At 38.7% G+C, this 72089-nt stretch overlaps 3 protein-coding genes and 1 non-coding gene across 5 annotated transcripts in view; 2 read left to right on the plus strand and 2 right to left on the minus strand.

Annotated features, from left to right (window-relative positions):
* RPL3 (ribosomal protein L3) overlaps positions 1–1651 on the minus strand; it is a 7253-nt gene extending 5602 nt beyond the window's left edge. The window contains exons 1-2 of the mRNA XM_032221392.1: positions 1559–1651; positions 285–477 (exon numbers count right to left, since the gene is read on the minus strand). Of these exons, the coding sequence (XP_032077283.1) occupies positions 285–477; positions 1559–1561 (196 nt within the window). The 5' untranslated portion in view covers positions 1562–1651. The remainder of the gene's footprint in view (positions 1–284; positions 478–1558) is intronic.
* Positions 1652–9572: 7921 nt separating this feature from the next.
* On the plus strand, positions 9573–34063 carry SYNGR1 (synaptogyrin 1). The gene is made up of 4 exons (XM_032220977.1): positions 9573–10152; positions 25441–25678; positions 30563–30708; positions 32723–34063. Exons 1-4 carry the CDS (start codon positions 10054–10056, stop codon positions 32819–32821), a joined length of 582 nt encoding a protein of 193 aa, XP_032076868.1. The 5' UTR covers positions 9573–10053; the 3' UTR covers positions 32822–34063.
* Positions 28367–28473, minus strand: LOC116511919. Its single transcript, XR_004255791.1, has one exon. It is a non-coding gene; the product is annotated as a U6 spliceosomal RNA (small nuclear RNA).
* Positions 34064–42898: 8835 nt separating the features above from the next.
* On the plus strand, positions 42899–58457 carry TAB1 (TGF-beta activated kinase 1 (MAP3K7) binding protein 1). 2 transcript variants are annotated; one of them, XM_032220975.1, is made up of 11 exons: positions 42899–42971; positions 44929–45065; positions 45572–45725; positions 47168–47254; positions 48179–48317; positions 48568–48681; positions 51292–51403; positions 51515–51659; positions 54894–55116; positions 56955–57111; positions 57820–58457. In XM_032220975.1, the coding sequence occupies exons 1-11, from the start codon at positions 42939–42941 to the stop codon at positions 58022–58024; spliced, it is 1506 nt and encodes a 501-aa protein (XP_032076866.1). In that variant the 5' UTR covers positions 42899–42938; the 3' UTR covers positions 58025–58457. The 2 variants fall into 2 exon arrangements, with proteins under 2 accessions (XP_032076866.1, XP_032076867.1); XM_032220976.1 differs by lacking the exon at positions 57820–58457 and adding an exon at positions 57203–57536.
* The last annotated feature ends 13632 nt before the right edge of the window (positions 58458–72089 follow it).

Here is a 72089-nt window from a genome sequence, read left to right on the forward strand (position 1 = left end):
TTAGTGAAAACTACCATGGGAAACTCAAAAAGGATGAAAATGTTTTCTTATACCTATGCAAAAGTTAAACCATTACATAATCGGAAAGAGAAGACAGAACATAAGGAAGACTTCCCAACTGTACTCCAACTGCAGGCTGACTGGCTAAGCAATTGTAGTCTACCTAATCTCCATCAGAAAGATATCTTGATGCTATATCTTAATCATATACATCTTAAGCACTGGTGGCAAACACCAGTTTCACTCCCACCCACCCCAAATCTACGGAGTAAAGGAATACTTACTGGACCCAACTCTATCAACTTCTCGGACAATGTGGGTCATGCCTGCCTTGTACCCAAGAAAGGCAGTGAGATGGATAGGCTGGCTAACATCATCTTTAGGAAAACTCTTCACTTTTCCTCGATGGCGAGAACTGCGTTTACGTGGCAGGAAGCCCAAAGAGCCATGCCTGGGAGCTGAAAATTTGCGGTGCGACTAGGGGAAAAAAATAATTTTCCTCATAAATTGAACAAATTATTTCAAATCATGGACCCCTTTTAAGCAGAAAACAAACCTCTACTGAATAAGAAAGTAGGTTGTATTCCACTTATTAGAATCCTTCCTCTAAAATAATTTTAAGATTTGAGGCATAAAGCAACATAAGCATTAGCTTCCCAGGACTGTTACTAGCCCATAAAGAAAGTTTATACATTTTACTTCAAAAGACTCACTTCTCTTATCAATTGTCGTTATTAGGTATATGTCTTGTACTATTTTTCCCCCTATACCAAATACACCCTTTTAAATAGCTTTAGGGGAATGTGGATTTTTGCTGGACAAGAATTGCAGAGACATATACATGCTTCTCTGATCGTCTGTTTTTCTCATCCCTATAAACAGAGCATGTGGATAACTTTAAAGAATCATAATCACACTCAAAATTGACTTTCCTCCCATGTGCTACAATTCTATTGGAGGATAAACAGATAATCCTACAGGGGTTTCACATATTTAATCATTCTAAAGGACAATAACACTTGGGGGGGGGGCAAGTACTTTGGCAATGCAAATGATACCCCATCACGGCACAGCATTGCAAATAATGTTCACACAACTGGAAAGAAATCTTAATATTATAGCCACTAATCCCATCCATTAATCGACAGATTCAGTAAACCCAGAAATCATCCTATTCAAAGCTTTACAAAGTCACTTTGTGGCCTTGACAAATAAACTAGGCCCCAATTTGAATAGCTGCTGTTGCATTAATATCCTGAATAACTAGGCAAAGTTCTTCAAATAATCCAGCCAGCCTCCATAAAGGAACGTCTTAATTTAAATCCTTAATTCTGTGCGTTTAAAGGGAGAAAGAACTAATGATTTGACAGTAGGCCAATTCTTAGACCCTTAATAGGCCCGGGTCTCTCATCTAATAAGGACATAATTACTCCCAAAATGCTTATCTGGGTACCTTTAATTAAATATGAGTAAGAAAAACCTGGGTTTTTATACGTGAGAGACACCCTCGAAACGATGGCAATAGATTACACATCGCAGGCCCCGCACAACCACCTACCATTTTCTGTCCGAGCCGACGCAGAAGGGAAGACAAAGGCCGCGCATGCGCTATTTATCTCCTTTTCGCGGGGAGGTACGGCGAAACGCCTTTCTGGGCTTTTACGCATGCGCCTTTCAAGTCCTTCGTACGTCAGCATAGGGAAATGTCGCGAGGAGGGTAGAAGGAAGTGATACCATTGCTGGTGGGGCGGGACAACGGGTGCTGATAGAGCTTCAATAATGCAGAAGACGGGCTTGCATAGCGAAGGACCAATTAGGCATTCACAAGCACGTGGAATTGCTTGTGAATGAACGTACCTTCGGAATCAAGCTCTTAGAAAATTATGTCTTGGTCTTAATCGTGCGATGGGGGCGGGGCAGCAGTGGCCCTCCAAGACAGTTCCAGTTTCTCATGTGGTTCCGTGGGAAAACGTCCACTCCTCATCTAGCTCAACAAAAAGTTCCAAGACCCAGCCCAAACTTGTAACTTCAGACTTATTTGGAAGGTCCTCTTTGATAGCCTTCTACGTTACTAGCATTTTAGTATTCAAAGATACCCAACTTCTGGACTTGCATTCATTAGCTAGCCAGAAGCAGAGTACACAACCCTCTGTTGAAAGAAATGTCCTTCTGGATTCGGCTCCAAGTGGGGAAAAAGACACGAGACGTGGAGGCTGCTTGGAAAGATAATTTTAATGGTGGACAGGACCACATGGCTTGAGTCCTGAACAAAAAAGGTGATCACATGCTTCAATGTTGGTGGAGAAAAGAGAAGGGCCAACTGTGATGCTGAGTCCCTGATTTTATCCCCCTCTGGCCTTTGATCTTGATCTTGTATTGGTTGTCAGACTCTGATGGGCCCATGCAGGGGCAACTCTCTAGGCTGCGTTTTGAATCCAGGTTTGGTTGAGCTCTCAGATGCCATGTGGGGAGTTGGGTAAAGTGCCAATTTCTCTTTAAAACGTTTCTTCCTTTTACATCCAGGGAAATATATTCTGCCTTTTCAACATTTCCTAGGATATTTCATTTCTCTGGGAGAGGGCTGGGTGATAACTTTCCACACCTCTAAACGTAAAACAATTTTAGAAATGTAAACATCTACGCTTGTATAAACTCTTGATTATTTTGAAGTCTTACTCTTATTCTAAAGCGCAGTCACCAAAATCTGTGTGAAGCAGCATGTTTTTAAAAAACAAAATGTCAGTTTCATAGCAGGATGTTCCATAGAGAGTTGGAATTTGTAATGCATAGGATTGTATGTTGTCTGTCATATGTTAAAAAAGAATACCAATGAAAATTAGCATTAACTTCTCTTGGGAACTTCCATAACTAGAATAGAATAGTATAGAATAGAATAGAATAGAATAGAATAACAAACTAGAGGTCGTTTATTTAAGGCAGTTCCATATGTATACACAATCACATGTCCGCACACACACACGAGAACATGATGAATGGAATTTGTCATATCCTCATTTTTTTAAGCTAGTACATTTTAAAAATTGGAAACAATCCAAGATTTCCTGAAGAACGGCACAAATATTCACAGAGAACAAGACGGGAGAATGAAAATACTGTTGAGATGAAGAAGGCTGAATGAGAAAAGTTCAGGAATCACCACACTTCTGGATTTTATCTACCTGTCCTACGGGGTCTGCAAAAGAGGAATCTCCGGGTATAAGCAATGTCATCTGGCACAACCCAGGAAGATAACCATTTCTGTTGTAGTGCCTATACTTTGGAACATCATTCCCTCAGAATCTAGATTGGCCTGACCCCATCTGTTTTTCCTAAGGCTTTAACAACTTGGTTTTGTCATCTGGACTGGAGAGTCAGGAGATGAGGTTGAGACTTTATATTGGCTTATGTTGATCTGGGATGAATGGGTCTGTTTTCATTCCAGCTGCTGTTTTTAGGTGTGTTTTTTTTCTCCCAGTTTTTTATGCTTTTATAGTTTCTTTTACATTTTACAGTTTTCCAGGATCATGACTTTAAAATGGGTAGCCACATAAATTGAAATAATAAATTTATTAAATAATCAAAATTAAATACTTCCTGTCAATATTCTGTCCAATTATCACATATCCTAGGGGACACAGTGGCTCAGTAGCTAAGATGCTGAGCTTGTCGATCAGAATGGTCGGCAGTTCAGTGGTTCAAATTTCTAGCACCACATAAAGGAGTGAGCTCCCGTTACTTGTCCCAGCTTCTGCCAACCTAGCAGTTGGAAAGCATGTAAAAATGCAAGTAGAAAAATAGGGACCACCTTGGTGGGAAGATAACAGCATTCCGTGTGCCTTCAGTATTTAGTCATGCCAGCCACATGATCACGGATTCATCTTCAGACAGTGCTGGCTCTTCAGCTTTGAAACGAGATGAGCAATGTCCCTTAGAGTTGGGAACGACTAGCACATGTGCGCGAGGGGAACTTTTACCTTTACCTTATCACATATCCTACAGTTCATTTTAACTTTCTTCTACAATAAAATTTCTAAACTGCCCATTGTACTTTCTAACTATATCTTTTTCATTCTCATCTTCCTAGCCATCCATGTCTTCCCCCTTTATAGAGGTTAAGAAAAACCAGGCATTTGAATCAATGGTTATTTTTAAGACTTATGTCATAAAATGCCTGGTGTTCAGCTGGTAAGCCTACTTCAGTATGCCCATATTTGGCTCTCTTTCTGATGTAATAGCTTGTTGATGTGATATCTAGTTACAAAAGAGGAATCTTAAAACAGATGCAAAGGGAAGGAAAGAAATTTGTGCTGGAGTGAGGGTGGCCTTACATATCAGGTGCCCAACTTAACAACATGTTGAGCAATAAAGGATGTGTAGTTTACCAGCCATTGGGAAAGCAAATTAGGACTCAGAGAGCAGAACAGACCTTATGGCTTCCTCAAGCCCAACTGATGGTACTTTGCTTCTTGATATATTCTTTTTTTGTAAAACTGTACAAGATGCTGCTGCATCCTCTGGCCACAATAGGGAGGCTGACCTTCTATTGGATCACTGTCCATGTGACTGCGATTGTCATTCTGTGTCACTTCAGCCAAAAGATGTCAAGCACAGTGCGTTGCATTCTGCTTAGGAAGCTCTGGAAAGATGTGCTAGCCCCAACAATCCGGATCCTGTGGTGTTTCCAGGCAATAATAAAGAACGTATGCTTTTATTGGGCCAATACTTTTCAATATTATGCTGCCAAATGGACTCTAGGACTGCTGTTTGTACTCCTGAAACAAAGAATGTTGCCAGGTGCTTCATCTACAGAACAACAACTTTACCATTCTGTGCACAATTGTCCCAAGGAAAACAGTGAATTTTATCAGATGTTACGACCAGTCATGAAGCAAATTGTGACCTCTCTCTTCCTGGGATTCTTGGATGGAATTCAGGAAGCTGCCTGCTTGTCAATAGGAATATTGAAATATGCATTGACCCAACTTTTTAACTACAAGCCCATACAGCATTCAGCCCACAACGAGGACCTTTTAGGTGATGTGACCTGTGTCCTTCCACGTATCCATGTTCCCTTGTGCACCCGTTTTAAGGGCCCTGCTACTTCTATTCTTAAAGACATACCCCAGCATTTTTACGTGCTAAAATTTGTTGTGGCCACAGAGCACATAGTCAGTGGACCAGGCAAGTACGGTTTAGATACCACCAATATTCCTCTGCATGAAAGGTTCCAGAACAACAGAATGAAGAATGGGTTTTCTTCAGTGCAAAAAACAGGTACAACTGTGAAGCGAATGAAGGTGGCTTGCATGGTCTTCATTGCACTCTATCTTTCCATGTTCTCCAGCGTTATAAAGATTATCAGATAAAAGAAGTCAAGGTTGTTATATGCTGACATTTTTTAACACTTTTGCCTTGGCATTTGCACTGTGGTGCTCCCAGTTATATGGGGACGTATGCATGCTTTTATCACTCAACGGCAAAAATCCCTCATGTATTTTGCTAATATAGCGTGGTAAGAACAAATAACTATATTTTAGACTTTTTAATGTAAAATTTTCAAGAGGGATCCGAGGGCAAAAATGGTGCTTTAAGAATTAAACTTCTAGATGTTTCCATTCTTAATAGTATAGTAATATGGAGTAATTAAATTTTTAAATAAAAACTGTTTACATGCAAAACTAGCTCACATAATACAAATGAATATGTAGGATTTTTTTCTTTCAGTTTGCTGTATTGTTCAAACTGTTTGAATTGCTTGATAGTTTTTATATGTACGATGTATTGGCTGGCCTGGTGTGAGCCTTGTATTTTGTGAATTTCCTGGCCATACAAGCACAGATCTTGACAGGATTTATGCACTGCACTAACCTATAACATAGCTTATTTGCAGCTTATGTGAATTCCAGCTTTCCTCCGCTCCAAATCCAAGGTTACTTATGTGATTAAAATTGTAACTGGATATTTAGCAGGGGTGTCAAACTCGCATTGTCATGTTGTCGTCATGTGATGTATTGTGACTTCCTTCACCCTTCGCTAAAATGGGGGTGGGGCCTGCGGTTAAACCCCTGGTTTAGAGGAATGTGACAAAGGAGGGGAAAAATCAAGTTTAGAATGAAACATGAATGAAGCAATCAGAGCAATAAGATATCATCCTACATTATAAAATGAAATTGTTACAACATCGTCACATTTATCTTCCTTAAAATAAAATCCAGTGTACAAAACTGATGTGGCATTTATCAGCAGTATCACTAATTGTTATTCAATATAAATGCCACCCATTGATTTAAACAGATTTTTTTTCTATAAGTCATTGCATATTATTCTGGCTAAGTAGATCGGGGTAAACTTGAACAGGTATTAAGAACAGAATTAGTGATTAATTAATTCAAGACTATTAGGATTTTCTGTTTCACACCCTATTTTTTTACAGCCTAAGTTCACAATTTCACTACTCAACATTCTTATAGTGCACATGTATATATTTTGTAGTATAGTACTACAAGTTGGCTGGAAATTCAGGAAGATGTACAATTCATTTGGAGGTATTAGGTTGAGGAAAATTGCTTTATAATGAACACAGTTTTGATATCTATTGCTGGCAAAGGTTAATGGTGCTCTTTTCATTAATACTCACAGACTTGGTATAATTCCTATTTGCCAAATGCAGGTCAGCAACCTTTTTGGGTCAGTATGTGCAGCATGGATTTAACAAAATGTACATATTGCATAAAGTCACAGTAGAATGTATTATGAACCCAGTCTACTGGTACTTTCTGAACAAACAGCAGGGAATTAAATTATGGCTTTTCAATATGAGTGATCTCAGACTATTTTGTGGAGACTCTTACAAAATGATTTATGTGAACAAATTTTCCTTTATAAATGGGCATTATTTCAAAAAAGAATATGCTGATCCACAATTGCTAATTTCTATTGTGTAAGCCTAGCAACATAGTCCCGAATGTCCCGATTCTGTAATTAAATGTTAAATTCACAGCACAGGTCTAGATTGGAAAAAAAAATCTTAATTAACTCCTTATTTACCTCTTTGATATTAATAAGACTTAGATCAGTGCCTCCAGTTGTTAAATAGGAAAATATTTCAGAGTATGGCTCAGCCTTACAGCATGGGCTGATGTTGGAGCACATATCAAGAATAAGCGTGCCACTTTCTATTGGCTTGGATAAAGCTTTTCCTGGCATAGTTGTAGTTAAAAGCAATTATAATGAAAAATAGAGGGGCAAAGCACACACAAATTAATAGTCCTATTTGACAGGCAGCAACTTTCTTTCCTATAGTTATATAAAAACATTTAACAGTTCATAATCAAATGAAACTATGCTTAAAAAGCTAATCACATTTTAGATTGTTCTATATGTGTATTAGTTTTCAGAATGAAGTAGGGAAGAGTGAAAGACTGTTTCTTGCAACTTTCTAACACTGCTATTGCTTTGTAAACCAAACTGACTGAATGACAAATCAGACTTTTGTTTAGTTTTGCAACTTGGCAAGTTTTGCAACTTTTTCAGCAATTTTATCTGGAAAAACTATCTGGTTTTTAATGAAAAATCATCTAGATAATGTGCTACTCCAAAGTCATCAGAGATTTTGCTATACCATGTATTTATTTGCATTTCATGGCTGTTCCCAACAATCCTTATGAATATCTTCAGCGTGTGCAAACAGGACACATACTGTCATCTGCAATAACTTATCTTTTCCTTTTCCCTAATACTTAAGATTTTCCAGAAATTGGATCTAGATTATTTTATAAAACAAAAGCATGCACAAAAATATTTTTTATTGTTCCAGAGCTATTAAAATTCCAGGTGTCAAAAGAGTTTTAGCTAATATAAACTATTTTAAAGATTCTGGAAGGTTGGAAAGGAACTATTTACCTCTAATTGCAAAAGATAAACTCATTTCAGTGTAATGCAGCATGACCAATTGGCTAACTGGTTTTTCAGGGCCATTCTAATTCCACAGCAAATAATTTCTAAACAGAATGAAGAAAAAATTATGCAAACTGCTGAGTCAAGTTCAGCCTGTTCTGCTGTTACATGTAGTTATATGTTGGCCAGTCTCTACCATCACTGATGTTGAAAATGAACAAATATACATTGTGGCAGTATGTTTCTAGAAATGATTTTACTAGTTTTGTTGCCATTGTTATTTTAAGTTTGATAAAAGATATCTGCTTTTTTCCTGACAACTGCTTAGTGACTGGCCCACCATCTAAAAATTCTGCAAGTAGCAAGAGTTACAAATCTCTAAAGCTGCCATTTTTGGTACTTATCATGAAATAAGTCTCACTGAATTCTGCAGGAGTTATTTTGGAGCACTTTATCAGGTAAAGAGATGACAAAAACAAAGAGGCAATTCTTCCCAAAATTCTCATAGTAAATATAACCTACAACTGGATATCCCCAAAGGTGCTTTTTCAAAAGGCAACTGGACTTTGTTTTTCCATGAAGACATTTCGCCTCTCATCCAAGATACTTCTTCAGTTCTGAACTGAAGAAGTTTCTTGGATGAGAAGCAAAACCTCTTCAAGGAAAAACAAAGAATGTCCAGTTGTCTTTTGAAAAAGCACCTTTGGGACAACCATGACCTGGATGACTGAGACTCTCCATAGACTACAACTGGACACCTTTCTTAGTGTAGGAAGTTATCACCCAGCCCTCTCCCAGAAAAAATGAAATATCCTAGGAAATATTGAAAAGGAAGAAACATGTTTTAAAAGACAGAATAGCTGCCTGCAGCTTCCTGCTCATCCCCCTTTATCAATGAGCCATTAAAGCCTGAGCTAGTCCACTTTACATAATAAAGAGTTCTCCCCTTCAGCTCCAGAGTAATGGGATTAAGGCATGATAATATTGGCCCTTTACCCAACTCCCCACATGGCATCTGAGAAATCAACCAAACCTGGATTCAAAACGCAGCCTAGAAAGTTGCCCCTGCATGGGCCCATCAGAGTCTGACAACCAATCATAATACAAGCTCAAGATCAAAGGCCAGAGAGGGCATAAAACCAGGGACTCAGCTTCTCTTCTGCCCTTCCCTTCTCTTCTCTACCAACATTGAAGCATGTGATCACCTTTTCTGTTCAGGACTCAAGCCATGTGGTCCTGTCCACCATTAAAATTATATTTCCAAGCAGCCTCCATGTCTCCAGTGTCTTTTTCCCCACTTGGAGCCGAACCCAGAAGGACATTTCTTCCAACATTAGGAATAACTAAAGTGATACAAAAGGCATCCTTTCGGGTTCTCCTAAGTTCTCCCACAAGCCAATTGCTATAAAAATGGAACCCAAGGAAAAAGTAAGAAAGTTCCATTTAACCCAGGAGGCCTTTACATCTTGTTTTGGTAAGATATGAGCATGTTTAATTGTCATCTTAACGAAGACCAGCACAGACCTATTCCCTTCTATCCAGAAAAGAAAACCCGCTGCGTTCACTGGGTTACGTAAACTATGTGTTTCGGAGGACTGCAGTCCGTTCCTAAAATAGGGCTCCGGATCCGAAACCGCCTCGTTAAAGAAGACCGCATTCCCTGGAAAGGCCTTCACGGCCGAGGGAAGCGGAGCTCCGCAGCGCCCTTCCCACCCCCCGCCCTCCAAGTTGCTAGGATGGAGGGTGCACGTAAGCGCCTGCCGTCATTAGGACTCGCGGCCGCCCTTTCGACTGCTGCGGATCGGGAGCGCGCCTGGCTGCCTTTGCCAACCCTGTGTACTGTCTTGTAAGGTGGCTTTCCCACCCCGGCCTTAATTGTCGCCCGCGAGTTTCTCCGTTCAGCGCGGCAAGTAAGGCCGGGAGCAAGAAGCGAGGGCGGGGCCGCCGGGCAGGACCTCCCGACATCGCACACGGCTTCACCGTCCCCTCCGCTGACACCGCTGCCTCCTGTCTGCGGGTTGCGCTCTCGGATGCTGGACGGCGCAGCCTGGTCTCTGTCCTCTCCGTGAGCCTCCGTCCCTGGCGCGGTAAACTTTGAGGGAATAAGCTCGGAGCGAAAGGCAGCTCGGCAGGTCTTGCCAGCGGGCTGCTCCGAGGATGGAACCGGCCGCGTACGGAGCTGGCAAAGCCGGAGGCGCCTTTGACCCCCAGACCTTCATCCGGCAACCTCACACGATCCTCCGGATAGTTTCTTGGGTAAGGGGGCGCTCCTGGAAGGCCGTCAGGTTATGAAGGAAGGGTCGAGCTTTCCGGTTCGAGGGGCTTAGCCCGGCGCGTTCAAAGCCACCTGCACGCTTGGAAATTCTCCTCCAAAATGTGGCGTAGATGGCTCGTTTGCGAAGAGCCGGGCTGGGTGCAAATGTAAGCGAACCTGACCTTAAGGTTTAAGAGGGAGCCGCTCGAGCAGGAGCCATTGACACTTGGTGGGCTTTTTTTTTTATAAGCCGTGTCCTTTTTCATGTTGGCGGCGTGAAGCATATTATGGAGGCGATTAGGGATACCCGATCGGGCTGGCGTGGATTGCAAAGACCACGGACTGGCTCGATCGCCTTCCTCTGGAAGAGCCTGCAGGGCAAAGGGGAGATCTGGGGTTTGGCCGAGCGGCAGAATTAGACGGCCCTTGATGACCTTTAAGATGGCAGGGAGGCAGGATCATCTTCCAGCTCAGGCCTCTCTGCCTCTTCTCCTTTCTGTCTTTTCTGCGGTGCAGCCCCTGGCAAGGGTTGTTTTGGCTGTGTGCAATGTATGTAAAGGGATACTGTGTGTTATGCAGCAAGTGGTAAGGAGGATGAAAAATAGCACAACGATTCAGTCCCCCTCTTCTTCCCATTGCCTAGAAGAAATGGCCCTTAATGATTTTGTAGGTGGGAAAGAAAATGGCAAAACTTTTATCTGTCCTTTGCCTTTCTCAAAAACTTTTTTTAAAGAGGTGATTTCAACTGGGTTCCCTCACCTTTCATGGTGACACCACTATTAATTTTGATCAAAATAAGGAAAACAGAAGTTTTACTTAAGAAGGAGCTGTCTTATGGACAAAGAAAGTTGGAGAGGGAATTAAGAGAATAATGGTGAATTTTCCGTCCTCTATGAATCCCATTCTTCACGTTTTAATTTCTTGTTTTGTTTTTCAACATTTGCAAGGAGGATAGGGATAAGGAACTGAGGGGTGAAAATGTGTGTAATCCTCTAAATCCTCAGTTCCCCTAGCTCCAATTTAAATATTCCTCCCCCATCCCATTTATGTTTCTCTATATACCACATTTTTTATGTAAGTGCCTGTAAATGTAATGGGGAAAGTGATGGAGATATAGCCAGCCAGTCCAAAGAGAATAATTCCTTCCTGTACATGTTTTTCCCCCTTTTGGAATGGATGAATCAGGGGGAGGTCATTCCATCTTGTGACACTTTGCCATGGCTGCTGTGCACCTATCGTGTTTGCAAGAAGGTCATTTAGATTAGGAGAGCAAATTGCAAATAGAAATCTAGAGAGAGCTTTTGTCTCCTGTGAGTGTCACAAGGAGAGAAAAGGAGGACACAGTGACAAGGAAGAAATTACAGAAATGGAATGGCTTCCTTCCTCCTACCCCAACTGATCAAGGAAAGCAGACTGAGTTAAGGCTGACATAGATATAGCTTAGGGCCTGGAAACCTGAGAGACAACTTATCTCCAGTGGTTTTTTCCTACCCAATATGTTCCACCACAGGGGATGTGCTCCAGCCCCCCCATTAAACATTATCATGTGGGATCTAGGAAGCATGATTTCCCTGTTGCAGCCCTCTCTCTCTCTCACACACACACACACATCCCAGAGGAAGATCTTCCCTGTTGCAGCCCTCTCTCTCTCTCACACACACACACACACACATCCCAGAGGAAGATCTTTTCTTCTAAGACCCAGAAAGCTTTAAAAACCTGGCTTTGATATCAACTGAATGGTGCTTTTCATCCCTCTTTTATTTGAAGATTTTGTTAGCATTCAATTGGTTTAATGTTTTTCCTTTTTTAATGTTTTTTCTAGTTTGTATGTCAACAGTCTACTGGGGTTGGACAGCCAATGAATATAAACAAACAAACAAACAAACAAACAAATATTAAACATAGCCTTACTTGTCATCCATTCAGATCTTCAGGAGGAAGCCAAAACAGTAGGATCAAGTGTATTCCTGTCTAATCCATTCCTTATGGGATTTTTCCCATGTTTCCTAGAGATAACAAGGACTGGGGCCTCTTGTCTACAAAACCTCTCCTCTGATATTAATTATGAGCCATAGCTTAAGAATACAGCAGTGAAAAAGGCCAGTGTGATCTTGGGCTGCCTTCATGTTAGCATTGCATCTACACTGCAGGAGATAGTAGTGGCTGTCCTCTGCAATGAGTAGATTGCACTTGGAGTGTTGGGTCCAGTTCTGGGTGCTGCATTTTAAAAGGGCCCCACGGAAGCTGGAGTAATTTCAGAGAACTGAGGGGTGTTTAAGCTTCCCCAGATGACTGGGGGAGAAATGACAATGTTGTACAACAGGGGTGTCAAACTCAAGGCCCGGAAGCCGGATCTGCCTCCCCCTCCCCCCCCCCGGATTCTTAGATCTGGCCTGCGGGGCCAGCCTGTGAACAGCAAAGGACCGGCCCATGGTGCATCTGCCAGCGAAAATAAGCTCCTGAGCTCCGTTTTTGGCTGCGACGGCTTCCTGCAACCCTCTGCTGGAGTGCCCTTCCGAGCTCCATTTTCTCTGGCAGAGGGTTGCAGGAAGCAGTCGCAGCCGGAAATGGAGCTCAGGTGCCCATTTTCATTGGCAGAGCGCTGGGGCCACCACAGGCACCCCCGACACGAGTGACGTCAAGCTGGCCATAGTCACCACGACCACCATGGTCCCACCAAGGTCAAACATAACCGTGATGTGGCCCTCAATGAAATTGAGTTTGACACCCCTGTTCTACAACAAAGCTTGTCATATGCAAGAGTGAGTCAACTCTGCTACCTTGAATACCAATAATTGGATATTTAAAGAAAAACAGTTCATGCTGAACGTTGTATGGAATTTATGATAAGAACTGTTAAAAGTAATGAAACAGTTTGCCCTAACTAGTACTAAAGTCTTCCTCGGGGAAATGTTTTCAAACATTTGCCCCTGATTCCTTCTCTTTCTATGGGATTGGACTAGATGACCAATAAAGTACTTCCGAACTCATGCATTCAATGAAGTGTTTTTTTTAAAAAAATTACTTATTTTAATAAGTGAGTGATTGCCACTCATTTCCATGGAAGAGAAGTCATGGAAAGTACTGAAAGAAAGGTGGGGAAGGAGTTTATGAATGAAAAGCTTAAGAAATCTTAGCAAATTTCTATAGATAATTAATGTGACTAGTAGTAATTAATGTGTTTATCTGGAGAGATTTTACAGTACAGCCTTTATACTGTTCTTATTAGAAGGGGGAAGGCAGTTGGCTCCCAGCTGCTGCTGAAATTCATGAATTCATGAAGTGATAGGAAGAACCTTGTGTTGCATGTGATAGACAGACCAGGTGACAAAACAGCAGTGGTCAATTACAGTTAACAGAATTGACAGGATGTGTCCTGAGATGGATGTTGTTTCTGTTCTTGAGAATTTAGGACAGAACATTCTCTGATTTAAAGCTGTGACTTCATTACTACAGGGCTTCACTAAGTCAAGAAGAGTTTTTGCAGCATGTTGCTTTTTTGAGTGCCACTTCTTCATGAAATGAACTCTCAGTTGCAGGAAGATGCTTAGCATCCTTTTTAAATTTTCCCCTTGAGTGTCTCCATATTTCCCCAGAGTTATTAACTACATATTGTACTTTGACCTTGGAAGTGACTTTGATAGGTCTCTATTTCTTGTTATAATACCATTGACTTGATAAACAAGTGAATCATAGAAGAGTAGAAACATTTCCAGATCATTTTCTGTATGTTTATTTGGGATGAAGTCCTCCTGAGTTTGTGGGCTTATCCAATTTACATGCTTGTAGGACAAACATTTCATAAATTGGAGCACAAGCTTAAAGGAGCAAATTAGATAAATGGCTACTGAAAAACAACTTTTTTCCCTTCTTGTTTAGATTTTCTTTTCTCTTTTGTGGCAATAGAATTCTTCCCCTATCCAATTCAGCTACCATGCTTTTTGTCACAAATTTATAATCAGTGCAAATTTAAGCATATGTATTGATAATAAGTCTCAATAAGCTTCATGCAACTTGCTTCCAAGCAGATATTTATACCTCTCCAGCCCTTTAGAATTATATCAATGTTATGGAAAAATACTGGTGTAAACATTATATGGCCAAAACAGGTAAAAGCCATCCATTCAGAATTGTTGAACAAATCAAGTGCAAAATATTAATCCTATTGTATTTTATAATAGGCTTTATAATAGTGATGTGCTACATAGAATTTGTAACCTGTGTACTGTTTCTAGAGTTTGCTGAATCTTTTATTTATTTCCCTGCATTTCTAGTGTTGTGAATTAAAGCATTTAAAACGAATGAGTGCTGAGAATGAGTTTATTTATAACTGAGTACAAAAAATGTTGCCTGAAACCATGTGAAATCAACCAGCATTCCTTTTATGAGGTCAAACCTAACAGAATGAGGGGAGCCAAATACTTGGGTTCCTTTTTGCCTTAGTGGTAGTTGTCGTGGAGCAGGGGAGTGATTATCTTTTTAATCTTTCAGAAAAATATATCCTAATATTCCATTAGTAACTGATGGATTTGGACTAAATGCAGAAAGCAGAAGAAGACAATATTGGTTAGTACAATGTAGTCAGTTTTCCAGAGCAGTTCATTATCTTAAATGCAACTATTGTAGTAATAAGCAGACAGAGGATAAAAATGTTAAGTCTGATGATGATTAAAAACCAACTTAGATGTGGCCTATTAGATGATGGACCTTGAAGTTGTATGTACTAAACTGACAACTAAACTGTACTAAACTGGCAATATGTTTGCTGTATAGCAGGACTTTTTTGGGAGACCAATGTACCAAATTTAAATTCAAGAATGCTTTTCTGTGATGTTGGAATTTTGCCAGTTATTCAGTTGTGAAACATACACTAGTCCCATAGGAATAACATTGTTGTGCTAAATTAAGTAGCTAAAAACATCATTGATTTAGGTAGGATCACTTTAGGTGTGTTTAGTAAACATAACTAGGAACAGGCAGCAAAATATATAATATAATGATATTCTCTGCAACATTGCCAGCTTTATTCATGGTGTGAAAAAGTTTAAAAGCTGATTTTTGCTCTTCAAACTATACATAGAATTTGGCCAGGCTAACGTTATAGTTTGTTTGCAATTTTCATCTCTGCAGGTGCAATATCAGATGCTGTTAGGTTACTGTTAGGAAGCTTCAGTGAAGAAGTATGATTGATAACAGTTCCTTTGTGATTTATATTCCAGTCAAAAGCCACATTTAGAAACCCTGCTGAAATTGGTGACTATTCCAAGCATGTATATGTTGAGATTACATTCACTACCGGTATTCATTATTCATGAAGTTATAGCTACATTCTAGTTACGGAGCAGAAAATAATACTTACCTGCATATAAGCCATGGAGAACTCCTTGGCCCCTTCTCATTCACTTTAAATGTACTTTGGAAAATGGTGGGGCCAAGCCTTAGTAAGACCACACCTAAAATACTGCATCTAGTTTTGGTCACTGCACTATAAAAAATGTTGAGACTCTACAAAAAGTGCAGAGAAGAACAACTAGGATGATTACGGGACTGGAGATTAAACATATGAAGAATAGTTACAGGAACTGGGCATGGCTAGTCTAATGAAGATTAGGACCAGGAAAGACATGATAGTAGTGTCCCAATATTTGAGGGGCTGCCACAGAGAGAAGGGGTCAAGCTATTTTCCAAGGCACCTGAAGGCCCAAAAAGGAATAATGGATGGAAACTGATCAAGGAGAGATTCAACCTAGAAATAAGGAGAAATTTTCTGACAGTGAGAATAATCAACCAGTGGAACAGCTTGCCTTCAGAAGTTATGGGAGCTTCGTCACTGGAGGCTTTCAAGAAGAGATTGGACTTCCATTTGTCTGAAATGGTGTAGGGTCTCCTGTTGGGCGGGCAGTTGGACTAGATGACCTACAAGGTCCCTTCCAAATCTGTTAATCTGTTAAAGACAATGAATAGAAGTCTCTGTAAAATGGTTGCAAATATATGAGACACTGAGAAAATCTTAGGAGGCAAAATAGATCCTGTGCTACCAAGAATTCAGTCTCTCTAAGAAACTGATAAATACTTTTTGCTAGAAGTCTCCATTAAGGTTTAAAGAAAGCATTGTTGTGTATTACTTTATTGACTCTAATATTCTGATTATGATATAATATGCATTTTTAATCTCTGAAAGCCCAGTGTTTGTATGAGCTTTCTATCATTGGATTCTATGGGTAACAAAGCTTTCTTGATTATGAGCAATTCAATGCTTTCTTAGATTTTGCTCAGGATCGGCAAATTTTAAACGTTTTCTGTGCATTTTTTACCCCAGGAGATGGGGGTTTCTCGAAGATGCTACTTTCGCAGTTCTATAATTCTATGAGTTTTATCTCTGAATGTTTTAAAGCTTCACTCTTTAAACACCAAAAGAATGTTGGTGTTCTTTTTAATTATCTTTGCATGGTTTTTAATATCCTAATAGAGCAATAACAGTCATGTGTTCTGAAAGATATAAGGCCAAGAACTGGAACTACAAAATTTATTACTTTTCTGTAAATACTGTAAAGCAGTCGTGAGATCTTGCTTCCTGTCCCACATACTGTGGTTGGGGGAAAGGCTATCAAGTAAAAGGACCCTCCCTGACAGATTGGTGATGGCAACACAATCTACAAAATGTACCACAGCAGTGGGAGGAAGGGGGACATTCCAGAGGACTTTGGGGAAGGAAGTGGAGACTTCAACCTTTCATCCTATGGGCATAAATAATCCTGTGCTACTACACAGTATTCTTCAATTTTTATTTTTAAATTAGTGGTATATCTATAAAGAGATGCCATAAGAGACAAAACTCTAGTACTGTTCATATCTTTAGGGGAAAGCAAAGCCTGATTTCTATTATTTCAGATCAATTTTAGTATTGGAATTATAGTTAGGCTGAACCACAACTAAAAATTGGAATAATCTGAACAATTTTTGTTTACAATCACTACTTTGTTCACTTTTAACCCCTGAAATAGAATAGCAGCAGCTATAGTTTTGGAAAATGACAGTCCTGTTTTCCAGACCTTCAATCTACAGTATTTAGGTGAGTGTGGAATGCAGCATATTGCTTGGATTCTTTGAGAGATGCGCATTAAATGTTTGCTGGAATAAGTTATGTCTGTGATGTGTTCAAGTTTCCTAGATGCCCTGGAGAGCTGTTCATCTTCCATTTAGAAAGTGAACGTAGTCTGCAACTTTTTAAAGCACCTTTATCATCCAGTTCTTGTAGTTGTCCTCTGCAAATGCCATGAGATCCCAGGAAAAGATGTCACTGTTTCCCAGGCAGATGGCTACCTTCATGCTAACTGCATACTTGGAAGTACCTTTTAGGAATCAATTCCAAACTGTTTCATAGCCATACAAAATATTTCTCCTTAGATTAGTATTTAAACGCAAGATACTGGGAAGAGAGTGGAGTTGCCTTCACTGTAATTGACCTTCCTGTGGATAAAAGTTTCCAAAGATTACATCTGTGCACATGTATTTCTCTATATGTTTTCTATTAGAAACCAGCCGTGTTTTTTTTTAAAGCCTTCAAAACTTCTAATAAAAATAATTAAAACAATATCACAGCATTCATCTAGACCCAATATTAATTTATACATTTAAAAACAATATGTATTTATCAAAGAAGATGACCATTTTGTGGGAAGAAAGGGAGTGTCTTCCAAACGGTAAGCTTGATAGCATTTCTTCAGTAGAAATTTCTCTTCCACATCTTGAGGCATGAAGAAATTCAACAGATTATTGGCACACTACACAATGAGAATTTTCTCTCTCTCCCTATTGCCAAAAAACGGTTTATATGTCAAATGAATGCCTGTCATGCTGCTGTTAAGACAAGGGAATGTATTGGGAGGGAGAAGGTTGGCAACCTATCTTGATATGCCACCATCCTTACTTTTTGTCTTTTCCCCCCCTGAGGACTAGGCAAATTATACTTCTGTCATGCATATATTGTACATTTTATGAAAGCACTTTCCTTGAGAATTCTTATTCCTACCATCCATTTAAAAGCTCTTAGACAGGAATTGGGGCATGTGAGAGTAGGAAAATGAGTAGCAAGGGGGGGAAATGCGTGGTAATTACATGATGATTAAAAATGTAAAAGAAAGTTCTGTTTCTCAAAGATTTGCAGAACAGGATTTCATAGAAGCGGAAAGTAGGAAAGGGCTGTTTAATCTGCTAAATTCAACTCCCTGCTCAGTTGCAAGAATCCAAATTACAGTAAAGTCTGAACCGATGAAAACATGCAGTAAAGTAAATTCATGAATTCTCTGGGTAACTGACTTTTTGTTTTTGGTTAGGAAGAGTTTTCCAACATTCCATTTGAATTCTACATTCCTGTCACTTTTACTTTGTGTCCTGACTTCTGGAATAAGAAAAAACAAGGCCTAATCTCTTAAATTATATCCTTTCAGATATTTGAAGAATGCCTTCATATGCCCTTCAATTGTCTTTTCTCACAGTTAAACCGTTGAGTCCCTTCAATTTCCCTTCAAGGATTTCAGCTTCTAATCCTTTGATCATGTACATTGATCTTTTGTGAATCTTTCCCAATTTCTCTATATATCCTTTTAAAAGTGTAGTTCCAAGAACCAGACAAGATAGAATCTGATCAGTGCAGAATAAAATAGAACAAATACTCCTAATTTGGAAATTATACTTTTATTGATGTAAGCTAAAATTGCATTTGTTTGTTTTACAGTCATTTTACACTGGTAGTGAAATGCAATAGTCAAGCCACGATATAAGCAAAGCATGGAAAAAGCCTATCTCTTATTTAAAAGCATTGAAACATGATATGTGTGAGATATCCAAGCTATATGTTAAATTGTGCAGAACTGAATATAGTAGTAATAGAGAGACATCAATTTTCAAGCAAATAGGAATGCACTGAATTCATTTTCAGGAATGGCAGAGAAAGCATTTCTGTGGAAAAGCATGAGAATTGCATGTTTCATGAAACTGAAATGTCAAAAAAAGACTGGAAGTGGCAGCTGGCAGCAAGTAAAGTATAAATATATGACAGCAAAGGTATCACTTATTATTTCAAGTTACAAACAATGTTAAAAGTGAAAAGTGCCAACAACATGATTCATTTTGACCTTCCTAGGCAGAGGTTCTGTCTATAGTTATCTAGGATTTAGTCCATTGTGAATAGGATTTACTTATTAATCTTATTAATGGGCATGTAGAAGGTTGGTTTTATTAAATTCAAAAGCCGTGTAAGATATTCTAAGCATTTTTAAGAATAGGTTTGATGAATAGGTCTCATATGAAAAAGACTCAGAATAATTTGTGCTCCGGACAGGAAGTTCTTCAGCTGGTCAGACGTGAGGGGTATGGGCTCTTAAGAGCCTCACATGAACCCTGTCTGACAAGCCATCTCCAAGATCCTTTTTTGGATCAGAACCCCCACTGGAGGTGGGGGCGAAGAAGGGCAGCGTCTTATCCGACCCAGAGGGAGGCAACTGGTCCCTTGTAGGTCGGAGATTTGCCTTATGAATCGGAGTCGGGGTGGCAGTCTGCAATATGGCTGATAAAATGCTGACTTTTTTGTAAAAGCAAATTTATAGGAGGTTACGGAAGAGATGAAAGACTGGTAAGAAAATGTATCTAACCCACAACTATAAATCAAACCTGGAAAAGGCAAAGAAATCTTGAGAACATAAATAATATTGATGGTCAGATTGGGATTTTTTCAAAAGAAAGAAAGAAAGGGATAATGGAGGGTTGAAACACCAGCCCCCCCCCCCAAAAAAAGTTATTTATTTGAAACAATTTTGGACAGAAGGAGAAAGCAGAGAAATGACAAACCCACTCAAATATATACTCTAAACTTGGTTTTGGACTTGAAATAGAAACCAAACATTCTGAAGGAATTATTCTGTTTGAACTTTTTCCAACTAATATATCTTAACTAAAAAAAAGCACTTCTTCTTACTGATAACTGATAACCTAATCTTGACTGTGCAGGAAGTTTTAATTAACCAACTGCCATAAATCAGAATTTGGGAAAATAGGAGGCAAAGAGAAATACTCGAATTTGACTGTTTGCATGTTTGTTTCAAGTGATATATTCTGAGCAGCTACAATTGATCGGACCCGGAAGCTGGCAAGGGAAAGAATAATAACAGAATCAAGAACTGGGAAACATGAAGGTTTTTTTCTTGTTGTTTTGTTTTTATTTTACTCTTCTTTTTTTCTCTAGAGCAAAAGATTAAGATGGCCCCCAGCTTCACTTCCGGTTTGAATTAAATTTAAGGTGGACCAGAATCTTGAAATAAGTCTTGTATAACTAACTGCAATTTTGGCACTGGACATTAAGGAAGAACAAAAGACTAAGAATTTAAAGGAAGGGAGCAAGACAATGAAGGAGTAGAAATGGAGGGAAATAAAAGGTAGACAAAAAACTCCATTGGTTCTGGCAGTGGTGTAGGGAAAATTGTGAAAAGGGGAGGTGTCCCAACAAAAGGAAGTAAAAAGCAGACAAAAGTAGAGGTTGTTAGTGGCATAAGGAAATTTGAAGTAGGAGACTATGCCCCAACAAAGAGAAATATAAAATATTATTTTGACTTGGGAAAATTAAAGACAGTGGATGTGTCAAAATAAAGAAAAGGGAAAAGTCAAGAACAGAGAAGTGGGACAAAAGACTTACTAGGAAAAAATCAGATAATTAGAAACTATTATATGGGAAAATATAAAGTTAAGATAAGGATGTTATTCCTAAACTATGACAATAAAATGGAGTTGCTAACTGGTTGAATATGATAATGGAAAGATAGCTAAATAAAGGTTAAAATATATGGAATATGGATAAACTGATATGGGGAGATGGTAAAGCAGAGGTTTGTGATCCAGCTTTTTAACATGATAACTAAATTGAGTTGCGAACTGATTGAATATGACAATAGAAGGACAACTAAGCATGGGTCAAAATATGTTTACCGCTTGTTATTTTATATAATAGATTAATGGAAGTGTAACGAACATTGAACAGTGAGGATTGCCATCTAGAGACAATTAAGGGTAATCCAATCCAACATATGGAAAAATGGAGAGGGAACATGAAATATACCTACAATGGGAAACTATTGAGATAAAAAGACAGAATCACAAATTGGGGGCATATAAGGATGTATAATTATATAAAGATAATGATGAGAATAGCGAGGAATTGTAACCAGATCTACATCTTGGCCAAAATTAGGCTGTGGGGTGGGTGGGTTTAAAAGCACAATGACTATATATGTAAACTTTTCTGTTATATTGGTTTTTTTTACTAAAAAAGAGAAGAAAAATTAAATATGTATATCGAAAAGGAATTATAAATACCATCAACATAAAATGGAGCTCGCTCAGAAGTTGAAATACACCAAGTAAATGAGATGAAGAAGGGAAGTAGAGGAGAAAGGTAAGGAAAGAAGAGAGAGATAGGAGAGAGGGCAAGGGGGGAAGAGGAGGAAAGAAAGGAAGAGTGAAAAGGGGAGAGAGGAGAAGGGGAGAGGAAGAGGAAGTAGAGAAGGGAAGGGCGACAGTGGGAAGAAAGGAGGTAGGGAGGGGGAGGAGAGAGGAAGTAGGAAGTGATGGATAAAGTACAAATATGGTGTATGGAGAGCAAAAGAGCCAATAATTGGTTTTTGGGAGTTGTTGGTAAGATGAATTGATGTAAACAGTTAATAATACAATATGATATTGGTTATGTATTAGTATACATGTGATTATATGTTTTGAAAATGAAAAAATAAAGAACTTTAATGAAAAAAAAGAATAATTTGTGCTCCGTTTGAATAACCGCCTCTCACAAAAAAGGTGAAGCTGCTAGTCCAAATGGAAAGGGATTCCTTCAATTAAAGGTAGTCCTCAACTTACGACCACAATTGGGACCAGAATTGCTAAGTGAGGCAGTTGTTAAGCACACTCGATATTATGATCTTTTTTGCCACAGTTTTAAGTCAATCATTGAATTTGTTAAGTGAATATCATTATTAAGTGGCAGACACGAAAGATCTGGACCACACATGAAGTTCCAGTTAAACTGATGTATGGCTCATACCTGTCTGTGCACACATGAATCTATTCAACTAACAGTTAGCACAATTTTGGTGCCAGATAAAGGTTAATATAGTTCAAGAAGAAATCCCCCAGCTGTTTTTGCTTGCAATTGTTCCTCAAATGTAAAGGGGGAAAAAAACCTACCTTATTCTTTTCTGAGATCAATTCTCTTATAAACCTGGTGAGAAATTTGATGGTTTAGCTGCAGCATTTCCAGGAGGGGAAGGATTCATAATGAGGAAAGTGCTAGAAATAAAAAGAATTCAAGGCACAGTGAGTGGTTTCAAAAATTAAATAATACACTGGTCAAGGAGAATGGCAACTTTCGTTGTCTGGTGCTTAAGAGGCATCTGGGGCCTGAGATGCCAGCACATCACATGATACTTAAGAAAGCTTAATAGACCACTGGAAATGAGTATCATGCTGCAGGCATCACATGGCAGTCAAGAGATCTATTGTGAAAGCTATCTGCTCAATTTACTTTGCAACATTAGGGATAAGGGGGATAAGGGTAGTCTTTGATTACTGACTGACTTTTTGGAGAAAATATCCAGTGAAAATTGCAAGTGAAGCTTCAAAAACACAGGAGTTCTAAGAAAATATTTTTAGTGTTTAATCTAGTGTCTATCAGGTCTCTGTGCCTTGCCTTCTCTCTCATTCTTCCTTCATTTTCTTGGAAATGCTTTGCCTACAGCCATATGTTTGTCTGTCCGTCCTCTATATCTATAAATAGAAGTGACCTGAAACATTATCAAACTTTTGCTAATTCTGATTTTCTGCTATCAATCTCTATCAACATGCTATACAATTTATTTCAGAAGGAAATGTAATCAGGTCCTGGGTTTAAAGAAATAGTCCTAAATTGTGGCCCAGGCTGATAAGTACATGAAATTTTTCAGAAGCTTCCTAATCACACCTTAACTGGGATTGTTTTCTTCCACAGCTAATAAGACTCTTTATTGTCCCAAAACTATAACATGAGTTAGACGTCTTTTAGTTTTATTAGTAGGACGTTAGTATGGAAGTGGTTCAAAAGAAAAGGTATACTGATGTTTTTAATGATTGCTCCATGGTTAGAGGTTGTTTAATGAAGTATTTTTCAACCTTGGCCTGTTTAAGATGTGTGACTTTCAGCATGTTTTAAATCTTTAAACATGCGTATCAGCATTTTTATACCATAACAGTTTATTTTAAAATATTTTAAATAAAAATAATAAAGGAATTATAAATACTGTCGTTGATGGTGAACAGGTCTGTAAACAGCCATGCACCATTTCTGAGGTAACCATTATTCAAGGTAGTCACACTATAGAGCATAGACATTACGTGGCATAGGCCAAATTGTCTGCAGATCACCTATTTTTGTTCACTTTGCCTTTCAGTCTTAGGGTCAGGTCCTTAATAGATCAAATATCAGCACAGATATGTTTAATATCTACATCAGGGGTGGGTTCTTGCCAGTTCCACAAATCTACTATGCCGTTTAGAACCGGTTGCAGCTCCCTCGCCCCGCTCGTCGCACCATGCTTGTCCCGCCTGCAGCTCACTGATTGGCTGGCTCACCAATCGCCCCGCCCGCCTCTAAGAGTCCTATCTAAACCTTAAAGTCTTAAAGCTGTTAAGTTTGAAAATCCCTGGGGTTTTTTTCTCTAAAGGGTTAGGGGTGCAAGAGTCTTGTAACTTGACATCTTTAAGACTTGTACACTTCAATGCCAGAGTTCCTGAGCCAACATAACTGGAGGAGGAATTCTGGGAGTTGAAGTCCACAAGTCTTAAAGCTGTCAAGTTTGAACACCCCTGGGTTTTTTTTTCTAAAGGGTTAGGGGTGCAAGGATCTTGTAACTTGACAGCTTTAAGACTTGCGTGCTTCAAATGCCAGAGTTTCTGAGCCAACATTTTGATTGCTAAGCAAGAGCGTTGTTAAGTGAGTTTCACCTCATTTTACAAGTTGGCCACGCCCATCCAGTCACATGACTGCCAAGCCACTCCCACTCAGTCACATGGCTGACAAGCCACCCCCACTGGTCAAATGGCCGGCAAGCCACTCTCACAAAGCAGGCCACACCTACAGAAGAGGTTAAATTTTTTTGAAACCCACCACTGATCTACATGCAGGGGTGTCAAACCACGGGCAAGTTACCTCATGCGGAGGCCACATCCACCCCAGCTTCGCGAAGGGGAAAAAGTGAAACATCACATGACAGCAACGTGATGTGGCGAGTTTGACACCTGTGATCTACAGGAATTTCTGGCTTTGTTTCTGTGGCAAGTTACAATCCGTGAGATTAATTGTTATAGGAACTAAAGCTCCTAAACACAGTATTTAGGAGAGGGCTTAAATATACTTGCTACAGTTTTAATACTTTCCATTTTGTTTTTTAAGAATTTTAAATGTACAGCTATTAGAATGTATTATTTAGAAAAATTATGTGGCTACTCATCTTGAATGCACAACTCTAGGTGGTTCACAGCAAACCACAAAAATAGACTTTAAAAAGCTCATAAAGTGTAAATATAATATATTGCCAATGCAACAGGCCTATGTTGTATGTTATTGATATATTCCTGGAGGTCACCTTGACCTATCCAAATGGACAATATATAATTTTTTTTTAAAAAAGGAAAATGATGAATTTGCACATAAATAAACATCTGATTAAAGAAGAGATAGGTGATTGAGGCTGATGATTACTTTTGAAAACATTAGCTTCCACTCAGAAAGAAAAATTAAGGAAACCATCGTGCAGATTTAACCAAGGTATAATATGTTAGTTTTCAAATTGGTAATATTAGCAATTCTTGATTAATATAATTCTATCCCACAAAAACAATTGCAGGATATTTGGAAAATGAGCAGGCTTTCAAAACTTGCTGCCCTCACTATAGAGTCTCCTCCTAATGCGGCATCCTTTTTTCCTTTGCTGACCAGAAGTCCCCCCCCCCCCAAATAGAATTTCCTCCTTTTTCTTCTGTCTGTCCTAACTGAAAGGCCTATTAATTATGGAGCCGACCGGCAACAGGGAGCTGCAGCAGAGGGATGAAAGAGCCACATGCGACTCCAGAGCCGTGGGTTGCTGACCCCTGATCTAGTTGCTAAGTGTCAACACTAACTTGATGACCCATCACCCGCCTGCCTCATGTGAATTTTGTATTTGTATAATGAATTCTTTTAACTCTTTTCTCACTTTTCTGTATCCCAGCTTTTTTCCATTGTTGTGTTTGGCTGCATTGTGAATGAAGGCTATATCAACCAACCCAACACACCAGAACAGTTCTGCATCTACAATCGCAACCAGAATGCCTGCAACTATGGAATCACCGTGGGAGTCCTTGCATTCCTCACCTGCCTTCTTTACTTAGCGCTAGATGTCTACTTCCCGCAGATTAGCAGTGTCAAGGATCGCAAGAAAGCTGTGCTTTCAGACATTGGAATATCTGGTGAGTTTCTGGTGAATATATATGGGTTTCTATAGGGACAGTGTGTGTGCCTGTTGGTGAATATGGATCCAGCCTTACATCTGTGTACATGATTTAAATGGCTTTTTATTAATCAGAGATGGAGTTGTATTGCTTTGGAATCTGCTTTATTAAATAAACTGATCACTGATTCAAATTAAAAGCATTTTTTTTTGTTTTCTTGCATTATCTTGCTTACCCTTTTTCCTATTCTTAATTTCATCAGTTTTACTCTTTTTATTTTATAAATTAACACATTTTAATTAATTAACTGTGAATAGAAGGTGTTGCCTTTACTGTAACGGAGGACGACTGTCATGTAAGGTGTCCTCTGTCTATGGAGAATCTCAATGCAAATGAGGTCTGTAGAAAAAGAGGGGCCTCTATGGGTAGAGTCACGTGCTGCTTTTTCTTAACATCATTCAGAAATGCACAAATAAAAATAACCAGAAGGATTCTTGGCGCCACTTTGTAAAAAAGAAAAAAAATATTCCTAGAAGTACCTTGTTGAAGAGAGAGCTGTTGCATGTAATGGAGAAAGGGAACACCCATTTTCACATATTATCTATAATATTGTGATATGCTAGCTTTACAGCCAGTCAGTCTTTTTACATTATTAACTTTCCACAAAATAAATATTAATACTAAAGCAAGCTAATTCCAAATTAAACTAAAAAGATGCCACTGCCATTTGTTTTGGCTCTAAAGGATGCAGTACAGCTCAAAATCTTCTCTACTTCTTATGAAACTGAAGACCAAATTAAAAGGAATTGGGGCTGGCTTATGCAGGCTGTAATCGGCTTAGGAGAGTGATCTATCCATATAGAGAATATTCTGCAAGTGCACCAGCCAGGAGCTTTGAACCAGCAGAATCCATGGGTGGGTAGGTTGCAAAATGTGCAAGATGGTGAATACAGAATCTAAGACCCAACATGAAGATACTGCTGTTCTGAACTATTAGAAATATTTTTTAAAAACTCCCTTGATTTAAGCTTTCCTTTAATTGGTTTCATTGTTCTACTCAGCTATTTCAAGTCTGGTCCAAATTATTAATATATTTACAATATATTAAATTGATATAGAAACCTTAAAGCAATCACAACTTATTTATCCTACGTCACTGAGATTTCAGTGAATTTTTACATCTGAATTACACATCTTTCTTAAAAACATATTTTTCCTGAGATGCTGATTTGTTCCTGTAGTTCTTCCAAGCATCATAATTTGCTACTGCTAGTAATTGTCTCCAATTGTTTCTGCCTTTCTGGTATGCTTGGGCATAGTGGGCACACTAGGGATCTGCTCAATTAAATGTTGTTATCTTGTGGGACCAAAGGGGTGTGGAACAACATTCCCCCAGAGACCCATAAGCCCCAATGCTTCAAGCCACTGGAAGCCTCTTAAGACCTGGCCCTTTTCCCAGGCCTGAAGTTAGGAAGTTTGTGGAGCCCCAACAGTTTTTTTAGGAGTGTTATTTATGTGGTTTTGTGTCGGCAACTTAATGAAATTAACCTTTCATTCATTTTTAAATCTTAAAGTTACCTAGAATTTTTTGGACTCAGAGAGTCTAGAATCCAATAAATAAATCTGACAAGGCAACAGCTGTCCAGTGGACAGTATTCCGTCCACTTATTTTTCACAAATGTGGGGTTTAAATATTATTTTTATAGTTGAGAAGTGATTCCATACTAATTCTTCCTTCAATGAAGCCTTCTCTGAAAATGTTCAAATAGGAGCTAACACAGTCTAGCCTAATGTTGTACAGCCTTCCCCAGCTGCAACTCTTCAAATAATGTGGAGGCTAATTTGACTCAGGATCTTGGAAACCAGCACCCTGTCAGGCCTCGGTTGTTGCTGGTTCTGCCACCCAGGTCCGAATTCCATTACCAGTTCAGCTGAACTGGGCCAAACCGTCAGCAACCCATCTCTGCCTTGCACATTTGAAAAAAAAATGCACTTGTGTTTTCAGAGAAAACAAAGCACATTGATGTACTAGAGCATCAGGCATCCATTCTCTTCCATTGACGGGCAGATTGTTTCTGTTGCCATCCTTAGAGGTGGCTTCCCCCCCTCCTATTCAATCATGGAAATTGCCTGCACAAGTCCCTGTAGTTTTCATCCATCCATCCATTCTTCTTGGAGATTGACAAATCCCTGCAGGTTTTTTTTATTTTTATTTTAACCTCCCCTCCCCCGCCCTCCCCACCCGAACCCAGCCCCCCCCAAACCTTCTCTCCCCCCCGACTTCCCAGAACAAATGCAGGGTATAAATCTTTAACAAAGATGTTCTAAAATAAACTTAATAAAAAGTTAGTATCATCTTTCATTTGAGTTTTAACTCCTCTTTTGTTAGGCTAACTCTAAACAGATTGTATCATTCCTTGCTTCTTCAGTCATAAGCTATCTGGAATTTCTTAGTCCCGTATTTATTTTGAATATAGTCAATCCATCTTCTCCACTCCAGTTTATATTTCTCATTTGAGTGGCCCTTGAGATATGCTGATATTTTAGCCATCTCTGCTAAGTTTGTGACTTTTAATGTCCATTCTTGAATAGTAGGCAAATCTTCCTTCTTCCAATATTGCGCCACCAACAGTCTTGCTGCCGTTATTAAATACAAAATCAAGTTAGTCTCTATAACAGTACAATCAGTAGTTATACCTAACAGGAAAAAATATGGAACGCTTCACGAATTTGCGTGTCATCCTTGCGCAAGGGCCATGCTAATCTTCTCTGTATCATTCCAATTTTAGTATATGTGCTGCCTAAGCGAGCACAAGTCCCTGCAGTTTTATTGACAGAATTTTTCAGAAGCGATTTGCCATTGCCTCCTTCCAAGGGCCGAGAGAAAGTGACTAGTTCAAGGTCACCGAGGTAGCTTTGTGCCTAAATCCAGATTAGAACTCACAATCTCCTATTTTCTAGAGTGATGTTTTAACCACTACACCAAATGCCTCTGTAAGATGGTACGATTTGATTATAAATCCATTAAGGTACAGTATAATATTTAGATGCATCTGTTAATGATGTCAAGATAGAAAAGAACAGCCAGGGAGATATTTGCTTAATGCCTGCTCATTTTTTGTTTTGCTTTGCTTTTAGCAAATTCTGTAGCAGAGCTAGCTAGCTTACTGGCATAGAAATGCTACATAAATAATGAAAGAAGGGAAATACATTTTGGAGTTATTACTCCAGTTCTCTTAGTTATGATTACTTAAAAGCAAAACTTAGTAATTAAAAAACTGTGTTTCAAGGCAGTCAGAGTCAGTTTAACTCTTAGTTCTGCTTTGACTCAGAATGAGGCCAAAATCACCTGGTTCTCACCCACCCCCACCCTATCTAAAACTGCAGGAATAATAACTCTGCCTGCCATTCAGAACCATTTACAAAGATTCCTTTTGATTATTTAGACTACTGAGACCTTCAACAATCCAGCCCTTCCTTCAGGATAGGGCTCTTTCTACATCTGTCCTCCTTCTCAGCTGAGCCTGTGGTCCATTATATCAGTGGTCTTCAACCTTGGCAACTTTAAGACCTGTGGACTTCAACTCTGGGAGTTGAAGTCTTAAAGTCTTAAAGTTGCCAAGGTTGGAGACCACTGCATTATATGGTTTAGTAGTTTTTCAGAATTGCTACAATTCAAGAATAAGTGAGCAAGTGATTCCACTGTTGTGAGGCCATTTGTGCAATGGAAATGAACTTACTCTTGATGACTAAGCCTTGCCATTCCACAGCATATTCCTTACTTAGGCAGAACTGAGTGTTAAGTTAACCCGACAAACTTGCTTTGCTAGATAAGTGAATAGGTATCCTCTCCCTTCTCCCTCCTTTTCCTAAAAGTCCTCTGCAATACAGCTACGTTCCTTACCAGTTGAAAAGAAAAAAGATGCTATTGCTGCTGGCTTGCAAAGCATGAAAGAGGAAAAAGAGTTCCAGGACAGAAAATTGGTTGGTGTGTGTGTGTGTCTGTGTGTCTGTGTAACTCGAGAGTTGTGACCACAGTTTTCTTTGCTAACCAAGATCGTTGTTGAACAAGTCACACCCAAATGTACAATCTTTTTGCCATGATTGTTAAGCAAATCACACCATCATTAAGTGAATCCGACTTCTCTATTGACTTTGCTTGTTGGATGCCAGCCAGGAAGGATGTTGAATGACTGCAATGGTTGTAAGTTCAAGGATTGATCATAAGTCACTTTTTCCAATGCCATATGTAACTTCATATGGTTGCTAAATGAATGGTAGTAAATCAAGAACTACTACAATATTTTCACAGCTAGAATTGCATCTGAGTGCAGATCCTGGCCAAATGAAAGATGCTAAAATGACCGATCCAGGGGTGGGTTGATGCCAGCGTTACTGCCGGTTTGGTGCGTGCACAATTTTGCTCTGCGCATTTGCGCAGTTGCCCAGTTGCCCATAAATAGATCTGTGCGTGTGCAGAACATTAAAAAATGGAGGAAAAACATGCTGCGCCGACCGGGGAACTAGTTTGGAGGTGTGGGAGGCCTGGGGCGCTGCTGGTTCTGGCAACCCAGGCCAGCAAACCAGTAACCGGTTCAGCCGAACTGGTAGGAACCCACCTCTGGACCGATCCCATATTTGTCAGGGATAGATAGCAGAGTGGGACCACTAATTAGCCACTAGTTCTCTTCTTAAAATTCAAATTTGGGAGTTGTAAGGCTTGGGAATAATATGTTTGGATTTAACTTGCAATTCCATGCTGTAAAGAACTGGAATTTATCCCAATCTGCAAATCACTTTGAGATGTTTTAGGGAAAAATTTCTGAACACATGTGAGAATTAAAATTCTTGGGTGTGCATTCTTTCATCCTTCTGTCTTGTTTTGATGGTGATTTCTTACAGGCTTTTGGGCGTTTCTCTGGTTTGTTGGTTTTTGTTTCTTGGCTGACCAATGGCGTGTTTCGAAGGAAGAGGATAGTCCACTGAATGAAGGATCAGATGCAGCCCGAGCAGCCATTGCCTTTTCTTTTTTCTCCATCTTCACCTGGGTAAGTTATGCAGGCTTGGACTTTGTCTAGTAGTGAAGAATGTTATTTATAAGCATCTTATTGCCCCAGTTTCCATTTGTGAGGACCCAGATTGTTGGGGGCAATATGCTGACTCTCTGTAAACCGCTTAGAGAGGGCTGAAAGCCCTATGAAGCGGTATATAAGTCCACTGCTATTGCTATTGCTATTGTATAAGGGAGAGCTCCTCTGTGGCAGTCTTTAACCTTAGAAAATCTGTTTATATGATCTGAATAATCAGTGGCTTGATTCTAGAGGGGGGGGGGAAAGTTAGTTGGTCAAAAACATTGATATTTACATACTGTACCTGTTTTCTGTCCGTTACTTCCCTACTGGAGATGAAGTTGCAGCAAAGAAAACCAGCTTAATCTGACTTTTACAGCTCTGCATCTCAATGAACTAGAGGCGGCCTTTGAGGCATCTAATCCAACTTGTTTTTCAAATTAATCTTTGTAATGCAAAATGGTTCCATGTCAGTTTTGGACTTCCTTTCATGGCTTTAATTGCCATTTTCAAAACATTTTAAAGGTTCTCATTGGCTACTTAAGAAAGTAATGCTTATTTCATTTGACACTAGCATCTTTTAAAAAAGAAAATCACCAAATTTGATGATACAGTAACTAATTCATTGACTTAGGACTGCATTTTTTCCGTCTATAAATATGAGAAGCAATGTAGAAATTTTTAGATAAATAAAATCATTGCTGGAATAGTTAGATATAATAACTAAAGCAAACTAGACTTGCCATTTCTACAATGTGAATGAGAATACGTCATATTTTGTCCATCTTTAAATATTCATTTAATGTCTTTAAATTTAAATTTTAAATTTAAAATTACCCACAGTTTGACTGGTGGATTACAAAAGAATATTCTGCCTCTGATAATGGAAGGAACAAAAAGTGCAGAGTGTATTACAATTGACACTGATTACTGGCCTGATACATATTACATTTTGGAGATATATTATCACATGGCATATTTGCCTTATATATTGTCACATGGTGAGAATTTGGAAGAATTGCAAGAAAATTATTACCATACAAGATTATTGCTTTTCATAGAGAAGAAGAGAATTCTCTACTGTTTATTTTTATCTATATTTAAATATAATCAATTTTTCCTTTAGAAGAGAACTCCAAAAGAAAAAGAAAAAATGAAAGGCTGAGAGACAACCCAGAATAGTACAGAATATGATTTTATCTAAAAGAAATTCCTATATTTGTTGATGTAGTCAATTTTTATTTTAGTTTTTTGGCATTTTACAAAATCCTTTCTCTTTCCCCCTGGGTTTTGGTATTTGTTTTCTTCCAGATGCTATTTAAATATTACACTGCCACTCCTAAATGAGGGGCCATGTCTTTTCTTCCCAGTCTTTTGGAGGGATGTTGAAGGTTGCACAGTGATTTTGTCATATAATTTCCATCAAAACATTTTTGTGGGCATTAGGGTGGGAATGGAAAGCCTGGGAGAAGCAAACTGCTCCCTTCCCCCTCACTAATCTTCCCAAGCATTCTGAAATTCTGCCATTTAAATCTGGCCATTTTGTTGGAAATGGTTTTATCTGGGGATGCTTCTCCTGGAGGGCTGAGGTTACCACACCCAGTGCTACTTATTGCTTTTATCATTGGCAGCACTGATAGAAAAGGATATTTGTAGCTCAAGAGTTGAATTGTGGAGTCCTTGATGCTCTCTGAGCTTGATGGCTCAGAGTACCACCAAGCTCACAGGGCACCAAGGACCCCATCATTGACAGCTTTTAATCTTGGGATGGATTGAGTCCTTTTCTGGTCCAAACAGGGGGAAAAAACTATCTACAGGAGACATTTGCTGTCAAATGAAGTCCTTTATTATAAATATCACCACTTAGCAGATTTCTCTTCTGCTAAATGGAAGTTAAGACAGCCAGCTGTTTTTCCCATGTTATCTTTAATTTCAATAAGGATTCACATCTTGTCTAATGCCCTTTGTCCATCCTCCTATTCTTTTCCTACAGAGCTTCCTGACTTTTCTGGCCTTTCGCAGACTTGGAGAAATTACTTTTCAGGAAGAATACAGCACACTGTTTCCTAATTCTTCACCAGTTCTCCCCTAAACCCTAAATTGACATATCAGAGAGAAAATGTTTAGAGCAAATATTTCTGATGCTTAAAGTGCAAGGAAGGAAGAAAAAAAAGGATAAAATAGGGCAGGTCCAGGAAATAAAACAGCATGTTTTGGAGAAGAAAGAAAATTCTAGAAACTTTGAGATACTTAAGGAAATATTTGAGGTTGTCTTCTTTTGAAGCCTCAAATAGTTGAAAGTAGAATATGTCCTATTCAATTTTTTTTCTTTTGCTTCTTTTTCTACCCTCAGTTCTAGATAACACCATTGTGCCTCTTTGGTTCACTTGGTTAACAATTTTAACACTAATAACAATGTATTTTCTATTTCTGCTCACTCTCATATAGCCACAACTTGCTCTTCTGTTGTATAACCTACATGTTGATGGTATCAGAAGGCAGTTTAGAAACTGCAACAGCTTCCCACACTCTTTCTTCAGCGTTGTTTACTAAAGACTATTTCACAAACAAGAGATTATGATGGAGCTGGACCTCTTATAACCACTACTTTGATTAATCTTGAAAATATGGTTCGCCTTTATTTCTACCTGACAACTTCCATAAATCTCCAGAACTAATAGAGGGGGAGTTGCATGGATATGAGATGTCCCTGGAAAGCTAATATTGTTTCAAACTCTACCTCCGTAGCCCAGTCAGCATTGAAAAGCTTGGCTGTTTAGCCTTGTATGATCCTTCTGTTACCTGTCTCAGGTATATAAATATGAAATATTGAATATGAAAGAGGTCCGACTAATGCCTTCCACATACTTGATCTGGCCTTATTGGGTTTGGATATGCTTTACAAAAGCAATCCAGAACCATATCTTCTACTGTAGCTTTATTTTCACCAGTCTTTTATCCAAGTAAATAAGCCATAGGATCTCTCCTAAAAGTTTATTCTTCCCTTGCTTACCTCTGCAGTTTCTTGCTTGAACTCGCTTGTCTTGGTGAGCTGTACCAGATCATCTGGTGTTAGAATGTATTTGCATTTAATTAAGTAATTGCAACATGTCCTTTTTCCCTAATTTATGTCTTGTGCACTAACCATTACTAACACAGCTTCTATTTGTTTCTTCCTGGTATGTTTCTCTCTTTTGTTTTGTTTTTCCATCCCATTTTCCAAAATCTCCCCCATGCCGTCATATCCTCCCTTAAAGGTGGCCCAGGCTTTTCTGGCATTCCAGCGATATCAACTTGGAGCGGATTCAGCACTCTTCTCCCAGGACTACACAGATCCAAGCCAGGAGGCCGGCATGCCTTATGCACCCTATACAAATGAGGATACCACAGATAGCATGGCGGCCTACCAGCAGCCCCCTTCCGTAGATGCTTTTGATGCTGGGACACAAGGGTACCAAACGCAAGACTACTGAAAGCTCTTGGAGACCTCCTATTTCCCTTCCCTCTACCCACTCTCTTCTGCCACTGAGAAGTCAGCGTGCAAAGCAGACCAGAGCAACAGGTGACTCTTGGCCAGTTCTGGCTGTCTAGGTTCTCTTTTTTTTAATTTCTTCTTTACAGAAAATGCCTCCTCCCCTGGAATTCTCCATCATAACTAGATTGCTCATTGCAAAACATTTTATTGTTTGCGTTGCCGTGATAGATTCTTTGTATGGGAAGCTCAAGCTGTCTTAAAGAGGGAAATAATCTCAAGATGCTGTTGGTGGAAAGTGTAAGCACTGGGATGTGATTGAATACTAGTTAAGATGCCAGTGTGTACATTTAAGTGCTGAGAAATGAGAATAAGAACTGGACAGATGAGTAGAGCATCCTATAAATGGATAGTGAAAGTGGGCAAGCAAAGGTGAATGCTGTACATAGCAGCAAGGAAAATATAGAGATGGAAAGCAGAAAAGGATATCAGGTAGGTGAGAATGGAATCATAAAGTGTTGGACGTGGAAACTACAATATGCCAGATTGGATTTGATAATAGGGAGCTTTAAAAATATCCTGGATTTTCATGAAATACTAAAATGTTTTGTTTTGTGCACTCTTATTATTATTATTTATTTTCATTTTATCTGCTTCAGGTTGATAAGACATGGTTTCCTCCACAAACTGTTCCAATGTTTGATCACTTGCGATTGGTTTTTTTTGGAGAATTGAGACATATTACATGATTCTCTGATCAAGTTCAAAAAGCAAAATGTTAAATACAGGCTGAAAAATGAGACAGAGTGGATACATTTGTTTCTGAATATGAGGCAGCTGTTTACAACAGCATCACATCTGTTCGTTCTACTATAGGCTAAACCAAATTTGATGAACTGGCTTTGTTTAGTTGACAAAACAGCACATGAGAAGAGACCCAGTCACAATTCACAAAATTTAAACTAACTAAATGACTGATAATTTCATTCAATTATTTTTTTTCTCCAAAAGTGGTTTATGAAGAAAAGTGTGCAAATTATGAGTTGTCAAGGAATGATATAGCATTCTAAACCCAGGATAATGACCATGAAATCTCCTTCAAATTCATAGTTAATAGATTGTCATCAGGATTATATTGTGCAAATCACAATTCAGTTTGAAAAAATAATGCGTGCCAATAACAGTCTGGAAAACCCTATGACAAAACAACCATATTGAGCTGTAATTCAAGTACCATTGAACAAAATTACCTGAATCAATGGACAATCCTCTTTTCCAGGTTTTTTTAAAAAATAAAGCTGATTTCCAATTGGAGAAATGCCAATGCTTGATATAAAATTATAGTGAGTAGAGGAACTCCCCTGAGGAATGGACATAAAAATAAGCAAAAATAGCTCAGAATACTTCTGCCCAGAATGTTATATGGAACACAGTGTTAGGGACGTCAGGACATAAAACATAAAAGTAACTTCAATGCAATGGAAATGAATTACTTAAGAAATGTATGAGGTAAAGCATGGTCAAGAATGAACAGATAGAAAATGAATATGGACTGAATATAAAAGTGAGTCACCAGTATTGTACAAAAGAAGTATATTGAAATGGTTTGGTCCTATAAAAAGAACAAAATGAAGATCGATTTGCAGACTAAGTACACGAAGAAAGGGTGTGTTGAGAGGAAGGGGAAGACCAAGAAAATCATGTGAAATGAAACTCAAATTCTCCTAAGGAGAGAAGTTTCTTTTTCTTATCTCATGCCTTAACTTTCTTCAGTATACTATTTCTTGCTTCTTTACTGCACTGTTCATTATGTTGATTAACCCAAAAGGGAATAGTATGATGGATGCATAATATATGTATACTATTCATATATTCATGATTCAAGCAATTAATAGGATAAATAAGGAACAAGTGATGCAAGTTTAATCAGACAAAGGATTATTCAGAAGTAAACTCCATCTCGTTTAATGGGACTTGCTCCCACGAATTGTGTCTAGAAGTTTAAAAATATTTATTCATGAATTTCTAAAAAAAAGTGCTCGGACCAAATGTTGTCTGGAAACCACATTCATTGTATTAAATGATAATGTCTTACAAGAAAACATTAACATTTTGTGTAGAGTGTAACAAAACAGAATTCTTCTGTCTTTTAAAATTGTGTATGGTGGTCAGCGCTAAGAAAATACCATTGAGTTGTATACCAAGAACATTTGTATAAAAGCTCATCTACTCTTAGTGGTATGTTACCCAAAGTAACTCCAAAAGTTATCGATTTGCAAGTTGCTAGTACAAATATCTGCCTGTCTTTCCTTAACCATCTCTTCATTCAGCAAGCTTTACTGGCCATTTCTCCTCTAAAGGAAACCATATAATTATTTTCATTTAAGAGGTTTGCCTTAAGTGTACAAAGATCACAACATTTAGTGGTATAAACCTGTTGCTAAGCAATATAAAACACTAAGCCAAAAGTGAAGGTGCAGTATTCAGTCTCAATACTTAGTTAATTTCCAAAATCATATTTTCTTAATTGTACGTCAAGGAGCCAAAGATGGATCTTTGTCATGATGGCTGTGAATGATAGGAGCTGTAGTTCAGATTATGTTCCAAATTGCCCTTATTCTGATATGTCTACAGATAACCTTCTAAATATCACAGCAGTATATCATCAGAGCCATTGTATAAAATAAGGCAATGTAGCATTTCAAATGCCATTTGACTATGGGCTTCCACAAGGGGACGTGTCAAAATCTGCAAGATGGCAGACACAGTATTGCAATTTTTTTATATATGGAAAGTCAGTGGGCATACAAAAGCATAAGACCTGGATCCCAACATTACACCTGCCTTCTTGCGGATATTGACCTCTTTCCCCAGTGGATATTGCGGCTTTTGATCTTCTTTTATTAAATCAAGTTGGTATAAATAGGCAGTTCTTGCACAAAGAAGGGAAAAAATCTCTAGATAATTAATTCAGAGAGCAGAAAGCAGAGAGCAATGAAATGAAAAGAAACACACACTATAGTGTTTGGTCTTCCCCTTGTGTGTGGCTTGTATGATGGTTTTTGTACGTAGAATGACTTCAATATATTTTCTATTGTCTATTTTTCTCTGGAAATACACTGTGAAGTGGGCAAGGCTACTAGGCAGCATTAAGAGGATGTGATCATCTGTAGCAGGGGTCTCCAACCTTGGCAACTTTAAGACTTGTGGACTTCAACTCCCAGAGTTCCTCAGCTAGCGGAGCAACTCTGGAAGTTGAAGCCCACAAGTCTTAAAGTTGCCAAGGTTGGAGTATCCTAATCTGTACACTGAAGCACAAAGAACTTGGTCCTCTTATTGCTGGTTCCAGGTGAAAGAAATATTGTATAGGCTTGAGAGGGGGGTGGAATTATCTTTCAAAGCCTGTTATTGAAGTAGCCTTATATTTAGGCATATGGGAAAGGGGAGGAGGGGGTTCTTAACTAAATCAAGCCAGGGATGCTTGATTATAGAATTGGGTGGGAGCCTAGAAAATCTAGTGGTATAGAATTGCGAAGCTTTGTGAATGTCACTTGCATGAATTCACATCAAGTTCACCTAGCAAAAACCACAATTGGGTTTTGGCTTGTAGGTTAGGCCAAGCTATGTTAAATTCTCTATTTACAAACTGAACTCTAAATTCTTGTAGTAATGGACATTAATTCATGTCATTTTTCCTTTCCCATAATTTTAGATCCAAATAGGAGCTTACTTCAGTCATTCACTATCTATTACAAAGTCTAGAAAAGTGGCACACCTGACAATGGTGAAAAATGTTAGCTCATTTCTGTCATCCTGCAAACCAGGATTGCAGTTAAGGGTATTGAATCTTTCACTTTAAAATAAACATTATACTCTTAGATCTGGGCCTGGGCAATGTCTGTCTTAAATCTTCTTTCTTACAAAAAGTTCAATAATGATTCTCTTTGTGTTCTTTTTTTGAAACATTTTCTGTTTCATTGAAAGAGGATCAGATGTCAGTTTGGCTTACTTCCAATTTTAATTCCATTTAATTGAACATACCCAAACAGTAACACTGGCTACTACATAATACAAGCCTTTTATTTGAACAATAAAAGGATTTTCTGTAGAAAAAGTCCACCATCAATTTTGGCTACTCAGAAGCTATGTTATTTATTTAAATATTTACATGGCTGCCCAATTTGCAAAAATGTGACTCCGGACAACCAATAACCATAAAATAAATAGTAACCCTCCCTGACAAAGGCCCAGTAACAAGAACAATTCACACAATTGGGGCATAACAACATATGCTTTCTGGAAGAGTTCACTGTTATCTCAGTGAACTCAGCATTGCTGATGATTGCTCTTTGATACACCACTGGAATCTTTGCATTAATTTCTGACACAAGATTGCAGCCATTTCATATTGAATTATAAAGCAACTGAATTACCTCAGTGTTTAGCTTAGTTTGCATATAAAGCGTGAGGAATGGATAACACTTATGCATAGAGGTCATGCTCAATGAGTTGTCACTTAATTTAGCTTCCTGGCAGATGGCTCTGCTTCTTTAGAACCATACATATGCCCTTTACGCTAATGTGTTCCGTGTAGGGCAATTCTAGTATAATTTGGCTGCTTGACCTAATGTGAAACAGCTTGGAAATATAATGTTGGCCCGAAACATTGCATTATATTTCTGAAGTATCAGTTGTTATCTTCCTCAGATTTTAATTGTTCAGAGGGAATATAAGCCACATAAATGTTGACAGATTGATCAGCATATAGGGATCTCGTTTAATGATATCTTTGTTTATATCTGCACAACTTCTGAACCATTGCCGAGAGAAAGAAAGATGACCTTGACAGAGATGTGCAAGCTCCATTACCAAAGCAATGAGGGGTGAAGCGTATCTTAAAAGTACAATAAATAGTATTTGGCTCAGATAGACACCTCCCTAATTCACTGGAGTGTAAGAAGGAGGAGGTATGCAGTACAATCAGACTTGCAAGATTCTGTTATTATAGCCAACCACAATAAAAGTAATTTTAGACTTCCTGTGAAATTGATTTCCTAATCTGATCTATCTGATGAGGTTGAAAGCCCCCAAAGTAAATATCCATCATCCAGATGAAGATCGCTAGGCAACAGTGTAGGTTGTTTACTGAGGTGAGTTGTCTTATATTGCTATAGAGCTGTATGTAGGCTAAAGGTTGGCTTTAATTTTTTTGTGGCCAGCAAATAGGGAAGTACTTGCATACATATCTCACCTGAAGACCATTATCATTTTAATGTGCAACTAACTAAGGAAGAATGGATAGCCAGTCCAATTATTTATTATTGAATACTGAAATCAAACTAATGTTTCTCTAACCTTTGTATTTTCCCTAGTTTTTCAATAATAGTGGACAATGGTTCTTGGTATTTGATGCTGCTAGATCTCTGCACATTCCCAAGCATGATTTCAGGTGCAAAGAAAGACCACTTTTGGTGATCGTATGAAATTAAGCTGGAAGAGAGTAAGAAATCATAGGCCAGTTCATTTTACATCATGTAATACATAGTTCTGACAATCTCTTTGCCCCAGAATCATTGACTCAGGAGTATATCCTTAATCTATTGCATTACTGCCCGTTTATAGTATATATATATATATTATATATAAAGATGTATAATATAGAACTCTATATACACATATGTGGCAATGAAAAGAGTGGCTTGCTCCATACAGGATTCCCTACTCATTTTATCCTCTTCAGTGTATCACCTCCTACCAACTAATAGAAGAAACCCTGACCTCTTGGCACCTCTGTTTATGATGTCCTATATGTTTGTGGTTATTTAAAAAAAGTGAAGGTGATAATTACTGATATCTTATCAATAAAATTGTTACATTAAAAATTGTAACAGGAGTGTTCTGAGATTTTTATTCTCTCAAATTTAAATTATTACATTAGTTCAGAGGTGGTATTAAGCCAGTTCTGACTGGTTCTAGCGAACTGGTAGTGGAAATTTTGAGTAGTTTGGAGAACCGGCAAATATCACCTCTTGCTGGCTCTGCCCCCATCTATTCGCTGCATACTGAGTCCCAGCTAATTGGAGTCCCAGCTGATCGGCTGGGTCTTCTTCTGTTGCCCTGTACAGGAAAATGGAGCTGGAAAGCAGGTTAGTGGGGTGGGGACGGAATGGGGATTTTACAGTATCCTGGCCCTAGAGTGAGGTGGAAATGGAGATTTTACAGTATCCTTCCCCCAAGGGTGGGGAGGGGGATTTTGCAGTATCCTTCCAGTGTCACGCCCACCAAGCCAAGCCATGCCCACAGAACCGTAGTAAAATTTTTTGAATCCCACCACTGCATTAATTCAAATGACTGTGCACAATTTGTGGCCTCAAGGCTACATGCAGCCCCTGAAAATTTTGAAACAATTCCCAGAAACCTTTCAAAAAGTTACAGAATTGTAATCTTTAAGGTAGCAGGCAATCATTTTGGCACCAAAAATCAAATCAAGTTTTAATCATAATTGTTGTATGTATATCCTATCCTTCCTCTAGGAGCTGAAGCTGGCATACTGCCTTTTTATTTATTTTTTCTGTAGAGTAAATTGGGCTGAAAGTAATGTCTGGTCAAAGTCACCCAGTGAGTATCTGGTGGGAAAGTGGGCTTGAATCAGTAGTGTGCCAAATCAGCGTTCTAGGTGTCACAGCTCAGCTCTGCTCTCACCGTTTCTGAAAATTTAACCAGTGGTTCCTGCAAGCTGGTACAAGCCAGTTCCAGTCCACTGCTGGCTTGAATCCAGATCTCCCAGATCTCAGCTCAACACCTTCATCTCTTCACCTAACCGGCTCTACTGTCTGTTTTCCCCAACCTTGTCTGATTTTTGAAGTAGGCCCCAAGGAAAGTGCGGCTCTTGATGTGAGAAAAGATGCATAATCTTACTTTATGTGGTTTTTAAAATCTCATTTTCCAACCTGAAAGCTTTTCAGGGCAGTTCACACAATACTAAAATGTCCTTTGTTTTCTGAGAAAATGGGGAAAGAACCAAAGCACCCATCCGCAGGTCTTGTTTTTTTTATGTGGCTTATACCAGTCAGCAAGTGACAGAGGACTTCTCAAGGTAACCTAAAATGGGGATTCCTCCATTTAAAGATCTGGCTGCTTGTCTTCACAAGGCAGTGGCTTCCAGTCATTAGCATGGTGAGCTAATACTTTATACATAAACGATCAAACCTTATCATCAGTCCATTGTGTACAGAGGCATTGGGGTGTCAGGCACCCATTGGGTACAACCCAGGGGGAAAAGAAGACAAACCACTGGATTCATTTCATCATATGGTTTTTCCAATGGCTAAGATTTCTGAAACACATTCTTGCTGGGACATTAATAGATTTCTATTAGGAAGTGGCTAGTTCTTGATCTACGACCAAAATTAAGCCCAACATTTCTGTTGGTAAATAAAATCATTTGTTAAGTGAGTTTTGCTCCATTTTATGACCTTGCCACAGTTTTTTAGTGAATCACTGAAATTGTTAAGTTAGTAACACGGTAAGTGTTAGTAACACAGTTGTTAAGTCTTAGTAACATGGTTGTTAGGTGAATCTAGCTTTTCCGTGGACTTGTCCAAAGGTTGCAAAAAATGATCACATGACCCTGGGACACTACAACCATCATAACTATGAATCAATTGCCAAGCATCTGAATTTTGATCATGTGACCATGGGGATACTGCAATGGTCCTAAGGGTGAAAAACAGTCATAATCACTTTTTTCAGTGCCTCTGTAATTTCAAATAGTCACTAAACAAACTGTTGTAAGTTGAGGATTACCTGTACTGTATGACACTGAATAACCAGAGTAATGTAATGGCAAGAAGCCTTCTCTTACCAATTTCCAAAGCATTTCAATACAAATCTCAGGTTCACAGCCAGCCAGTCGATTTACTAACCCTTTCCAAGCCATTCAAGAAATAATCCATTTAATTTACAGTTCTGCAAGTTTTACATTGGGGTCTTTTGGGAACAACCATAGAAGAGAGGCCATCTTGCATGTAAAACCTGGCTTGGCTGCTCTAAGGCCTGTTGCAAACGCATTCATTCATCCCCCACTTTTCCAGGAGCTCATGGGGAAATCCCCTCATTTAATCCTTTTATCCTTACAACAACCTTGGCAGGTAGGTCTGACTGAAACCTACTGCCCTTAAACCAGCTAGGGTAAAAGGCATGTGGGATGAATCTCTAGACTAAAGCCAGGACCTTAAAACCCTAGGTTACAAATTGGTGCCACTTTGAAAATGAGTGGTAAACTTAAAACTTAAGCAAAATTGCCGTAAGAGAAGAAGGCACCAAAGGAAACATGCAATTATCACAAAATATTTTGCAGGCTACTGAAATTTCTCAGATGATCTAAGATGTGGATTCGCAGACTTAAACGCCCCCAATTCTGTGAAAGTGTACAATATACAGCAGTTGCTGATCAAATACTCCGCTTCAAAGTTTAGAAATATATGATCTGCCAGTTGGTGTTGATGTCCGCGTCGCTCCTGTTTTATCTGCAAAATACAGCAAGACAAAATGCTATACGCAAGGCAAAATGCAGAAGAGCAAAAGCAACGAGCCCCAATACTTCCTCCCGTCCTCTCGAGGGCGCTGTCGACCGAGGGAAACCAGTACATCCGATGGCCATCCTGCAGCCCGATCCTACCTCTCTTGTCCGCCGATGGGTGGGAGGAGGCCAGGAGGGTATTGCTTCTGCGTAAAGATGGCGGCAGTGAGGAGGAGTCATTTGCAGAGTGTGAGCAGCTCCGCTTTTTCTATGGGATCACGGGAGGGGCGCGGCGGGCGGGGGTAGGGGAGAGTACGGACGGAGGAAAATACCACTCCCGGATTTCAGGGAAGAGTCGGGTGGCTCGCGGGCATCTCTTCCCCCTGCCTTGCCCACCGCACGGAGGGATGCTTTCCTGCAACGATAACGGAAGGGATGGGCGTGCAGGCAGAGGTGCACGGGGTGCTCCCTTCCAGCCGTTGAAGTAATCGGAGCCAAAGGCATAGAGAGGTTCCCCTTTAATGACGCATTTTGGGATGCGTAGTTTTCTATGCGCCAAGATAATCTTCCGCGGTAGGCTGGGGCTGATTTGGAAGAATAGGTGTTGCACCCACACAGCCAGAAGAGGCACCGTTGCCAAAGGCGGGTGCGCCCCATTCTCGTAAGCTGCAAAATGTTGGGCGTGTAAATAGGGTATATCCTAAAAGTCTGCGGAGATTCTCAGTCATTCAGGTCATGGTTGTCCCAAAGGTGCTTTTTTTTCAAGAGACAACTGGACAAAATCAAAATTGAACAGCCTTCTCTCAACAGAGGGGGAAGGGGATACGACATCATCTTCCTACAACGTAGTCCTTTCAACAGTTCCAAGAAGGCTCCACATTCACACCCATTTGCACCACTCAGGTGACCCGATGACACAGATAAACCTCCTTAATGACCAAAAGCATGCAAATGGCCAGCTTTCTGTAGGACTGTAAATCCTTCCATTCCCGCTGAAGAAGCTTCTTGGATGAGAAGCAAAACATCTTCAAAGAAAAATCAGAAAGTTCAGTTGCCTCTTGAAAAAAAGCACCTTTGGGGCTAGATCCTAACTTGTCTCCCAAACTTTTGAATGAAAGCAGACATCCTTTATTACCTGCAGTTATCGGATGAGAAAGTGCTCTGTCTCCCCGCCCTTTTTTTCTTCCGGGTACAGTTGGCAATAAACTGTAAATTAGAAACTAACTGAATTGGAGTAACTTCATGCTCATAATTTTCACAAAATACGCATGAAAACGAAAAACTTTTCCACTCCAACTGTCCCCAGGAATATATACGTATTGTATTTACCAGAGAAAGAAATTAAGTGAAATCAAAACATGGTTGCTTTTATAAGATGCAACATATCAGTAAGATATTCCACTTGCACTATTCATGTACTTTGTGCATTAACATATTATCCTACAATCCAATTTTCTCAGTATAAAGAGTAAAGGAAAAACACTGATAATAAAACAGCTTTTGGTACTCTTATGATATTAATAATATAGCAAGATAATTATATTTCTGGCTCTGGCATCTGTATACAATATAGCCAAGCTCAATTCAGCGTTAGTCATGAGTAGCGCCTATCAGGATCTATTTTGCAGATTTCAGTTAGCTTGCAGCTTCCAACCTGCACTATTTGCACTCTTGCCCTTAGACCCATATTAAAAAAGGAACTACTTTATAAATACTTAGGCAGCGTTTCTAGGGAAGATTATTCTAAATGAACATCTTACAGTTCTGTTGTGGATAGACAAAGATCACCTCTGCAATCCATGTATATACTGAGGGAGAAGAGTTGTGGCTTTCTGGAGGATAACTTTTAGAAGTGCAAGAGGAGTATTATTGTCTGAACTACACATAGAAAAATAATTAAATGATGGCAATTAAAATGTATGCCTCTTACTAGTTTTACAGGACAGGTTATGTATATTCAGACGGTAGTATAGAGTATGCATATATGGGCATTTAATATCTGGAGCTAGGTTTCAAGAAGCAGGCAGTAAGTAAGAGTGATGCAATAGCAGAGAAAATATGGTTGAGGTGGCAAGATATGTGTAAGTACGAAAAGGATCTTAAGTGTCTTAACTGCTAGCACTCTGATAAGGCAATCTGATTAGTATGCCATTTATTCCATTTGCTTTTATTGAGAAATGGAGCTTTTTTTCTTGTAAATATTTAGGAGCAGCTTTCAAGCTGGACAGATGACTTGCCGCTATGTCAGCTCTCTGGTGTCGGTTCAGCTTCTAATCGTTCCTACACTACTGATGGAAAGGGCACTGAAATTCATCCCTTAGAGGATAACTGGTTGAAATTCAGGTAAGTAGCCACAGATTTGAATGGAACTGTTCAATTGAGCAAGGCAGGGGTGTCAAACTTGATTTCATTGAGGGCTGCATCAGGGTTGTGTTTAACCCCTGGGGGCTGGGGTGGGCATGGCCAGCTCAATATCACTTGTGTCGAGGGCACCTGTGATGGCCCGACCACTCTGCCAATGAAGACAGGATCCTGAGCTCTGTTTTTGGCTGCAATGGCTTCCTGCAACCCTCTGCCAGCAAAAACGGAGCTTGGGAAGGCTGCAGCCGACCCTCTCGGGCTCTGTTTTCGCTGGCAGAGGCACTGCAGGCCTGTCATTTGCTGTTTCCAGGGCAGCGCTGTGGGCCACATCAAAGTACTCCACGGGCTGGATCCGGCCCACGGGCCTTGAGTTTGACACCCCTGGAACAAGGGTACAATTTTGACATTCTTTCATTTGGTTTTCTCTGGCTGTTACTCTGCTTACATAAGAAAGAGCACTGCTTACCTATCCTGACTCATTTTGACAGAAGTGAGAATAATTGCTACCTCTATGGAGTCTTTAATGGTTATGATGGTAACCGAATCACAAACTTTGTGGGAGAGAGGCTTTCTGCAGAACTCCTACTGGGCCAGCTGAATGCAGAGCAGGATGAGGCAGAAGTGCGCAGAATCCTGTTACAGGTAATAGAACCTTCCTCTTTATGTATAATTGTATTGGAATTTGTAAATGAAAAATAGAAGACTAGGAAGAAAATAATATCCAACAAATTATGAAATTGTATTCTTCCAAAACCAGATATAAATCATTTGAATCAATATACACTCAATTTTTCTGTAATACCATCAATCTTTTTTCTATGCTTTCTGATACGTACTCTGAGGACTTCAGTGTGCTTGGAATAAGCTTTTTTGAAGGTTTGATTTCAAATTCAAATTTAAAGAAGTAATATTTAAACATTTAGACCCATTGATAATCCATTACTAAGTATGCAACTCTTTATTCCATATAACTTAGAAATATCAGTCAATTCAACTTCAGTTTTTCAATTTATGATGTGGACCTGGTTTAATTTCAATAACCGACAGTATAAAAATGAGACTGAGATTTCTCTGAATCCACCGTCTGATCCATACTGAAAAATCAAAACATGCTAAGTTGAATATCTTGCTACTGATGTGTGTTAGCAAAGAAAAATATTATCTGTAATTATTAAAAATCCTTGATTTAAATAATTATTCCATGTTTTCTAATAGAACATCTCAAATGTTTTTTAATTATTCCACAAATTTATATATTCATGAGACTTAGCATCAAAGTCCAATATAGCTTCAATGAAGCCCAAATATTTGGGCTTCATTGAAGTTATATTGGATTTTGATGCTCATGATGCTAAGTAAGGAAATAAAAAAAATGTTTTTGCTATACGAATATAATATAGAAGATACATAATATTATATGTGTGTGTGTGTGAGAGAGAGAGAGAGAGTGAGTGAGAGTGAGTGAATGAATGAATATAAAAGTAATTGCTGGGTTCTTAACAGACATACTTATCACTTTCCAACACAATTGTTAAGGGTTTATACTCAGTTCTCATTTCATAAATGATGAAATAAATGCCAATTGTGGAAACACTGATAAATTAAAACCTTCGGAAATAATCTCAAGTTAGCCAATGAAATCCTTTGGTGGCTGTCTCTCTCTAGAAAAACCATGCTCTTCTTTTCTAGGGTGCATCTTTAAATTAAAACTACACAAAAGTTCAGCATTCTTTTCATGTAGCAAGAATCATTTTTTTCCTACTATTTTCTTTATCTGCTTATTTTATTCATTTATACTGTCAATTAGACATTTCAGCCTGTTTGTCCAGTGGAAGAGAAAATAAGAGTGGTATGAAACTGTCCTGATGAAAGTAGTGGGATGTTTTGGCACAAACAAAAAAGATGTTACATGTATTCCACAGATATTGGTATGAACATACCAGCATGGGCACATTTAGGGAATTCCTAGAAAATGATATAATATTTGGCAGAAAGAATCATCTGATCATTTCTATATAGCTGACTATAAATATTTAGGGATCTAATAGGCTGTTTCTATTAATCTATTCCTGATACTTTCTCAGGCCTTTGATGTGGTAGAACGAAGTTTTTTGGAGTCCATTGATGATGCATTGGCAGAAAAGGCCAGCCTCCAAGCCCAGTTACCAGAGGTAACTCTATATCTTACTAGGCAATTCCAGGAATGTTGACTTCACATTTTATTTTTTGAAGCCCTAATTGCTTATGTGTTATTTTAGAATGTGGGTAGATGAGTGCTATATGAGTAGAAGCTGCAATAATAGAATATAAATACTGTATGCACAAAACTGGGCCCGTGTAGTCTGTTAAATAATTAAGAAATAATGCAGTCCTTTGAGAGGTACTTCGGTGTAGTGGTTAAAGCGCCAGGCTAGAAGATTGTGAGTTTTAATACTGCCTTAGACATGAAGCAAACTGGGTGATCTTGAATCAATTCTCTCCCAACCCTAAAAAGGAAGCAGTGGCAAATTACTTGCAAAATCTTGTCAAGACAACTGCAAGGACTTGCCGGGGAGTCACCAGGAGTCAACACTTACTCAAAGACACACACACACACAAAGTCTTTTAATGTCCTATGTTTATAACTACTACATTAATTGGAAATTCTGTTTCGTGCAAAGCACAAGTATTTGGAAAGGGAAATGTTTTAACAATCCTGACCTAGTATAGAGATGGTTAGCTAAAAACAATTGAATGCCTTTGTTGTTTGGTAAGTTGTTTTGATCCTGTCAAATGCTGTTATGTGATTATTCTTTTTAGATTAAAAATGTGCTAGGATTTTAGAAGACCAGCCCATTTATTATGACATAAACTTTGTGGATTGGAGTCATTTTTGTCAAATGCATGTTGTGTTTTCCTTACTTGACAGATATATATATATATATATGTATGTATGTATGTATGTATGTATGTACGTACGTACATACGTACGTACGTACGTACGTACGTACGTACGTACGTAGGTAAAGTAAAATATAAACAGAGCAATTCTTTTCTTACATAGAAGATTACCAAAGTTTATTGCTGATAAGCTTAGTTATGGCTTTGTCTTCTAGGGAGTTCCCCATCACCAGCTGCCTCCTCAGTACCAGAAAATTTTGGAGAGGTTGAAGTCTGTAGAAAAGGAAATCTCTGGAGGAGCCATGGCCATTGTGGCAGTGATTCCTAACAACAAACTTTATATCGCTAATGTAGGTGTGTTCCTCTTCTGCGCTCTTTCGACTTGGCACTTTCTGAGTCCAGCATTAAGTGATGACAGTTGGTTGGTTGGATGACAATATATTTCTCCAAGGAACATGCTTCTCTGACTTGTCAAAAGACCACAAAAAAAATAGCTCTGTGAAACAGCTTGGAATTGTAGCACGAAACAAAAACATTTTTGATCATAGGACGGTAGTGGTCAGTTACAGTTTCTGGCTTTGCATTGTACATTCTCTCTCTACAGGAACAAATCGTGCACTTTTGTGCAAATCTACTATGGATGGATTGCAAGTGACACAACTCAATATGGATCACACTACTGAGAATGAAGATGAATTATTCCGCTTTTCACAACTGGGTAAGAAATGTTTCCCTGGAATAACACAACAAAATCAAGTCAACCAGTCTTGGATCAAATAAAGGCTGACTTCATATAATTTGGCAATGTGAGGAGAATATATGATGAAGTAGTTAAAATTAGTATGCTTAACAAAGTGGGAAGAAATAAACCATGGATATAGTACATTGGATTACTGGAACTTTCTTGAAAACTATGAGTTATTATTGGGAACATTAGTAGGTGAGCCTTTAAATGCCTAGCAACCCAGAATCATATGCAAGTCTTTTATTCTTAACTAATTAAAAATAACCACACAAGCAGTTAGCTGAAGCTATGATGCAGAAGTAGGCAAAGCCATGGAAGAAAAAAATTCTAGAAGAATGCTTTAAAAGCCCCCACCACCCTAAAGAATTAGCATTTTAATTTGAAGCAAGCTTGGATAAAACAAAATATATCAGAGTTCTTATGGAGTAGTTTAATATCAGTGTTTATACTATCAAAAAAGTATTGTGAATTTTTTAAGTACCGTATTTTTCGGAGTATAAGACGCGCCCTGTTCCCTCAAAAAAGAGGCTGAAAATCTGGATGCGTCTTATACACTGAATACAGCATTTGTTTGCCTCCCAAAACCCCGCCCCTTCACCAAAATGGCCGTGCCTCTAGGAAGCTTTTAGAGAGCTCCGGGGGGCTGGGGAGGGCAGAAATGTGCAAAAAACGGTCCATTTTTTACTCAATTTTACACCACCACCCCCGCCCTCAGGACTGGATAAGCTTCCTAAAGGCTATCCATGCCCCCCCCTTTTTTTTTTACGAAAAATGGGGCCATATTTTGCTCATTTTTGCCCCCCCCCTCCCCAGGAGCACTCTGCAAGCCCCCTAAAGGCTATTCATGCTTTTTTTTTTTTTTTTTTTTTGAGAAAAAAACAGGCCCATTTTCATGAAAAATGGGCTGTTTTTGGGAGGTTTGCAAGAGTGCAAAAACTTTTTTTTATTTGCCTCTTCAAAAGCTTGGTGCATCTTATACTCCGGTGCGTCTTATACTCTGAAAAATATGGTAGATCCCAGATTACTTCCCTGCAGTAGGAGGAAGAGATTCCAAAATAAGATATTTTTTTGCTGAGGTTTTTCTTTTTTGTTTTGTTTCCCTACAGAGTACCACTGTTTATTGATGGGTTCTCTGGTTAGCAGTGTCAAGCTAAAGCATGCCCAATTGAACAGGTGAAGGTAGTAATCTCTCTCCTTCCCACTATAGGAAATACATAATTGAATATCTGAATATCAGGTTGCAAAACTAATATTTCATTTAGTCTCAGCTGCAGTATTCCCAGTTACAGAGAATGAATAGTTAAACCAAACACATAAGCCAAACATTTAAATTTGTTCCAATATGTGTTATACGTGGCACAGAAAAACATTCACCAAAGAATCTAGTTGCCTTCAATAGGTGAGCTGTTATCTATGCAGCCACTAGAAGTCAAACCCAGGTTAATTAAATGGCTTTCTGTTGTATTCAGGAGGGTTTGCTATGGCTTGCTATGTACCAAAAAGATGCTTTGAGCTCGCCCAAATGTTGTTTTTTCATCTATGTTTGCTTTCTAAGTAAGAAAATTAATTCAAAATGATGATTATCCCAAGATTAGAGAACATTATCCCATCTTCTTCTGCTTGTTAGGAAGCATATAGGTTTTTATGTTGTGCTGTATTGCTTTGCTATTCCCCGTCCTGGCAGCCTGCTGGTACACCTAGATTTTAGCTAATTTCAGAATTAGTAATTCAGATTTTAAAAAATTCACAAAGAAGTTGTTGGAATTATTTAACGGAACAGTATTGTGGCTGAAAAGTTAGGTGTTGGAAATAAATCTCATAAATTATATTGGGAAATTTCAATGTTCTGTTCCCCTCAAAACTGGCTTGAGTCTAAATTATTCTAAATTTTATTTACATCTCAAACTAAGATTTCTTAGAAAGCTCTCAATTTTTCCTTTGGAGTAATCAAGTCAATGAACAGTTCTTACAGTGGGGTAGAAAAATGATAAATCTGAAGAAAATTAATCTATAAATATTTTGATTTAAGTTACATTGCTGTATGAAATGAATTGAGATATGATTAAAGTGTTTTGAAGTATATGAAATTTTTCCTGAGTTCTCTGATTTGTAGTTGTTTTAATTTATGAAGGCAATGAAAGCTGATTTATATGTTGTTTTCAGAAAAAAATGGTTGACTAATCAGTTTGTAAATGCAGTGATACTAGATGGTGTAAGAACATCCAGGATAAGAAGCAGCGTCTAGAACAGGGGTGTCTAACTCAGGTCATCACAGCGGCATCACGTGATGTATCGGGCCTCCTTCGCTAAACGGGGCGTGGGCGTGGCCAGCAAGTGACGCATCCAAACCGCGGGCCTGGACTTTGACAGCACTGGTCTAGAATATGAGTCTGCACTTTCTTTCCAATAACTAACTAAAGCTGAAAGTCAGTTCTCTGTCTCTCCTTCTTAAGTTCATGATCTCTTCCCTCATTGGCTAGTCAGTTTTCCACCTGACATTGCTGTCCCCTGACTTGGAATGCAAATGTAAACTCTTAGTACATGTACCTAAATCAATGAGGCTTTTATTTTATACCCCGGCAGGTTTAGATGCAGCAAAAATAAAGCAAGTAGGAACCATAGGTGGGCAAGAAAGTACTCGGCGTATTGGAGATTATAAGGTCAAATATGGCTACAGTGATATTGAATTTCTGAGGTAAGGTAATGCTTGTTTGTATCTTACATTTATTTCTATATTTGATTTTGTCGTATTGAAAAATTCTTTTTCATTGCATTGTATAGTACTAATTGGGGTTTCTCTTTGAAGTGCTGCGAAATCTAAGCCAATCATAGCAGAGCCTGAAATCCATGGTGGGCACCCATTGGATGGCGTCACAGGCTTTCTTGTGCTCATGTCAGAAGGACTCTACAAAGCTCTAGAAGCTGCTCATGGACCTGGACAAGCCAATCAGGTAGTGACTCCGCAGCAATTAAAAACTGTTTTTTTGCACCACATTATTGTCTTCAGATCTAAACTGAAAGGTTTCAGTTTAGTGCTTATAATCTGGATAACGGTGCAGCATTATAGATGAGCCATTCTTGTAGATGCATGGCCAATAATTTAGAGAGAACTGAACATTCTCTCTAAGATATGCAGTATATACAGAGCAAAATCTGGTGTTTTATTAATGTTATATTTAGAATGTAGGAAACAGATTTCATATTCTAAAGTGCAACTACCATTGGTTTATTGGTTTATCTTGGGACCTGATAAGCTGCTTATTCCAGGAGTTACATAATAACCCTAACAACCCCTATCAAGACCTGGCTATCCCAACAGGCCTGGGGATAAGTCTCTAATTTGCCCCACCCGAGTGTTGAATGTTGAATGCAAGTTGTGTTTTTATTACGTTATTTATTTTGTTCACATATTGTTTGTTTGAACTGCACCCCCTCCCTAATGATTGTAAGCCGCCCTGAGTCCCCTCAGGGAAAAGGGTGGCCTATAAATCCAAATCAAATCAAATCAAATCAAATTCCTTCAGGGAAAGAAGGGTTACTGGCTTACTTGCCTAAGATGCTACACTAATTCCAGAACCTTTTAACCATAATAGAATATCAGAAGTTGTGATTGCATTAGAATTAAATAATAGTTTTAATTTTATCAATTTGTTTGTAAGCATTCGGAGAAAAATAAAATTCATTTTTTTGAATCTGCATTTTAAAAATATTTCTTTAGAATTGATTTGAAGCAGTAATAAGAGACCATGATCACCCAGGATTAGATGCTAGTTTTAAACTGAAGTTATTTCACCATACAGCCTTTTCGTTGGTTAATAGCTCAAAATTGGCCTGTTATTTTTCATATAAATAGTATGCACAAATAGTACTTGTCAGATAGTCCAAAGAAGAGCTGAATTCTAAAGATCCTTATTCCAAATAGAAAACAAAATTAGGATAAATGCCAATGACAACCCTGAAAGTATGAAATTAAAAATTCCCATTTCATCAAATAATTATAAATTATATGGTCCACAATTCACTGAATGTCCTTGCCAGAGAAAAGTATTCCACATCCAATATAGTCACTTACTATAGTTGAATAAATACGGAAAGTCCCTTTAAATTGGATACAATAAATATTTGTTCTAATGTTCTTCTGGAAAACTATCATGTCCAGGAATTACATAACTTAATGATAATTTCCCAAAGTCAAAGATGTAAAGGAAAAATTGACTGATTTTATGGTAAATGTGATAATTCATCTTTTCTGTTTTATTTAAATCATGTTTAAAGGATTATTGCTGCACAGTTTTAAAAAAATGCTTAAGAAAAAATATGTACATATATACGTATATATTCTTTTTGATATCCTAAATAGATTGTAATATGTTTTTACTTAATTTCTTTAAAAAGTCAATAACTTATAAGAGGTGTATCTTCTACTCCAATATTACACCGCCTTCTGTAATTTAATAATAACTATTTGAAAAGTATAAACCTCACTGAGTCCACCTTTTGTAGAAACAAAATATTTATATTGGTCTGAGGCACGTAGAACAATAACAATAGTTTAAATGTTTCCTTTAAAAATGGTTGGTTTTATATAAAGCATATGAAATAATGCAAATCTGAATAAATGTTTTTAGAAATGATGATGTAATTGAGACCCAGTGAAATAATTAATAAGAGTATTTTTAGGAATACAGACCTATATCCCCAGGAAAAGCATCATATTCTCTCCATCCCTAGTAGTTCCACCAGAGAGACACAAGCAGTGATTTTTGACCACTTAGATAACTTGACATTCAAATCTGTCCCAAAAACCTATAGCAATTTCCTTCCTTCCTTCCATCCATTTCCAGTACTTGGGAAGGAAGAGTCAAAAAATAATCTCTCCTTGTAGGTATCTTGTAAGGGCTACATTGGGATTAGAGAAGACAATATCTACGTTTATTGTTGACTGAAAACTCGCTACTGACCTTTTTGTGTAAAACAAAACCAAAAAAGTATGACGTATGGTTTTGACAATCAAATAGGAAAAATTATAGAAAGAAGAGAGTTGTTATGTAGCTTAAGAAGTAAATTTACAATCAAACTTACAGCTGCTGTAAGATTGGAAGTGCTTTTTATATTTTTCTTGTACCATTTTTTCTTTTTGCACTTTAGTTTTCTTTGATTTCTTTTTTATTATGTTTTATGTATCATTTTTTAGTTTATATTAATTTTTATTCCTTATTTTTAAAACTTACAATAAGATTATATTAAAAAATGAAAGAGTTATATTGGAAGAGAAAATATATGGGTCAACATACAAGTAAACCATGTCCATATCACCACTAATGGAAGGTTTTCTGTATGTAGGCACCAGGGGTGGGTTCCTGCCAGTTCTAACCTCTTCTATAGAAGAGGTTCCACAAATCTACAGTGCCGTTTAGAATCGGTTCCAGCTCCCTCCCCCCGTCCGTCTGCACATCATCAAGATGAAGAGCAAGAGGAGGAATTCTGGGAGTTGAAGTCCACAAGTCTTAAAGCTGCCAAGTGTGAACACCCTTTTTTTTCTAAAGGGTTAGGAGTGTAAGGGTCTTGTAACTTGACAGCTTTAAGACTTGCGTGCTTCAAATGCCAGAGTTTCTGAGCCAACATTTTGGTTGCTAAGCAAAAGCGTTGTTAAGTGAGTTTCACCACATTTTACAAGTTGGCCAAGCCCACCCACTCAGTCACATGACTGCCAAGCCACTCCCACTCAGTCACATGGCTGGCAAGCCACTCACACAAAGCAGGCCACACCTACAAAAGAGGTTCTAAAAGAATTTGAAACCCACCACTGGTACGAACGTACTTGCAAGAAGAATGTGCAGTCCTTTCAAGTAATCTGACATTATTAGGTTTTATACCTGTCCACTTCAGATAGATTACTGAGATGATATCCTAGTGTTTATCCAGATCTTTGGGAACTGTTTAGCCATGAACAACTTCCGTGTAATGTCACTTTAAGAGCCCAGCCATGATCTGATTCTCAGAGTTTTGATCATAGGATACTTGTTCTGGTTGGTGCCTATTTTGGGGCATGATCCCCCGCAGTTGTCTAAGCTGCAGCTGCATTGTGGCTGCTCACAAATAAGTAATTCCTAAGTGATGGGAGCAACATCCTCAGGGCTTTCCATGAATCACATTTAGTGCCAGTAAACTACTTCCTTTTCCAGGAAATTGCAGCCATGATTGCCACAGAGTTTGCCAAGCAAACCTCATTGGATTCTGTGGCTCAAGCAGTTGTAGATCGAGTTAAGCGTATTCACTGTGATACCTATGCCAGTGGTGGTGAACGGTCCAAATTCTGCTCTCGACATGAAGACATGACAGTCCTAGTAAGAAATTTTGGATACCCGCTGGGGGAGATGAGCCAGCCCACACTGACTCCAACACAAGGTATGGGAAAGTTAAATATTTCCATGACAGAAATTGTATGTAAAAGACAGCAGCAGATTTAATACAATACAATAATACAATACAATACAATAGCAGAGTTGGAAGGGACCTTGGAGGTCTTCTAGTCCAGCCCCCTGCCTAGGCAGGAAACCTTATGCCGTTTCAGACAAATGGCTATCCAACATCTTCTTAAAGACTTCCAGTGCTGGGGCATTCACAACTTCTGGAGGCAAGCTGTTCCACTGATTAATTGTTTTAACTGTCAGGAAATGACAGTTATAGAGCCGAGGTGGCACAGTGGTTAAATGCAGCACTGCAGGCTACTTCAGCTGACTGCAGTTCAGCAGTTCGGCTGTTCAAATCTCACCGGCTCAGGGTTGACTCAGCCTTCCATCCTTCCGAGGTGGGTAAAATGAGGACCCGGATTGTTGTTGGGGGCAATATGCTGACTCTGTAAAACCGCTTAGAGAGGGCTGAAAGCCCTATGAAGTGATATATAAGTCTAACTGCTATTGCTATTGCTAAATTTCTCCTCAGTTTTAAGTTGCTTCTCTCCTTGATTAGTTTCCATCCATTGCTTCTTGTCCTGCCCTCAGGTGCTTTGGAGAATAGCTTGACTCCCTCTTCTTTGTGGCAACCCCTGAGATATTGGAACACTGCTATCATGTCTCCCCTAGTCCTTCTTTCTATTAAACTAGACATACCCAGTTCCTGCAACCATTCTTCATATGTTTTAGTATCCACTCCCCTAATCATCTTTGTTGCTCTTCTCTGCACTCTTTCTAGAGTCTCCACATCTTTTCTACATCGTGGTGACCAAAACTGAATGCAGTATTCCAAGTGTGGCATTATGAAGTGGTATTAACACTTCACGTGATCTTGATTCTATCCCTCTGTTTATGCAGCCTAGAACTGTGTTGGCTTTTTTGGCAGCTGCTGCACACTTCTGGCTCATATTTAAATGGTTATTCACTAGAACTCCAAGATCTCTTTCACAGTTACTACTGTTGAGCAAGGTACCACCTATACCTGTGCATTTCGTTTTTGTTGCCTAAATGTAGAAACTTACTCTTTTCATTCATTCATTCATTTATTTATTTATTTTATTTTATTTTATTTAGACCTGTACTCCCACCCCATTGGTTACGTGAAAGACAAGCATATAAGGAAAGAGGCACACATACAACATTATAAACATCTTATTGTTAGGGTTCCAAATAGCATCCGAAAGTAAATCAGAGTCTAAGGCAAAGGTTTCTTCAGAGTTCCAATTTATTAAGAGAGTCATGTTGGCACATCTGGGAAAACCCAAATCTAAAGGCTTCCCGGTTTTCCCAGCCAGTTGAAAGTTCAAGATCTTGCCCCCACACCCACAAGTCCATCACATGGTCCAATCTTCCACTGCCATGCTGGCAGCTTCTACCCATCCAGTTCTGGTCCGGTGCAGAGGTACAGAGGTGCAGCGACAAAGGATGACCTTGGCTTTCTAGAAAGGATTTTGTTATGGCTACATATCATCTAACTCCATACAATCTCCCCCTCCTATTTTCCCACAATAGAAAATGCATAATAGAATAATAGAACGTGTGGCAGGCCAAAGATCCAAAAGAAAAGATGGCTGCAGGCCTGACACTTGTGAGATTTTGATTTGGATTAGGATAGTATGAAGCAGCCATAATGCTATTTTTTAAATTAACAATATAAGCTATTCATCATTGAATTAAAGGGCCATGCTTTTAATGTGTGTGTGTGTGTGTGGAGGGGGGGGATTTTAGAACAAAGCTACTGGCATTTCCCAATTTACCTATTCTTTTCATGATGTATTTCTGTACCTCTAGGTGGTCGTGTCTATCCTGTGTCAGTGCCATACTCTAGTGCTCAGAGCACAAGCAAGACCAGTGTGACTTTATCACTTGTGATGCCTTCTCAAGGTCAGATGGTCAACGGTGCCCACAGTAGCTCTACGCTGGATGAAGTCACACCCACTCTTACCAAGTAAATGTTCCCTGTTAAGTTTTATTCCCTATTACCCTTTATTCCTGATCTCCATGGAATACTGGATTTGTTACATTTTTTTTTCTTCTAGATGCTGCTTAATGTAAACTTCCAAGCCCTGTGCTGTTCAACATTTTTGTTAATGACCTCAAATTGACCTCTCAAAGAATTGAGAGAATATTACATAATTTTCCAGTGACACAAAACTAGAAATGGCTAACACAAAAGAAAAAGAGAAGATTCCAAAGACAAGCTTAGACACGCTTGAACAAGTGGCCAAAACGAACAAGGGAGAAATTAATCCTGCATGGGGGGGAAGGAATGGGATTAGGGAAAACCTGGCTTGTTGTGACATACATGAAAAGAGTCCAGAGTGTTTCATCAGCTAAAAACTGATAAAAATTGATACATAACCTTGTGTCAGCAAGGACAGTGACAATGTTAAATCTAAAAAGCCTTTCAGAATCTAAAACTTCTTTCCTAGGGTCTCCAAACAAGTTAAGTGGGACATCTTGCTCAATTATCACAATCCCAGTTCTCCCTATTATGGTTGTTAAGTGATTGTGCAGAGAGGTCTTGGGGATGGGGGAAACTTTGAGAGGCCCCACTGTAAATTACTTTTGCTATGTCATTTGTGAAGATTGAATGAATGATTGCTTTTCTTTCTCTCTCTCCCCCCCCCCCCTCACTTCATGGCTTTACCTACAGTCAAAGTCCTACTGTGACTCTTCAGTCTACTAACACTCATACCCAGAGTAGCAGCTCAAGCTCAGATGGAGGCCTTTTCCGTTCTCGTCCTTCTCATTCTCTCAGGCCGGATGAAGATGGGCGCGTTGAATCCTATGTAGACTTTGCAGAGTTTTACCGCCTTTGGAATATGGACCACAGTGAACAGGGGATACTCACTGTGTAACAATGCATGGAGAGTAACCCCTGTGAAGTCCCATCAGACAGTAGGTTGCAATTCATCTCTTGGCTGACAACATTTTTCTACAAAGCATGATCTTTTGGAGACTTCGGGACAAATTGCTAATGTGATGATTCTCATCAACTTGTTGAGCATATTTACTCCTATTGAATTCTTTTCTAATGGTCTCTTCCACTGTGAAATCTTGTGGCATTCGAGAGGGTTGCAAACCCTTTTACTGCATGGCTGTAGAAGAAGAAGAATAGTCAGCAGCCAGACTCCTCTTATGGATAGGTCCACAGCAAGTACCTGTCAAGAATGTGTGTGTATGTATATATGTATGTGTGTGCATCTTGTTGAAGGCATAAATCTGGGAATACTTATGATATCAAAGATACCTCTGATTTGCAAAATAAATGCTAACTTATAGTTACTACTATAGGTTTCCTCCTGCTGTGAATCCATCTGGAGGGTTCTGGGTTGGGGAATCACTTTAGAGGCCTGGCAGCCTCACCTTTTGGCTCCAGGGATCCCTTCCCCTTTCTGAATTTTGAGAAAGGGCTTGTGAGCCCTCGCCCCACCCCTGGTTGCCACAGGGACGAGGTTTCCGACAACACAGGGCGGGAGGAAAAACAAGTCCCATTTGAAAGTAGTCCAATCTCCTGGCTAAGTGGCACTGCTTGAAGGCACCGGCGGAGCGGTTTCTTGGCTGCAGGCAACGCCTGTCTCCCTCCATGCCGGGACCTTGGTGTGAGGGAGGCATGTGCGCGAGGCAGCTGACAGGCGGCTGGTCCTGAGGTGCCCCAACGGAGCAGCCCCGCTGAATGGGATGTTCAAGAACACGTTCCAGAGCAGCTCCAGCTGTAGAACTCCTAAGGAACGAATACCGTCTAGGTTTTAATCATTTTAGAGCTTCAAAAACAGATATCTTTCAAAAGAATAGATGACATTCACATACATTATCTCAAATACTGATCCACTAATTTTGCTGAAGTATAATGGAAACGAAAGAACCTGCCATTTCAACTTGTGATCCATTGTAAAAAAAAATGGGGCAGGGGGTTTGGTTTTGTACATCATGACAATCTAAATATGAGCAAATCATAGGATATTGTGAAATATATATATGAGCCAAGCCACTGACTCATCAATAGTTGTCCTAAGAATCATTAAAGGGTTCAGGCAATGGTTCAGAAAAGACTAATCTTTCGGCACCCTGGTGCCAAGGACAACACAGTTCAAATCAAATTAAGTTTATTGCAGTCAAAAACCAGAGACAAAAACAAATAAAAACACTCAAGGAATATCCAGTTAAAAATTCTAGAATAAAATAATAAATAACAGATAAAATCTATATTAAAATCACAATTTGGCATCCAATCTGTCCTATACACATGGCCTAATTATACTATAAAATCAATCCTTAAATTTAATAGTCATTAAGTACAAAAATGCAAAAGTGTAGTAATGCAAAAGGGGTTGCTACATTAGTTGTGGAAAATCCTGAGTGCTGCTGTGCAGAATCTAGCCTTCTGCGCTGTAATCACAGTCTGTTCGTCCTTAAGCAGCCATTGGAGATAATCCATGTTGGAATGGCCAGGATACCTATTGATTATTGGGAGGATATGATTTTCCCCAAATATTTCTATAGAAAGAGCATCGAAGGAATATGTGCCCAATGGTCTCCCCTTTTCCTAAGCCACTGGAGCAGAGTCTTTCAATCAATGGTATCTTTTTATACTTGCCGTACGAGACAGCCAATGGAAGCACATGGCACCGTGCGAGTGACAATGCTTTCCAGTGGTTCGTCGTCTCCAATTGGCTGAGATAACTGGCGGGAGTAACAACATATCTAATGGAACTCTGGAGCCACAAACAACAGAGCTTTCCCTAAGTCTGCTTGCCTCTCGATGTCCTCTACCCTTTGTTGCAAGGTTTGTTTTGCTTGGTCATAGTCTAACTTGAGTATTGAGGCTGGAGAGAAACCTAGTTTGGCAAGGTTGGATTCGGCAGCCTTGATCCATGAAGAGGAGAATTTGTCTTGGAGGATTAATGGAGCCTTGTGGGAAGAAATTAAGCTTTAGCCAAAGGTTTAAAGAAGCTTATACAGATTCTTGCTTTGACTTTTGTCAATCATCTCTCCGGGCGCAGAAGTGCATTTGAGACACAAGGCGGCATCTGGAGAATTGCTGTAATAAATTTTGATTGAATTCTTTCCAAAGGTTTGAAACATGAGGCTTGAGAGTCTGACAATCCCATAAAGCAATAGCAGTAGACTATTGTGCTAGCGATTTGGCCAAAAAACTTAATTGCAGCAGGAACATAGTATCTTCCCTTTCTGCAGAAACATTTGAAAATGGCCTTTGCTGATCTGTGACCCAAGGCAGCCGCATATTCTCTATGTGCTTTTCTTGAGCCAGTGGCATGGATGACACCCCTAGGTACTTAAAGGTGGTTACTTGCTCTATATCATAATCATTAAGATTACATGAGCCGAGTTTTAGCTTTTTTGCAAAGGACATAATCTTAGTTTTCTGATAATTTATGTCCAGTTTATTGCAAATACAATACTAGAGAAGGGCTCGCAAGGCTTTTTAAAGTCTACAGGTGCCCTGAAGGTGAAATTCAAATACTTTGGCCATCTAATGAAAAGGAAGGACTCACTGGAGAAGAGCCCAAATGCTGGGAAAGATGAAGGGCAAAAAAAGAAAGAGACAACAGAGAATGAGGTGGCTGGATGGAGTCACTGAAGCAGTAGGCGTGAGCTTAAATCGACTCCAAAGGATGGTAGAGGACAGGAAGGCCTGGAGGAACGTTGTCCATGGGGTCCCGATGGGTCAGGCACGACTTCGCAACTAAAAACAATAAGGTGTCCTGGAGAGGCTCACGGCAGCATCTGCATTGAGCAGCAGGGTGATACTTCGATCACCTATTTTGGGGGGTGGTAACCTGGTTTATTTATTGTTTTACCGTGTCATTTATATAAAAGTTGAAAAGCAAGGGGGCCAAAATGCACCCCTCTTAACCCCCTTTTGAGTTTTGACCAACCTCAAGAGTGTCCCCTGTTTGTAGCATCTAATCTTGAGGGATGTTTCAGTATGTAAGGCATGTAACAAATAGAGAAGCCTATATCAATTGAAGTGGCTTCCAGCTTCTCACACAGCTTAGTCCTGGTAACCATATCAAAAGCTGCCTTGAAATCTACAAAAGTGGCCTATAATGATGCAGGTCTATTTCATACATATTTTTCAATCAAATGATGGAGAATTGAGCACTGATTTCCTTTTAAAGTGTGCCATTGTGTACACAGGAAAGTGACAAGATTCTCTTCTCTCTTATAAGTGATCCTTGGGTTATGACCATGCATTCAGTAACTGTTCAGTTATGATAGTGCTGAACAAATGATACTTAATGATGGGTTATCATAATTCTGACTGTTGCAGCATTCCCACAGTCACATGATCACAATTTCCAACATTCCCTGCCAGCTCCTGTAAGCAAAATCAATGGGGAAGCTGGAAGGAAGTTAGTTGTCACATGAGGTCCTTGCTTCATGACTTATGCAGCCCTTGCTAATGACAGCAACCCAGATTGCTGGAATTGCCAGAGCTCAGCAATGTGGTCATGTGATGTCACACTTAAAAACCAAATCACTATGCAATGGCAATTTCTGTCCAAATTACCACCATAAACCAAGGAATATGTAAATGATTTCTTTCCATTTAAATTTAGAGCAGTCTGAGAGTAGAAGAATAGGAAGTATAGATCTGGATATCACTGAGTTCCCCATAGATATCTGGGAGATTCCTTTGCATTTCTCTAAGGAATTAATATCTAAAATATACTGTAGAAACATTGTTAACAAGGAACAAAGCCTTCTAAATGGCATTGCAATAATGTTATAGAGGTAATAAACAATATCTACATTTTAAATTTTTTTAATTTCTTTAAAGTCACTAGTCAATTTAAATGATTCATTGAGATATAGGAAGCTAAGGATCTTAGCTTTACATAATTTACTTTTCCAAATTAGTAACTGCCATAAAAAATAATAATTTAGGATTATTGGAATCTACCCATTTTTTTTGATGAAATTTCTTCAAGGGCACCGTAATATGCAGTATGTGGCAATAATAATAGTCAATCCTTGTGTTAACAAAGCAAGAATAATGAGGCCAAACATATATCATTCTGTATGATAACCAGAGGCACATCTTGCTTAAGAGGTTATATGAACATTAGTGAAACATGGTAACCCCACCTCACAAAGTGGAGAAATTAGAGAAAACGGGATTACAAGAAAACAGATATACAATGAGGACTATTTACGTAGCACTCCTGTGGCACTAGGGGTTGCTGGTGCCACTACATTCCTTTTGCTGTGTATGTCTGCTCACTTTTGTAATCCCTTTCTTTTTTTACTTTTGTTAAAGTTTTAGTTTTACTAAGTTGATTATAGCATAAATTTCAATGAAAGGTTTTTTTAAAAAAGGAAGGGGGAAATACAGGATGAGAAAAGAAAAGAAAAGAAAAAGGTGTTGAATTCTAACTCTTTCCAACACAGTAAAATACTAATATATCTACAACCTCAAATTTTTACATTATCTATAATTATAACAAGCCAGTTCTGTAAGTTCACAATTATTAAATCTTCAAACTAAATTCTAAATTCCATTCTTTTTCCATTTCAAGCAATATTCTAATAGAAACAAGAAATAAAATACCTTTGTTTAAAATAGTTTACATCACCATTTTCTTAACCAAATCTATTTTCCCATATTGTGGGAAATAATAATGTATTTGTATGTATACATTAATTTTTCTAAACTATCATTTTTATTAATGAAAATCACTGCTTTTTCAAATTCTTTAACCTTAAAAGGAAAACTCATTCATTTTGAGACTAAACATTTCCTAAGAAAATTCATATTTATTACTAAAATCAATTAATGCATCTTTTTAAACTTCCTTTTAACATTCATACTTTCAAATTCACTTTTAATAATATTTTGCAAATTTTAAGAATTACTCAAGCGCTATATATATAAAAAGAAAAGACCAAATTTTTTCTTTCCCTCTTCCTCTTGAACATAAATACTTCCCAAATTTAATTTCACTAAACATTTTCAAACCCACTTTTATGAGAAAACAATCCATTGGAACTATATTTTAATTACATATATCAAACCAATAGAAAATAGTTTGACATATGCCAATTAATTTACTGAATTAATTTACTAATTTAAAATCTAACTTACATTTACATTAATTTAATAATGCCAATTAATTTGCTAAATTTAAGTCATTCCCTCTAGCTTGTCTTAATAAAATAAAATGTCTATTAAGCAAATATAAACTTTTTTTTCTCACGAGATTCTCTAATATGACTTAAAACTAATATGTCAATATTGTCCATTTCCAAATTAATTTTGAAGAGATTCAAAACTTCTCTTGACAGTCTACTCAGATTCTCAGTCTTCAAAGAAACAAAAATCCAACTGCCTTTTGAAAAAGCATCTTTGGGTTGTTCTCTTGAGGACTGCATATTTACTATAACTCTTCTTTCAATTGCACTGGGAACTTGTAATTAAATCATCTTCATAATAAGCACTGTTGGTGTCAATTTGAGATCCCATAATTACAGTTATGTCCTTTGTATTGTCAAATACTGTGCAGTAGCCTCTGTGGTTTGATACCTATCTGCACTTAATTGCAACTCTGGATTACTCATCTTTCTTCCGATTACCATATTTTTCGCAGTATAAGATGCACCTTTTTTCCTCAAAAAAGAGGCTGAAAATCTGGGTGCGTCTTATATATTGAATACAACATTTTTGCCTCCTGAAACCCCGCCCCCTTCACTAAAATGGCTGTGTATACCCTTACGGAGGCTTTCAGAGAGTTCATGGGGGCTGGGTAGGGCAGAAATGAGTAAGATACCTACTGTATCTCTCTCTCTCTCTCTCTCTCTCTCTCTCTCTATCCCTCTACCTACCAACCTACCTACTCTCTCTCCCTACCTATCTACCTTATTTCTCTCTCTCTCTATTTCTCTCTCTCTATCCCTCTACCTACCTACCTACCTACCTACACACCCTCTCTCTCCCCTTACCTAACCCTAACCCTACCTACTTTTTTAAAAAAATTGCCTCTTCAAAACCTTAGTGCGTCTTATACTCCGGTGCATCTTACACTCCGAAAAATATGGTTCTTGAGTAGTTTGTTTCTCTTGCTCCTCTTTGACATCTTTGGAACATTTCAATCTCTGACTGGCTTAAATGCTTTAGATATTTCTTTAGCTTCTTATTGTGGTCAAAGAATAATCTCTTTTTAAAAAGGGGGTTCTGTAAAGCAGTGTAGAAAGTACAGAAAGACTTCTGCAAAGTCTCCTGGCTAATCATAATTCATTGAAATCAGAAGATTTCAGCATCCCACAACAAGCAATCAAAACTTCAAATTATACCCCCCAATGTCAAATAAAGGTGGCAAATTCTTGAAAAAGGCAAAATCAAAACACATCTTTTTAAAACCTTGTGTTTCTCCATCAAAGTTAGAAAGAAAGAAAGAAAAATATTCCTCACTTCCTTATTTTAGCTTATGTCTAGCAACCCTCCATGTCTTAAGCAATAACAGTGTCCTTAAAATGGAACAAATCTTTAAAAAGGAATAACAGGTTGTGACTGAAAAGAGTCTCTTAGCTTAATAAAGGTAAAGGTTTCCCCTATCCAGTAATGTCTGACTCTAGTAGGCAGTGCTCATCTTTATTTCTTAGTCAACTTCCCATGCTCATCTGGCCAGGATATGCCAAGGTGCACTGAATGCTGTTGTCTTCCCACTGAAGTACTATATATTTATCTACTCGCATTTGCGTGCTTTCAGACTGTTATGGGCAGTACCTGAGGATCCCCTGTAGCCCAGCACTTGGTTCTCAAACCTGGGTTGTCAGCTTTCCACTGACAAACTCAGCTTCTTTAATTGCTGAGCTATCGTGGGGGCCCCTTTAATAAAGGTAATAATCAAATAAAATATTTAAGAAGTGAAAGGCATGACTTATTGTCCATTTCAAAAATAAATTCCAGGATGGCTGCTTTTTCAATAATGAAATGATTGCACTCCTGAGCCCCAGCTATAGTTGACGGCTAACCCGACTACTTTGGAGTGCTGCTCCAGAGTCTCCTTGAAGACTACCATTGTATGGAGAATCTTGTGGGATGAGTCTAGAACTCTCCCCAATCCAGGAGATTCATATAAGCTTAAGGAACTCACTTCCTTATTTTGTAAAATCGAAACAGCTTTGGTCTGGAAAGAACAGTTGGCCATATTCACTGGAAGTTTCTCCTGTAGTCCCTTCTCCAATCTCTGATGGGAAACACATATTGATTGTAGTTGTTATTGTGTGATGAGGGATACTGTAAAGGTAATATATATCTTCATCGGTAACATTTTCTTTTCAGCACTGTTGTAACTTTGGTCATTGAACAAGGTAATAAATGAATCCTACTGTATGGTATTTTTAAATATAGAGATCCTTCCATCTTTATTTTATCTTTGAATTATTATCTATTGATATCCTTTAGCATAACAATTCAAGGTTGGAACACCTTCTGAGCTCAGAGATTTTTTTGAAAGACTTCCTTGTTTTTTCATTCTATTTCCATCTTCAAAGCCTTTACAGGTGGTGTTGTAATACTGCTGCTTATCTCTTGTAACAGCTGTCTGAAACCCAGAGCTGGGGAGAGCATGTCAGGAAGACAGACTTAAGATTCAAAAGGATCTTGATACATTGGGCTCTATCCAACAAAATGTCATTCAGTGCTGAGAAATGTAAGGTTCTGCACTGAGGCAGGGAAAAATTGGTGCATAGATACCATATAGGTAGAACCTGGCTTAGCAGTACTATAGTACTTCTGAGAAGGATTTGAGTGCCCTGGTGGACCAGAGATTGAGCATGAGCCAGCAATGTGCAGCTGCCACCATAAGAGCCAATGCAGTTTTGGGCTGCATTACAGAGGTATAGTGTCACGGTCACAGAAAATAGTAACCCTGCTTGTTGCTGAAGACAACCCCAGAATACTGTGTCCCGTTCTGATTGCCACAACACAGGAAAAATACGGAGGAACTGTGACCTCCAAAGTCCCTTCCAACTCTTAATGCTATGATTCTTTGTAAAGCACAAGCAGATAAATTGTATCACCAAGAAAGAATACAAGAAATGATTAAACAAAGTTTAATAATACTTGTTTCTTTCATGTAGCACTCATAAAAATTGATACATGTGCTTATTAAAACTATTAAATGGTATTTCATTTGTTTGATTTTTTTTAAATTGAAGCCTCCTAGAAAGGTTTCAATAACAAGCTAAAGCAGAGGCCCTCAAACTTGGGCACCAGGGACCGGTTCCATGAAGAGAGTTTTTTCCCAGACCAGAGGAGGCATGGTTTCATATGCTGCCTGCATCCCCTGGATGGGGCTTTGCTTGTTTGTGCGGTCCGGTTTCTAGCATGCTGCGGCCTGGTGCCAGTCCACAGACTGGGGGTTGAGAATCCCTGAGTTAAAGGGCTAGAAGATGGCATGAGTAAAATGTGTTAGGTTTGTTTTTTATATTAATTGCAATAGGTCAGATGTTCCTTTAGGAACAGTTGCCTAAAACACTTGTGAGTGAGTGTTCTTATGCAGGGGTCAGAAATACAGTGTGTTTGAGTGTCCACAACACAGATAAATGGGCTAGATTTAGCATAACAAGTAATACTGCATTTTTCTTGTGTTCTTCTTGCTATGCAGATTATGATTCTTGTGTCAAACATAAATACAATTAGTTACAGTTATTTAAACTTAGATTGTTTTCATTGCTATTGCTTGTAGCCTCTGATCACCTTTACTAAGCCAGTTATTGCTAACAAACTTCTCCTGAATGAGTTGGGGCAGCTATGGGGAATGAAGCATGGCTGCCTTCACCAATACTTTGGATCCTGATAAGGACAATGAGGAATGGAGTGATGTAAGGACACCTTTGCACATATGAACAACCAAAAAGAGGGCTGATTAATCTGTCATCAAGCTAAGCCATTTTAGTGAACTCTCTTGTCCCTCTGATCAGTGTACTGAAAACACTTTCAAGACCAGGGGAGTCAAACTGGTGGCCTGTGGGCTGGATGCATCATGCACAGGCCATGCCCTCCCCAGCTCTGCGAATGGAAAAATGTCACGAAACATCACGTGATGGCAACGTGATGCAGGGAGTTTGACACTCATGTTCAAGACCATCAGAAACTTAAATGAAATCCCAGGGCTTCCTGATTGGTGGTGTTCTATGATTTGAAAGCTAATGTAATTGACTCTATGATTAACTAATGATGTATCTATGGTGCCACTTTTGCGGTTGCTAGTTTGAGAGATTAGGTGTGGCTATTAGGTCATTGAAGAACTTTGACAGACAAGTAATCTATTGATGAATGTATGCTGGAAGTTTGATAAGCAAGTTCTATCATTAAATTCTTTTTTAGCTGTCAATGTCACTTAAAGGTGAGATCATGAATACTCTTCATAGACAGATATTGTTGAAGTAGTTGAGCTTTCAATCAATCACTAGATGTATGGAATTGTGGAAATACCCATCTCAGTACAGTGGCTTTCTAATAAAAGCACTGAGCTCTTAATAGGGGGCAATGAAAGGAGGAGAATTGAAGTGGTGGAGAAAGAGAAATCTCAATGTCCTTCAGGTACCAAATACTCATTGCCCAGCTAGCTACCACTTGTGTAGATGGATAACTTACCAATCATCACAATTACATGCTACACCATGCTGAAGGGGACCCGGGCTTCCAATGTTATTTCTCAATGGTGACAATTGAAAGTTTCATGTTCCACCACTGAATACAAACATTCATCACTGGGAATACCAAGAACAATTTAGCATTTTTTAAAAACAGACTCTTGTTTTTAGTTATAACAATGTCACTGGTTAATCTAAGAGTATGGGAAGCCAAAGTGATTGTTTAAAAAAATGTGATACCTGCCTAATATCAGTGCATGAATTTTTCTTTTAAAAACATCTAAATGTGTTTATGCGTTCTCTTTTTGGTAGTCCCGACACTTCTGGAAGGCACTACTTTGGCGAAAGCTGTAATATTGTAATTTATCCTTTCCTAGATAATGTGCCACAGACCTTTGTCCAAAGTTACTGTAATCTGATTAGTTGAATTGTGTCTACTGCACTATCAAAATATAGCTTTTCACCATGGAGAAAATGATATCCATGTGGCTTTTGCTAAATTCTGAAAATTATTTTTCACTGTGAAACTTCTTAAAATTGGTGTTATAGAGGCTCCAGATGTTTTTACAGATGCATGTTTAATTCACTGTGATAAATCACAGGACAACATGACTTTTGTTGACTCCATGCATTCCCAGGTAATAGTTCTCATATATACAAAAGCAATCATGAAATTCCCAGAGGCTATAACATAAAACCTATGACTGCATTTAACACAGGGAGTATGAGTGTACAAAAATAGCTGCATGTTGTCAAAGATAGAAAGCACAACAGAACAGAGACCAAGCAGAGTTTGTGGGGAGGCATACAGAAAATGCCAAGATTTCCCTTCCTATTCTAATAAAAAAAAAATCAGGCAAAAATATATATTTTAATTTCTCAGCATTCCTGTATCTATATGACACATGTTAAATTTGCCAAACATTCTTTGAAATTTTTGAGAACCATAAATTTTGCAACTGCTTTATTCAGGCCAAAACCTTAGCACAATTTGTTTTGAGTGCAGATTTCATTTATATGTATCTATCTATGTATGTATGTATGTATGTATGTATGTATACATATACATACACACATACACACATACACACATACACACATACATACATACATACATCTTGTCCTGGATGATTCCCTTTAGTTTTCTACCTTAGAAGCAGAGGGATGCTCACACAGGAAAAATGCATACACTTTTCATGCAAAGTACAGTTTTACCCCACATTACTGGTCCTTTCAATGTCTTACTAAAACCTTTTTTTAAACATGTTTTCATTTTACTCCACCTGGATAATCAAGACAAGCATAAGAGCTGCTAAGGCACAGAATAAATATAGGTAGAGCTACATTCACTTTTTTTGCATGATTACCTGTTTGGTAACTATAGAGGTTAACATTGCTACAATAACCATAGAATGGCTTTAAGGAAAGATTTGTTCATTTTCACCATATGAAAAATAGCACTTAAAAGCTATACAGAAATTTAAATAATGGTACCAAAGAAGGGGAATGAAAGAAGTGCAGTAAATGGAATTTCAGATGAGATATGTGATGTAATACTTTTTATTAAAGAGGTTATCGCATTTCCAAGTAGAATTCTAATAAGCATCATTTGAAGACCCATGCAGTCCATAGGCCCAACAAACATGAGGATGGAGTTAAATCCCACTAAATGATGGCATACTGTAGAAAGGGAATTGAGTGCTCCTTGGTCCTCTATGACCTTGGTCCTTTTCTTGCAGATGTTTCGTTACCGAAACTAGCTTAACATTGATCTTCCCCACTGCTCCATACCTCAGGTGTCTCCTGGTGGCCAACCAGCCTCTCTGGTCTCTGCTCTTAGTCTGAACCCTGCCCAGGGTTCTCCACATCTTCCATAGCAGACTCATAGGGGTCCTCACTATCGGAGTCCATTGGCAGCTCCAACGGCTCCTGCTGGGCCACAACACTATTAATAGCCAGTTTATCAGAGTGCCAGGCTTCCAGAAATCCTCTAGCATTTTTAGACTTGGCTTTGTCTATGATTGTCACAGTTTCCCAGTTGAAACTATGGTTAAGTTTGTTTATATGCTGTTAAAATTAAAATTCTTACCATGTCTTCTGATTGCTCATTGGTGTTCATGAATGGGAAAAGGAGTTGTTAGGTGTGAAAGATCAGATCCACACATGAAAGTCCAATTACTGATTTATTGGTAATCATGCCTATAGGAGTAAAAGAAACAAGGCACAACTTCAAGGAGGACGACACCTTGAACCTAAAGATACTCTTCTCTAATTGGATGATACCAATATGCTTGGGACTTCAACACCTACTATCCCCTTGCTGGCTGGAAGTGGTAGACCTCAAGAGTCTAATTCAAACTGGCCAGACAGGGGAAAGTTCCTTTCAAGAGTAAGGGAGGCACACAATGCAATCAAGCTGACAGAGACAGACCAATGGAATTCTTTCCTCTCTCAAACTGTTTCAGACAAATCAAAGGCAGACCTATCTGGAATCTCAGAATGGTGAGGGTGAGAGAGAAGAGAGGAGGTGGGAGAAAGGCAAGTATAATCCTGCTCAATAGAATAAGGCCACGAGAGGAAATTACAGATTGATATAAAGTTCAGAGATGGAGGATCTAAATGTCTGTAATTTAAACCAGATGCTGAGAAAAGAGCATCAACACAGCAATAAATGCAATCTCTGAACACCTCGAGGGGATGATGGTATAAATCAAGAAAAGCCATTGTTTCTGGCTCCCACTTTGAAACAGGAGGTCAAAAGAGTAATGAGCCCAAAGGGGGGAAAACAATTATGGGAATAAAAGATATGAAGATGGATTACTTATGAGACCAGCAGCCATGCTAAGTTCCTGGGGGAAATGATGCTGCAGATAGTGTCTGTGAGAGCATGTCACTTGCTGCAGGGACTTCATCTCTAGAGCACCTGCCTGCATCCAGATCAAGTAAAAGTTTAAAGTGTAAGTTTCAAAATATGGATTTCTTGCAATTGGCAATTAAGAAAGTAAATGCAAAGTTCCCCTTGCACCTATGTGCTCGTCGTTTCTGACTCTAGGGGGTGGTGCTCATCTCTGTTTCAAAGCTGAAGCGCCAGGGCTGCCTGAAGACGTCTCCGTGATCATGTGGCATGACTAAATGCCAAAGGAGCACAGAACACTGTTACCTTCCCACCAAAGGTGGCCCCTATTTTTCTACTTGCATTTTTACGTGCTTTCAAACTGCTGGGTTGGCATAAGCTGGGACAGGAGCTCACTCTGTTATGCCGCTCTAGGGATTCGAACCGCTGAACTGCCAACCTTCTGATCGACAAGCTCAGTGTCTTATCCACTGAGCCACTGCATCCCTTAAGAAAGCAAACTCATTGCTAAATAAGAGTTGTGCAGCTTCCCTCAGTATTTTTATATCTTACTTTCCCCACAAGGTTATATCAGCAAAACCTAGAGATTTGCAGTATTTGCCAGTTCTATCAAGTGCAAACTTCCTGATTCTGATACCCCTAGAATTCCAGTAGCTTAATTTAGTAAAGACTCATAGCCATACATCAACTGGACATCACCACCACCCCATACAAAAAAAAGTATGTGAGAGACAAAGACCCATAAAACAGCAAGGACTCTAGGACTCTGTATTGGAGTCCAACATGGGAGAAGCCATGTTTCATCTGAGTGCTCACACTCAGTACTCTTGTGTCCAGAATAAATTCAGAAATAAACAGTAAAGAGAAAAACCATATCCCTTGCCTTTTAGAAGGACTTATCTTTTTCAGAAAGCATTTGAGTTCAGTAGTTCATTTATTATGGAAGTCTTCCATTTAATCGGATTTCAGTGTTTATGTCGTTTGCTTCATTCACTTTCATTCCTAGGAAGAGAAAAAGATACATTTCAATCTTTAGGCCAAAGGCTTTTTATTTCTTACTTTTAATGGAAAATTGGCAAATACTACATGTAGAACAGCTTACATTACACCAACTCTCTCCAAGCATAGTCATGTTGGCTAGTAATTCTAGGATTTTTCACCCAAGCATATTAGGAGGCTTTCAGGTTGACCTACATCAATATGTCTTTCCAGTTATTGGAGTATAATCTCTTTTAATGCTGTCAATAAAATGGGAAACCCTGCTGGCCTGATGCCATCAACTCAATCCAAATTATTATTTTTATTGCCACATCTCTAGACCAATGGAACCTATCTAACAGGCGAAAAAAAATACTATCAACTCTGAATGATTCAAACCTTTTTTGTTTGGGGTAGGGTTTGGCAATATTATTGAAAATGATTTGCCACTGCTTTCTCCTGGGATG

This window comes from Thamnophis elegans, chromosome 7, assembly GCF_009769535.1.
Source record: "Thamnophis elegans isolate rThaEle1 chromosome 7, rThaEle1.pri, whole genome shotgun sequence".
In the NCBI taxonomy this organism is placed as follows: domain Eukaryota; kingdom Metazoa; phylum Chordata; class Lepidosauria; order Squamata; family Colubridae; genus Thamnophis; species Thamnophis elegans.

Excerpts from the sequence above, each read along its gene's own strand:
- TAB1 (XM_032220975.1), top strand. The coding sequence starts at position 42,939 with ATGGCGGCAGTGAGGAGGAGTCATTTGCAGAGT. Across the intron at positions 51,404-51,514 it reads AGTGATATTGAATTTCTGAG|TGCTGCGAAATCTAAGCCAA; the intron begins GTAAGGTAATGC and ends TTCTCTTTGAAG. Across the intron at positions 55,117-56,954 it reads CACACTGACTCCAACACAAG|GTGGTCGTGTCTATCCTGTG; the intron begins GTATGGGAAAGT and ends CTGTACCTCTAG.
- SYNGR1 (XM_032220977.1), top strand. The coding sequence starts at position 10,054 with ATGGAACCGGCCGCGTACGGAGCTGGCAAAGCCGGAGGCGCCTTTGAC. Across the intron at positions 10,153-25,440 it reads TCCTCCGGATAGTTTCTTGG|CTTTTTTCCATTGTTGTGTT; the intron begins GTAAGGGGGCGC and ends TCTGTATCCCAG. Across the intron at positions 30,709-32,722 it reads TTTTCTCCATCTTCACCTGG|AGCTTCCTGACTTTTCTGGC; the intron begins GTAAGTTATGCA and ends CTTTTCCTACAG.